Source organism: Nicotiana tomentosiformis, chromosome 8, assembly GCF_000390325.3.
Source record: "Nicotiana tomentosiformis chromosome 8, ASM39032v3, whole genome shotgun sequence".
NCBI classification, from domain to species: domain Eukaryota; kingdom Viridiplantae; phylum Streptophyta; class Magnoliopsida; order Solanales; family Solanaceae; genus Nicotiana; species Nicotiana tomentosiformis.
Genome location: NC_090819.1, coordinates 19,715,525 through 19,787,613, shown reverse-complemented (window position 1 = coordinate 19,787,613; position 72,089 = coordinate 19,715,525). Strand labels below are relative to the sequence as shown.

The following is a 72,089-nucleotide window of genomic DNA, read 5'->3' as shown; positions in this document are numbered from 1 at the left end:
CTGCCGACCTGATTGAAAAGGTAAAGGTTTTTGAAGCTAAAAATGATGAGCTAGTCATGGTGACTAATAACACAACCTCGCAGATCCAATAGAAGATCAACCTGATCGACCAGCTCCGAATCGAGATGAACAAGGTGAAGGCCATGGCCGAAGGGTGGAAAGGTAGAATGGACCTGCTGGCTTCAAAAAAGGAAACCGCAAAGGCGGAGCTGGCATCAGTTGAGAACCAACTCTGGGTGGTGAAGGACAAAGCTTATAAATGGTCTCATCTAAATGATGATCTCCGAGCACAGCTGAGCTCAGCCGTCACAGAGCGGGATGCCTTCGGTAGAGAATATGAGGCAATAAAGTCCAAACTGGACACAATCTCTGCCGATGCCGAATAAATGGTGGCTCAATACAAGGCCGATGTGGAGGCAAGTGAGACCCGCCTAAAGAAGAAGGTAGAATATATGAAGCGGCTGTCCCGAAGAGAGACCCTCGAAGAGATCCACGCTCGAAGTTTTGACATATCGGTTGAGATCGGGGAAGCCAAAAAGCTCAAGGTCAAGGCAAATGAGCTTTACGAGCTTGAGGGTGCCGAAGGCTCCAAGGGTTCCGAGGGATCCGAGGGCCCCGACATTTTTGGCAATGAGTCGGGCCCTGGTAAAGACTAGGCGTAGATGCCTTAGTACTTTTTTAGTTTTGTTTTCCCTCATATATATATATATATACATAGTTTATTTTGAGGCCGTTTTTATTGGGCCTTTGTAAATATATTTCGGAATATATATATGAAATTTGCCCTTTCTGGCAATATCGTGTCTTTTCTTTTCCAGCATCTTTTTATAATTTATATTCATGTAATGCTTTTGATGCCTTAGTATAGAATTAAATGTAGTCATGGGGCGTTCGGTTTTCGGAGGTCCGAACGGAGCCCGACTTCGATACAACTTTGTTTGCTAGAGGCTTTGAAACCTCGGTGTGACCGGATATTTTTAAGATGCTTAAGTGATAATGTACGATGATTTTTCCTAGGGTAACCTCTTAATAGGTTTTGAGTTTTTATAAAGGCCTTACTTTCTGATTACGAGCTTCGGACGCCTCTGAGCTGTTTTTAGGGTGGTCGTAGCCTTTTGTATTTGAGCACCGCCTAATAGGTTTGGTGCCTCCAGGATTTGGTCGACCGGGTTGTCCGAACATTCTTTGGGAGGTAGCCCTTGGGCTTGATAGTCCCTGATTAGGGGTAGCTCATGGGCTCGATAGTCCCTGAGTATGGGTAGCTCGTGGGTTCATCGGATCCGAAATTCAATAAGCAAGAAACTGCGTAATAGCAAGGAGGAACTTTCTTTCATTTCAAGTACATGATCGAAAGCACATAAAAACTTGTATCATAGCTAGAGTGGACTATGTGAGCACGGTTCATATGACCATTTGGCCTTTACAATGAATCCTAACCACCAAGCTTTAGCTTCTAGCATACAAGGTTTTTCTTTTTTCCTTGCTAAAAACCTTAATCTGAGGGTAATGGCTCCCAGTATTCGAGGTCGTGCTTGAGTGGGCTCAGATACTGTTGATATGAAGTTAATGATCATTGACTCCGGTTTGAGACCAGTCTTCGAATCTAAGTTAGTATGTTTTACTATTGCCTCGCTAAAAACCTTGCAAAAAAACCCATTTTTGGACAAAACCGGTTCAAGAAAAAAGAGTGCAACACGTGCTTTCAGACCTAATAGCCAAATCCATCCTTGTCCATTTTCCTGCAAATGTTAGTCCAACTCATAACATGATTAAAGAGTAATTAAGTTTGTACCATAATAGTAGTACCGCTTTAAGTGTGTCACGTTCCAGTTGTTCGGTAGTTGCACACCGTTCTCAGCTTCGAGTTTGTATGAGCCTTTGCCGGTAATTCTGACGACTCGATATGGTCCTTCCCAATTCGATTCCAACTTCCCCTCGTTCGGGTTCCGGGTGTGTAATGTTACTTTTCTCAACACCAAGTCCCCGATCTTGAAGTGTCACAGGTTGGCTCTTCGGTTGTAATATCTTTCTATTCGTTGTTTCTAGGCGGCCTCCCGCCTTTCATCCAATAGTTCCAGGCTCGTGATCATGGCCCATCATTTGACTCTTCCGTCTCATATTGGAACCTGAGGATTGGTTCTCCTACTTTTAGTGGTATTAAGGCTTCAGCCCCGTAGACCAATAAAAATGGGGTGGCCCCGGTACCAAACTTCGAGGTCGTACGGTATGCCCATAGGACTTCGGGCAGGATTTCCTTCCATTTTCCTTTGGCATCAGTCAACCTCTTTTTTAGGTTTTGAAGTATGGTTTTGTTTGTTTATTTCGCATGATCATTCCTACTAGGGTGGTAAGGCATTGATAGTATCTTCTTAATCTTGTGATCTTCGAAAAAATTATTCAACTTGCTGCCGATGAATTGTTTCCCATTATCACAAATGACTTTGGCTGGTATCCCGAATCGACATATTATTTGGTCCTAGATGAAGTCAATGACTTCTTTCTCCTGGACCTTTTCGAATGCTTGAGCTTTCACCCATTTGGAAAAATAATCGGTCATGAATAATATGAATTGATCCTTACCGGGTGCCCACAGTAGGAGACCGACGATGTCCATTCCTCACTTCATAAATGGCCACGGTATAGGACCGAGTGGAGTAGCTCTCTCGGTTGATGGATCATCGGTGCATGTCTCTGGCAGTTGTTGCATTTTTGTACGAAGTCCTTCTCATCTTTCCCCATTTCAGTCCAATAACAGTCGGCCCTGATTAATTTTCAGACCGGAGATTCTGCCCCTGAATGATTCCCACAAGTGCCTTCATGAACTTCTCCTAAGGCGTATTCGGTATCTCCCGGCTCCAAGCATCTGGAAAGCGGGTCGTCGAACATTCTACTGAACAATGTCCCTTCATCCAAGCTAAATTTGGCAGCTTGGTACGCAGGGCTCTTAATTATTTGTGATCCGAGGGAAATTTCCCAGTCTTCAAGTAGTAGGTGTACTTGTTCCTCCAATCCTAGGTTAAAATCGTTGAGTTTGCTTTGGCATGGCCTTTTTCTATCACCGACTTCATGAGTTGTACTACTGCTCCCAAACTGAATTCATCGACCGATGACCCCAACTTAGCCAGAGTATCAGCCTCATTGTTCTAATCTCGGGGCATGTACTGCAGGGTCCATTCCCTGAATTGATGCAGCGTTACCTGAAATTTGTCTAAATACCTTCACATTCGTTCCTCTTTCACTTTGAACGTCCCATTAACTTGATTTACCACGAGAAGGGAGTCACACTTAGCTTCGATCACCTCGGCCCCAAGGCGTTTAGCCAATTTGAGACCTGCAATCATGACCTCATTATCGGCCTCATTGTTAGTCAATGTCACAGCTTTAATAGACTGTCTAACTTCATTCCCCGTAGGTGGTTTCACCATGATGCCGAGCATGGACCCCTTTGCATTCAAGGCACCGTCCGTAAAAAGGGTCCAAATTTCTGAGGTAATCCCTGAGGTTACCAATAATTCCTTTTTGACTTCGGGCATTAAGGTCGGCGTAAAGTCGACCACGAAATCTGCCAAATTTTGAGACTTATGGCGGTTCGGGGTCGATACTCGATATCGTAATATCTGATTTCGATAGCCCATTTAGCCAACTGTCCCGAGAGCTCAGGTTTATGCATGATGTTCCTCAGTGGGTAAGAGGTTACAACACATATGGGGTGGCATTGAAAGTACGATTTTCACTTTCTAGAGGCATTTAGCAAAGCAAGCGCCAATTTTTCTAGGTGAGGATACCTTGTTTCGGCCTCGTATAGAGTTCTACTGACTTAGTAAATAGGAAATTGCTTACTCCACTTACTGCCACCTCGAAGACCGCCAGGTAAAGGTACAGTTATTCGTCCGCCTTCAGAGAATGGAGCAGGGGAGTACTCGATAGGTACCGTTTGAGTTCTTCCAAAGCTTGTTGGCATTCCGGGGTCCAGGAAAAGTTATTTTTCTTCTTCAATAGTGAGAAGAACCGATGGCGTTTGTCTGAGGACCTCGATATGAATCGGCCCAAGGTGGCTATACGCCCGGTCGGCCTCCGAACGGCCTTAACATTGTCCACCACGGTGATATCTTCTATGGCTTTGATTTTGTTGGGATTGATCTCGATCCCTCGATTGGATACCATGAACCCGAGGAATATTTTCGATCCGACCCTGAATGCTCACTTTTTCGGGTTCAGCTTCATATTTTATTTCTTTAATATTTCAAAGGTTTCCTGCAAATGTTTCAAATGATCCTCTACTCAGGGGAACTTGACTAACATGTCGTCAATATAAACTTCCATTGATTTTTCTATCTCTTCTTCGAACATCCAGTTTACTAGGCGTTGATAGGTGGCACCGGTGTTCTTTAATCTGAATGGCATTACATTATAGCAATAGGTGTCAAATTTAGTGATAAATAAAGTCTTTTCTTGATTGCCCGGGTTCATCCGAATTTGGTTGTACCCGAAACAGGCATAGAGAAAGTTGAGTATCTCATGCCCGGTCGTCGCGTCGATCATCTGATCGATGTTAGGCAAAGGAAAAGAAACCTTAGGGCATGCCTTGTTCAAATCTTTATAATCCACACATATTCTTAGCTTATTTCCTCTTTTAGGTACTAGCACTACGTTAGCTAACCGGTCCAGGTATTTAACTTCCCGAATGGACCCTATTTTAAGAATTTTAGATGCCTCATCCTTGATGAATGCATGCTTGACCTCGGACTGTGGTCTCCTTTCTCCTTAACCGGATGGAACTTCATGTCCAAACTCAGCTTATGAGTGGTTACCTCCTACGGGATCCCTGTTATGTCAAGATGGGACCAAGCCAAAAAATATATATTAGCTATAACAAATTTAATGAGTTTTTTCCTAAGCTCGGGAGTTAACCCCATACCTAGGTGTACCTTTCGATCTGGTTTTTCGATCAATATGACTTTCTCCAACTCCTCGACCATTGATTTGGTGGCATTGGTATCATCAGGAACTATGAACGATCTAGGAACTCCGAATCATCCTCCTCGTCTACTCCTCGCTCTTTCGGTTTGGTTGGGACCGGTATTGGTGATTGCTAGTTAATTTCTTTTTTCCTGGTCAGCTCTGTGTTCCTTGATGTCGAGACCATGGGCACCGGAGTTACCTTGTCAACTGTGAAACATTTCCTTTGCGGTCGGCTGCTCTCCATAGATTGTCTTGATTCCTCCAGGTGTAGGGAACTTTAGTGCCTGGTGTAAGGTTGAGGGTACCGCCCTCATGTTATGAACCCATGGCCTTACGAATAGGGCGTTGTACCTCATGTTCCCTTTGATCACGTAGAATTTTGTCTCTTGGTTCGTCCCGGCGGTGTTCACTGGTAGGGTTATCTCCCCTTTAGTAGTTTCGCATGCCATGTTAAATGCATTCAACACTCGGACCATCGGCACTATTTGGTATTGTAACCCCAACTGCTCTACGACCCTCGATCTGATGATATTGGTCAAGCTAGCTGGATCAATTAACACATGTTAACTCGAGATTTATTAATAAGTACGGATATTACCAGTGCATCATTTTGAGGTTATACGATGCCCTCGACATCCTCGTCGCTAAAGGAAATAGTTCCCTCCGGGACCTAATCTCGGGTGCATTTTTCCCTCGTGATGGATACTTTAGTGCACTTTATCATTGGCCCTTGGAGGACATCAATCACTACATTGTTCATGTTCATGACGTGTTGAGGTTCTTCTTATTCGGTCTATTTGTTGGAGTCCCTACTCCTCAAGTGGCTTTTGGCTAGATCATTCAGAAATTCTTGGAGGTTCCCGTTATTAAACAACCGGGCAACTTCTTCTCTCAATTGTCGGCAGTCCTCGGTCATGTATCCATGAGTGCCATGATACTTACACATCAGTTTAAGATCTCTTTGGGTAGGGTCGGACTGCGATGGTCGAGGCCACTTAGTTTCCTTGATGCGCCCAATGGTTGATACGACGCTGGCAGCATCGACATTGAAGTTATACTCTGATAATCTTGGTGATTCCCTTCCCCCGAGCGTCCTGTGGAAACCATTTTTGCTCATCAAACCTTGATTATTGGGCTCTCGATCGCTTCTCTTTTCATTCCTTGTAGGGTTACGCCCAGACTCATTTCCCCTTTGATCTACGATGTACGGTTGATACCAATTTTGGACCGGCCTCGATTCATGGTCGATGACTCTCTTAGACCTGTCATCGGCTCTGATGGGATAAACGGACCCAGAAAGGGCTCCGAGTTGGTCGTCCTCGACTCTGATTTTTGATTGGTACCTGTTGTGGACGTCAGACTAAGTTACCGCTGGGTACTCTACCAAATTTTGTTTTAGCTACTGCAAAGCCAAGGAGCTTGGGGATTAAGTCCTTGAGCGAATTCTTGAACGGCCCAATCATTCGCAACCGGAGGCAGGTCCATCCGTTCTATTTGAAACCTTGACACGAACTCCCTGAGCATCTCGTTGTCTCTTTGCTTAACCTTGAAAAGGTCCGATTTTTTCTAGGTTCGACCTTGATAGCCCCGGTATGAGCCTTCACAAAAGTATCTCCGAGCATAGAGAATGAGTCAATGGAATTTGGGGGTAAGTTGTGGTACCATATCATTGCTCCTTTTGACAAAGTTTCCCCAAACTTCTTTAGTAATACTGACTCGATTTCATCATCTTCCAAGTCATTTCCTTTGATGGCGCATATGTAGGGGGTTACATGCACATTCGGATCCGTGGTTTCGTTATATTTTGGAATGTAGGGCATATAATTTCGGGATCGGTTTTTGTCGCACTCGGAGGGAATGGCTTTTGGACAAATTTCTTGGAATCTAGTCCTTTCAATATTGGGGGTGCTACTCGGATTTGATCGACCCTGGAATTATATGTCTCCACCTTCTTGTCGTTGGCCTCAATTTTCTTTTCACCTGATTCCACCCCCTTCTTTAATGCTTCAAGCATTTTCATTACTTTGAGACTAACCCCAGACTCAGCTTCACCCGGTCTTTCGGTGATCTACTCATTTCTTCGGGTGATTTCCCGGGATGATTTGGGCTCGACTCTGCTGGGGGCGCGGCTTTGATTTTGTAGCTATGCTATCGCCACATGTTGAGCCTACAATATTTTGAAGATTAACCTTAGGCTAACCTCATCTTCTTCGGCTTCGGGCGCTTCTTGAGCCGTTGGTCGGGTCCTCTGTGATCGTTGTTGTCGGGATCAGTTGGTAGGTTGACGTTGATGGCCACCTACGAGTTAGCATCAACTGGGTCGGCAACTGGGACTCCTTTGGGATCAGTAGGAGGCACCTCGTTGCTAGGCACCAAATTGTTCTTTTTGCCATGATGGCCAGACTCAGCCTCAATGTTCAAGTGAGCAGACTGAGAATTTGATATTTTTAAGCTGACCTAAAATTGAGACCTTAAAGAACAAGCGTAAAATAGAGTGTGTTATAGAGATTTGTATCAAACTAATACTATTATCCTTAGCCCTACAGTGGGCGCCAAACTGCTTACCCTTAAAATGGATAACAGTTAAATTTATGAGCGGTTTTTAGGATATGTTGATTGATTCAACACAAATAATTAAGAATGTAACATAAACAAGTTAAAGATGAAATGAATAATCAAACCAATTGTGATGTCACGTCCGGGTTCAGATTTAAGCTGAACAGGAGCTTTACCCTCGACCGGACCCTTAACTCGGAGCCAATCATGTATGAAGAAGAACAATAAAATAAGAACTTTGCAATAGCCAGAAAGCAAAAAAGTGAACTTGCATTTCTTGGTTTGCATGTTACAAAACAATGTGTCCTATTGAATAAAAAGCTTCCCCTTTATATAGTAGGGGAGTTTCATCCCTAGTACAATTCTAAAAAGATAAAAATCCTCTTTTCTCATCAATTATTGATCTGCTAGCGACATCGGGTGAGATCTGCATTGTGATATCCGGTGGGGTGCGACTATCACGGCCGTCTGTTAGTTATGTGCAACTGTTGTCATGCTTTCCGAGGTCTCGAAGCTCGTTCTAGGTTCGGGGAGTGTTGTCTTATCAGGCCCAGTGGCAAGCGCTCCGTTCAAGCCTTGGTACAAGAAGTTCCCGGCTTCAATTCTAATCCCATGTAGTCATACTCTTGCTTTGTTTGACCCACCAGGAAATCGGGGTGTATGTTAGCCCCGGTTTCATCCGTATACAGTGTTACAGAGAAATATGACAGATAATTTGAGACAGAGGGAGTAGTTAATGTTAATTAAAAGAAGAAGAAAAAGAAAGAAGAAATATATGAGAATCGTCTGAATTTGACAAAAGCTTTAACTTCAGCAATATTTGGCAGTATGCATTATGAGCAGACAAGTGTCATAATAAACAACGGTGAGGGCAAGGTTGGCTTGGAGTGGCTCACTAGGTTATTTAATGTTATTTTTAGAATGAAGAAGATGACCGAATAGTAGAGGTGGGGCACGATGGTTCCTGTATACAAGAACAAGGGTGATATCCAAAATTGCAATAACTATCGGGGTATCAAGCTGCTTAGCCATATTATGAAAGTCTAGGAGAGAGTGGTAGAGCTAATGGTGAGGAGGAGTGTGTCTATTGCCGAGAACCAGTTTGAGTGTATCCCGGGGCATTTGACTACAGAAGCCATCCACCTTGTTAGGAGATTGATGGAGCAGTATAGGGAGAGAAATAAGGACTTGAATATGGTGTTCATCGACTTAGAAAAGGCGTACGATAAAGTTCTTAGGGAGGTTTTGTGGATATGTTAGGATTCTAGAGGTGTACATGTTGCCTACGCTAGGTTAATTAAGGACATGTATGATGGATTAAAGACCCGAGTGAGGACGGTGGGTAGGGACTCGGACTATTTTCTGGTTATGATGGGGTTGCATCAGGGGTCGGCACTCAGCCCTTTTTTGTTTTCTCTGGTGATGGACGTACTGACACGCCACATCCAAGGGGAGGTGTCATGGTATATGCTATTTGTAGATGATATTATATTGATTGACGAGACAGTGTGAACGCACAATTAGAGGTATGGAGGCAGACCCTGGAATCTAAAGGTTTTAAGTTGAGCAGGACCAAGACAGAATACTTGGAGTGTAAGTTCAGTGGCGAGACTCAAGGAGGGGAAGGGGAGGTGAGGCTGGACTCGCAGGTCATCCCTAGGAGAGAGAGTTTTAAGTATCTTGGGTATATTATTCAGAGGGATAGAGATATTGATTAAGATGTCACACATCGTATTGGGGCGGGATGGATGAAATGGAGACTCGCTCCTCGTGTTTTGTATGATAAGAAGGTGCCACCGGAATATAAGGGTAAGCTCTACAAAGAAGTGGTCAGACTAATGATATTGTATGGGGATAAGTGTTGGCCAGTTAAGATCGCTCATGTCCAGAAGATGAAGGTAGCAGAGATAAGGATGTTGAGATGGATGTGCGGGCACGCCAGGTTAGATAGGATCAGAAATGAGGTTATTTGTGACAAGGTGAGTGTGGCCCCTATTGAGGACAAGATGCGGGAAGCGCGGCTTAGGTGATTTGGTCATGTTAGGAGGAGGAGAACAAACGCGCCGGTGAGGAGGTGTGAGAGGTTGACATTGGAGGGCCTACGAAGAAGTAGAGGTAGGCCAAAGAAGAGGTGGGAGAGGTGATTAGGCAAGATATGGCGCAGCTTCAGCTGACTGAGGACATGACCCTTGATAAGAAGTTATGGAGATAGAGTAGGTAGTCTAGAGTGTTCATAATAGTAGTATTGGCACGCAGTCTCACTTTATGTTGGTAGTAGGTTTTATGACTAACCGTTATTTTCTTTTATTGTTGATCACCTTACTGTCTTGCTATTTTTATTCTACTTTTATATGGCTTTTTGGTATTATCCCTTCTTGTCTATATTTTTATTAATGTGGTGCTTGTGTTTTTCTAAGCCGAGGGTCTATTGAAAATAGTCTCTCTATCCTCACAAGGTAAGGGTAAGGTTTGCGTACACACTACCCTCTCCAAACCCCACGGTGTGGGATAATACAAGGTATGTTGTCGTTGTTGTTGTTGTTGTTATATGTCATAATAAACAATTCATAGACCTTGTCAATATTAAAGGACACTCCTAAATGTTTGGTCTCTGGTTCGAGAATTAACCCGGGGTGTTATCACTTTTAGCTCGCGCCAGAAACTATTTACATTCTGTAGCCAAAAAAGTGGATAAAGTTTTTTTGTATATAATATACAGAATGTGTGTGTGTGTGTGTGTGTGTGTGTATATATATATATATAGAAAAAATATATATTTTTCGACTATTATTTTGAGAGCAACTATAGAGTGTCATTTTTTCAATTAGCACGGCGACACATTCCGCTAAATAAAACAAATGAGGAAAGAGAAAAACAATGACAAGTGTCCTCTTTTACTACGATTTCCCTCAACAGACTTGGCCAAGTAATGGACCACTATAAACATCACATTTGAACGAGAGTTTTATCTTTTTTGGACCGGTAATTCATACCTTTATGTTTCAACTGGTGTGAAACTTATTTAATTGGACATGAAATTTTAAAAAATAAATAAATATTTTTTAAATTATTTATGCTAAATATGATAGTCTATGAGTTCGGATGCTAAAAAAGAGATAATCCCTCTATCTAATTTTTTTGCTAGGGAAAGGAATAATTTATATTAAAGCACTAAAAAAAGTCTAGTTATTGTTATTACATAATATAGGGATAGATCGCATAGCGATTGTTCCCATACTGTCTTTATTGAAAGTATGTAAAACAAAGGCCGGTGGAGTTTCCTAGTAGATTATGTTGTCTTCCTCGATCGTTGTTGATTGCATGGTGCGTCCATACTTTGCTAGAGCATCAGCCACATAGTTGCCTTCCCTGTAAATGTTGTTTATAGACTCCGATCCAATAACATCAAGAAGAAAATTATAATCATTAAGGAGATGTGAGAACCGCGGTTGTTCAATCTTAAATAAATTATATAATACCTACGAATTTGTTCCCATTACAATTGGGAAAAGATTTTTTGTGAAAGATAGTTCCAGTCCAGCAAGTAGTGCTAGCAGCTCTGCATGTATTGTAGAATTTGAAGTCACTTTTTGCGCAAAGCTCACTATCCATGTGCCGCTGTGGTCTCTAATTATTCCCCCAGTACCACTGGTTTGGTGAGTTGGATCATAAGCACCATCTACGTTGAGATTATATTGGCTAGTTGGGGGCGATAACCATCTTACTATGATTTGCAGCCTTGGTTTTGGGGATATTGTTGTCTGAGTGAGTGAGAGGTATTCTTCTACTTGAAGCGTGATTTTTTTACTGCACGTAGGGACTGAGGTTTTGTTAAAGAGATTTGAATTTCTATTAATCCAAATATTTCAGAAGATGAATGGTATTACGGTGGAGTATGGTGCTTTGAATGAGGCATTTGGTGTTTGGATGGTATTGTTTTTTGAAGAGTGCTCCTTTATTCAGTTGGCAAGGTTGTGAGGTTGGGATAGGAGCAAGTTGAATAAAGGCCATAAATGGCATAAATGCTTGCATATAAAGAATAGGTGGTTTATGTCTTCTACATTATTTGGGCAGAATTGACAAAAGTGTGATTGAATTATTGTTCTCTGGTACAGGAGGTCTTTAGTAGGGATTTTGTGGTGCAGAAATAGCCACAAGAAGAATTTGTGTTTGTTCAAGCATTTGAAATGCCAAATCCAAGAGCAAGTGACATAAGTGGGTGATGGCAGTTGGTTGGTGATCTGGAGTTGTTCGGGCTTGTTGGTGGAGAATGGGATGATAGTTTTGTTTATTAATTGAACAATGGTAGGATGTAGGTATACAGATAATCTTCCTAGAGACCACGAGTGGTTTGAGATGATTGAGGATACAGATAGTTGTTCCTCCATGTGTTGTAGGGGCCCCTAGATCGTGTGGCGTGGGCAGTTATTGTTTGGGAGCAGTTGTCGTTCCAGAGGTTGATAGTTAAACAATCCCCTATGTTCCAGGAGAGCCCTATTTGGAATAGGCCATTGAATTTTGTCATACTTTTGGCACATAAAGAATTTGCACTCTTATGGAATTGCCAGAGTAACCCTGCTAGCGTCGCGTAATTTTTATCAACAGTTTTATATAGACCTAGTCCTCCCAGTGTTTTGGGAGTGGTGACAGTCTCCCAGCTTGCAAAGTGAATTTTTCTTTTTTCCAGGGTTGAGCCCCAAAGAAAATTTCTTTGGATACGATCAATGTGATTTCTAGTGGATGTTGGTAATAGGTTATTTTGTATGGAGTAGTTAGGAATAATGGCTAGTACTGAGTGTATCAGAGTAGTTCTATCTGCCATGTTGAGAGTTTTTGCTTTTCAACCGAAAAGTTTATTGTTCATTTTAGATTATGAATTGATAATCCTTACCTTTTGGAAAGTTATTTGTTAGGTGGAAACCAAGGTATTTTTCAAAATTATTGGATTTACAAATATTAAATGTTCTAGTCAAATAATCTTGAGTGTTATTGGGTACATTTTTCGATAAAAATACTTTGGATTTGGAGAAGTTGATTTTATGTCCTGACTGGGTGTGGAGATTGTTGAAAATATTTATAATGGTGTTAGTGTTATGAAGGTCACCTCGTGAGAATAGTATAAGGTCATTTGCAAAAAGGAGGTGCAAGACTTGTGGTCCAGATCTACTGATCTTAACTGGCATCCAGTCTCCATTGGTTGTTGCTTGGTCAATTTGGTGAGATAGAGCCTGCATACAAATGATGAAGATGTATGGGGAGAGGGGATCTCCTTGGCGTATACCTCTCGAAGGTTCAAAGAATTTAGTTAGTTTCCATTAATCATGATGGAGATGGTAGAGGATGAGATACAACTCATGATTAGGTTGATAAACTTAGCAGGGAATCCTAAGTTATAGAAGGATTTGCGGATGAAAGACCATTTAAGCCTGTCAAAAGCTTTTTCTAGGTCGAACTTGAGTATCATGTTGTCCGAACTGCCTGCTATGCGTTTGAAAGAGTGGATTGCTTCTTACACTATGATGGCATTATCGACAGCCCTTCTACCTGGCAGGAAGCTGCACTGATTGGGACTAATTAGGTGTTTGAGTAAAGGGCGTATCCTATTCATAATTATTTTTGTAATGGTTTTATAGACGGTGTTGCAAAGACTTATAGGCCTGTATTGAGAAATGTGCTCGGGGTTCTTTACTTTTGGGATAAGAGTGATAAAGGTGGTATTTAGATCACTTAGTATGGTGGCTTTGTCTTTGGTGGCATTCCAGTGCCTTTGAAAGAAAATTGGATAAAGCCCATCTGGTCCAGGTGCTTTAAGAAGTTTGAAGGATCTAATTGCTTGGTTTACTTCTATTTCAGTAATGGGTCTGGATAGGTGTGTCCTATCTTCTCGTGATAGAGCATATTCATAGTGATCGAGTGTTTCATTAGTGTTGGAAGTTAGCTCAGTTGAATAAATATCATTGTAGTGTTTTAAGATAATGGCAGTGATTTCATTGTGATCGTAGGTCCAGTTACCTACAGAGTCATTTAAGCCTAGAGTTCTATTTCTTCTTCTTCGTTGGATAGTAGAAGTATTAAAGAATTTAGTGTTAGTGTCGCCCTCATTTAGCCAGAGAACACGAGATTTTAGTTTCCAAAAATCTTCTTCATTTTTTAAAATAATATTGTATTGGTCGCGAAGGTTAGTATCTAGGTTTTGGTGGAAGAAAGATTTTGTGGTAGGGTCCATTTTTTTGAGGCCTGCTAGTCTAGCAAGTAGCACTTTTTTATTTAAAAAATATTACCAAAAGTAGTATTATTCCACTCCTTGACATGTTTGGTAAAATTAATAAGTGTACAATGGTATAAGGAGTACTGATGCCAGTGATGATTGACGATGTTAGTGAAGTCAGGATAGTTGAACCACATGGTTTCCAGCCTAAATAGATTGTTGGGCCTAGCTATTTTTGAGAGACTTAATAAGAGAGGGCAATGGTCTGAATGGGCTCTAGGAAGATGATTGATCGTGGAGTCGGGGTGCATACTAAGCCACGAGGGGTTTGCATAGAAGCAGTCTAATCTTTCTAGAATTAGATTTTTCCTAGTGCTTCTTAGGTTTGACCATGTGAATCGTTAGCCGGTGAAACCTAGTTCAACCATATTGATATTATGGAGGCAATCTAGTAGTGCATTGGCTCGATTATTGTTAATAGAGTTTCACCCAAATTTATCTGTGGATGATGTAATTTCATTAAAATCCCCACAAATTATCCAGGGTTTTGCATGGGATGCCGAGATATGCTCTAGATTGTCCCATAGCATTTTCCTATTACTAAAATTAGTACTAGCATAGAGTAGAGATAGAATCTAGGGATGAGTTGAGGAACTTACAAGAACATTTGCGTGTATTTCCTGGTTTGTGACGGTGATGGGGTCCACTTGTGCAACATCATATTCCCTCCACATCATGATCATTCCTCCTGAGTAACCAATAGCATCCATGTGTAGCATGTTGGTAAAACCTAATTCCACCATTAGAACCTCGTGTGCTTCTTTATTCATTTTTGTTTCAGTGAGATAGACCATAGTGGGGTTGTTCCATGATAGAACTACTCGGAGGTTCCTCCTGAAATCCACCCCATTAGCTCCCCTACAGTTCCATAATAGTATCTTCATTAGAGGGGTGTTTTGGGTTGATCTCTCTTGAGGGGCCCTCATGGGGGTTAGAGCAAGAGACAGTCATTGATAGTTGAAGTCTTCTTGAAGGGCTTGCTCCCTCATAGTTGGGACTATCACAATGGAGTAATACACTGGGTCCATAGGGTAGATCCTCATGTTTATGGCCATTTTCATTTCCAAAGGTGGCACACTGATGAAAAATTTTATTTCTGAGTTTTGAGGTATGGTGAGTGTCAGGGGCTCCGTTATTGAGATGTTCTGTAGAACTTGATCGAGGACGCTTGCCTGCAATGGGCCTGTATGTGATGTCCTTGGTGGTGGTGGAGGGGAGTCCAAGCGTTGTAGCTCTTCGAGAAGCAACTGTGGTAAGAGTGGTACAACATGTTCTTCCTCCTGGGGAGTTTGTGATGAGCTCCATGTGTTGTGTGGTGGGGGTGTACTCCAGCGCATTGGTGTCTCTGTTGCCTGTTGAGTCTTGGATGTTGCTTGCATGTCTAAGATCTGGTTGCTTAGTTTTAGAGCAATTATTTCTTGAACTTGCAGTAGTTGATGAGCATGTTGCATCCTCATGTTGGAATGCAGTCCCTGTGATACATAATGTGACAGTGTTGTTGTGTTCTTCATTAATAGGGTTACCTGTTGTACCATGTATTCATAGTTCCAGTGGCGTGGGAGTGGTGCTTGTGTCTGCATTAGTGGTGGCCCTTCATGTAGCTGTGGAGGTGGTGCATGTTGCGTGTGACTGTAGTACTGTTGGTGGTGCAAATGTAGGTTGTTCTCGTATGCCAAGGGGAACTGGTAGGGGTTGTAGTACCCGTTTAAGGGGTAGCTGGACCCCATCGGAGCAAACTATGCTTGGAGGTAGAAAGTTTGTGTCACTGAGTGGATTTGGGTGTTCGTTGTTCTTGGTAGGTGGTGAGTTGGGAAGGGTGGTTATTGGTAACGAGTATCGTTGCCCATGGCTCTTCTGCTTGGTTCCCCTAGTTTTGGTAGACAGTGTTTCTCAGCGGTGATCGAGTCATGTTTGAGGTCTGATGGTTGTGAAAGTTGTTGTTTGGGTTATGAGGTAATGGAGTTTGAGTTAGGGTGGGTATAAAGGAGTTGGGGCAGTGGTGTGGAGGTAGGGTTTTGTAGAGGGGCATCATTGCAATGGAGGTTAGGATGTGACTTTCCAGCAGTTGAGTGCTCTGAATCCATTTCTCCAGGAGCTGGATTTTGTGTATCGTCGCTCAGATGTGCATTTAATGCACTGATCTGCGAAATGATTTGTACTCGAGTAGGGGTTGTGGTAGTATTTTGTAGGGGGTATTTGTTCCTATTGTGGGATATATCTGGTTTGGATATATTTGAGACTATATGTTCTGTGTTTGGTAGATTTTTTGGTACGAGAGTTGTTTCCATAATGGGTATTTGTGTTTTTATTACTTCAAGTGGTGTAGTCATAGCAGTGGGGCTCTTTTGGGATTTATTATTGGGAAGGCCCTTTTTTAACTATTTTGGTGTATTTATTTCAGGGGTTGTGGGGAAAATAGTGGGGTTACTTTTGGGATTGTTTGTTAGAAAGGTTGTTTTTGGATTTTAGGGGGCTGAGGTGTAGTGGTTGTTTGGGGGGGAGTAGGTATGCAGGTAATTGTTACCTGATTTGGTAGTGTCATATGTATGGTGTAGGCTAGTGTTAGCTTGCTTGGTCTTTGATAAAACTGCAAAGGGGTTGTGTATGTGTATGGGTGATATATTTAGTGGGTTTGTGGGTTTTGTTCCACGTTGTATTGGTGGAGCATCATCCTTTGCCACTTCAGATGTAATCATGTCCTTATTATTCTCACTGGAGATTTGTTGTCCACTATGTGGAATGGAAAGAGCCACGTAGTTTGGCTGATTTAGGCGTCGTGGCTCTATTTTCTCGGGGAGGTGGTTGTGTGACTGGGTGTTTTGGAGGCAGTGTTTGATTAATTGTTGAGTAGTCAGATCCATTGGAGTTACATCGTCTATTTTGAGTTGGCATAGAGCTCTCTTCTTCACAATTTTTGGTGGTATTTGTGGGGTCGCAGCTCGTTGATAAGCCTCTCTTCCCATCATTTGTGTTGCCTGCCTTGGTATTGACATCTGAAATTGTGCTTGGTTGTTAGGGACTGGCATGCTCTTTGCCTTTTCGTTTTGGATAAACTACTATTTTCTAAGGTCCGTCGATTATTGAGTCTGGTTTTTGGCTGTCGCCATTTTTTTGTGTGTTGATGTGTGGTCCTCCCTTAGCTGTGCATTGATTGTGTTTGTGTCTCAAACATCCACACAGAGTACATAGCGGATTTATGTCTTCGTAGTGTATTTGTTGGAGATGGGTTCCCAATTGCAATGATGTTGGCAATGTTTTGCCTATTGGTGCTAGGATACATAGTCTTGCATATCGCCCTCTACTAGCTTGAGCCGTGTATATAACGACTCGGCCGATCGTTTTGAGTGTATTATCCCCGATCCCCTATTTACTGCTTTCCCCGTATCTGTTTCTGCTTATGTGACTTGACGGGAGGTGTTGTTTTTGATTTCAGAGTATTTTGGGAAACTTAGTCCCTAAAATGGAAGCTTAAATCTTAGGATTTTGACTATAGTTGAAACTGTGTGAAGACGACTCCGGAATGGAGTTTTGTCGGTTCCGTTAGCTCCGTTAGGTGATTATGGACTTAGGAGCGTGTCTGGACTGTAAATTTGAGGTTTGTAGCTAATTTAGGCTTGAAATGGCGAAAGACGAATTTTTGGGAAGTTTGACCGGGGGGTTGACTTTTTGATATCGGGGTCGGATTCTAATTCCAAAAGTTGGAGTAGGTCTGTAATTTTGGATATGACTTGTGTGCAAAATTTGAGGTTAATCGGACGTGGTTTGGTATGATTTGGCATCGGTTGTAGAATTTGGAAATTTCGAAGTTTATTAAGTTTGGATTGGAGGGTGATTCGTGTCTTTGTTGTTGGTTGACGTGTTTTGAGGGCTCGACTAAGTTCGTATGGTATTTTAGGACTTGTTGGTATATTTGGTTGAGGTCCCGGGGGCCTCGGGCGTGTTTTGGATGCTTAACTGTTTGAATTTGGACTTAGGCAAATGGCTAAAGTTTTCTGATATCTGGTGGTTTCGCACCTGTGGTGGGGAGACCGCGGGTGCGTACTTGCACGTGCGGGTGAAGGAGCACAGAAGCGGGAATGGAAAAGATGGCCAGGGGTCGCAGGTGCGAGGGAATTTCCGCATCTGCGAGCCCGCAGATGCGGAGAGTGAGTTAGAGGGAAAGATCGCAGAAGCGGACCCTTGTCCACAGGTGCGCATACGCAGGTGCGACCACTTGCTCGCAAATGCGGACCCAGTCCCTTAAGTCATTTCCGCACCTGCGAGGAAAATTCTGCAGGTGCGACAGTATGTTTGCAGATATGCAAGAACTGGGCAAAAAATGGAATTTCGAGGGTTTGATTCCCATTTCGATTTTGGGACTTTGAGAGCTCGGTGTGAGGCGATTTTTCAAGGTTTCTTCAAGAAGATTGTTGGGGTAAGTGATTCTAACTCGGATTGGACTATATTTCATGAATCTATTACTATTTTTATCATCTAATTAGGGATTTGAGTTGTAAATTTGGGGGGAAATGGTAGAAACTTCATAGGCTAAAATTTTGAGTTTTGGAAGTTGATTTGAAGTTGGATTCGAGTAATTCTTATATGGTTGGACTCGTGAATGGATGGGTGTTTGTATTTTTTGACTTTTGTCAAATTTCGAGATGTGAGCCCGGGAGACGGGTTAAGCCTATTTCAGATTTTGCATTATAATTTCGTGTTTTTCTTATGGAACTGATTCATTTAGCCTATATTAATTATATCGTACTGCTTGTGGCTAGATTCGGGGCGTTCGGAGATTGATTCGAGGTGTAAAGGCATTACGGAGTAGGATTTTGCGCGGTTTGAGGTAAGTAGCAGTTTTAAATCTGGTCCTGAGGGTATGAAACCTCGGATTATTGGATTATGTGAGTATTTTGGAAATGACGCATATGCTAGGTGACGGGCGTGTGGGCGTGCACCGTAGGAATTGGGACTTGGTCCATTCCGTGAAACTGTAAAGTTGAATAACTTATTGCTAGCTATATGCTCTCCCTGTGTTATAGAAATTTGACTGCAGATCATGTTAGAAATCATGCTTAGGCTATGTAATGGTACTGTTGGGACCCGTAGAGGTCGCGTACTTGTTGAATTACTTGCTAATTGTTGTCTTGTACTTAGTCATGATTTTACTTGCGCATCATATCTCAGCCTCTTCTTTATTCTTGTTAATACACTATGTTATCTTTGTTTGGACCGATCTTTATGATTTTCAAGAGTCCGAGAGACTAAAGAGGTTGATGACTGAGTAAGGCCGAGGGCCTGTCTGTGAGGTATTGATACTATGGCATGTGAGTTGTCCGTGCAGCACGTGAGTTGTCTGTACTGTTTCACATATTGATACTATAGTACGTGAGTTGTCCGTGCAGCACGTGAGTTATCCATGCGGATATAGCGCTTGGGCTGAAAGGAGCCCCTCCGGAATCTGCACACCCCGAGTGAGTGCAGGTACCTATTGAGTGTGAGTACTGAGGGCTAAGAGCCGAGTGATTTGAGTTGTTGTGACGAGTTGAGTGACTGTTGCCCTGAGAGGTTGTATTTGTTATTTTATTTGTTGATGTGCTTAGTTGTTATTTGTTATTGTTGTAAAATTCCTGAAAGATTCTATATCTGAATTACCTGAACTTTAACTGCATAAAACTGATTGGACTTAAACTGCCAGATGTGAAAGCATGTCTATTCTTTGCTGGAATTATTGAAAATGAACTGTAATTGTATAGCTCGTCACTGCTTCTCAGTTCCTTATTTATTTATGTTGCTTGCTGAGTTGGTTGTACTCATGCTACACCCTGCACTTCATGTGCAGATCCAGGTGTGTTTGATCACGGAAGTCGTTGAGTTCGTGCGCGATCAAGTACCTGAGGCTACGAGGTAGCCGCCGGCGTCCGCAGACCTTGTTTCTCCTTCTATGTTTTCTTTCTTTCCTGTATTAATACTTAGACACTGTTTTTATTAGACTGGATATCTAGATGCTCATGACTTGGTGACATCCTGATGTCTGGGCTATCTTTCCGCATTTTATTTTGAATTCAACTCCGGTTTTTCTAAAATATTCTAGTATGAAAAAGCTTTGAATTATCCTTTTTATGAGATATTGAAGTATTTTGAAAGGTCGGCTTGCCTAGTACCATCGATAGGCGCTATCACGACAGGTTAGATTTTTGGGTCGTGATAGTACAATTGTCTATTTTGAGGAGTGTCTCAAGCATTTGCCCAATCCTTGTAAGGATGGATATGTCATAAAATTCAGTTAGTAGGTCTTGTAGTCTTATTCATATTGTTGTAGTGAGTGGTGTTGCTTCGTATGGATTGAATTTTGGACCAATGAACCATGGCCCTTGTTGTAATGCTTTATTGTAATTGTCTTGTGAGATAAATTTGATTAGATAAAAGTCGTTGTCCAAATCTATTAAATTCAGGGCATAGACAATTTATATGACACACAGTACTTTTCTTTAATTAGTTTAATCCAAAAGAGTGTCAACTTTCCATATTCAGATTAAGCTAAGTTTTAAATTATAATTTTTTTCTAAATGAGATGATTTGCAATCATACAAATGTCTAAAATTAATCTTCAACTACAACTTTCAAAAATTATTTTTATTTTTTAAATTTTATGCACGGCTAAACGAAGTGAGTATCAGAATGCATTATATTAACCAATTGATTTTACAAAGTAAATACTTTGCCTTTTGAATGAGACACATGATTGACTCCTTGTTAAAGTCAATGAAGTTTTTGAAAACTTACAAAAAACAAAAAAAAAAAACTCCATTATTTGTATTATGAAACGTTTTTTTCCAATAATGATAAATATTCACAAGATTTAAATTTCATACGCATCTTCTTTCTCCTTTAACTCTCTTCTGAATTCCAATTTTTCCTTAGGTCAAAATTATACATACATTTTGAAAAGTGTCACTAGCATAATTACATTAATTATGTAAATTGACTAACTTACCATTTGTATAATAACATAATTCGAAAAGAAGCACGTTCAAAGTAATTTTAGTGGGTTCTAAGAAGATCTATTTTAATCAATAAAATTGCAAATTGGTAAATTTATGTAAGAAAAGAAGTGTTTGATGACTCAAAGATAAAGCTGATTTATTAACATTCAAATCAAGACGTGAGTGTATTAAAGAGAAACGTTAACCTCATTGGAGGTTCTTGTAACCAAGCTTATTTAAGAATATAGAGTATAATTTTTATAATTTGTTCATTTTCTAATATGTGCAAATATTTAATATTTTTTAATTGAGACAATGGAAGAGTGGCTATTTGGGCTTTACTTGGTTAGGTTGTAACTTGAAACAAGAGGGAGAAATTCAAAAATAGCTAGATTTACAAGTGATCATTCAAAAATAGCCATAGTTTTAAAAATCATCGAAATTTAGCCACTTTTCATGTAATAATAAATTTGAACAAAAACACTGTTCAAAATTCGGAAAATACTCCAGCATAATATACTGAAATTTCAGTATAATATACTGGAGCCAGCAAAGTATACCGGTCCAGCATAATATGTTGGAAGTTCATACACAGGTACACCGAACTCCAGTATATTATGTTGGACCGGTCTCTGTTGCAGCAAAATAATGGCTATTTTTTAATGACTTGGCAAACGCCAGTTATTTTTCAATGATCAGTCCGAAAACTGACTAGCACGTATTATTTTAACGAAATAAGAAGGAAATCATTTTAGAATTATAGATTCATACATCCATTACCTGGTGGGTTGGGAGATAATGAAAAAAATCATGTGGTTCAGACCAAATTGACAATAGAACAGTATTTCTTCATTTCAATTTTTACAATATTTTTATTTTTAAGTGATTACACAGTCAAACTTCTCTATAATGTCGTTTGCTCCGACATATTTGATATTTTGATTGTTATAGCGAAATGTTGTTATAGAGAACATATGATATACGATAACGTGAAAATCAGTTCCAAAAAAACTCGGCCATTATATTGTTGTTATAAAGGATGAATGTTATAGAAAGATTTTATGACATCGTGAAAGTAACATTCGTATTTTATAATTTTTGTAATTTTTAAGAATTTAAAATTTACTTTATTGTTTAAACTCTAAACTTTATCTTCTCAGTCTAGAAGAAAAAAGATTAAACATCTTTCGTTCTAAGTTAGTCCCGGTTACTTGTTAAATTCTTTAAAGTGAATAAGAGATGAATACATCACATATCATGATAGTAACATTGATTGATTTTAAAGTTACAAGAAAGAACCTATAAGTGGAACTTTATAATTTATGTACAGTAATTATTTTAATAAAACATTGTTATCAAGATTTAAATAATTTGAATATCGAGAAACTCAAAATAGACTATAATATTATATGGAAGGAACATTTTGGCCCTTAATGTCTTATAAGAGACGGCCTATTTAGTTTGTGTTAAGTTTCAAAATTATCCATCTTAGAGAAACACGTTGTGACGCCCTCCTGGGCAAACGAGAGCAGGTCAAAGAGGACTGGTAGACTTCTAGATTGGCAAATTTTTAAAGAATTGGTGCATATGATACTTAGGCGAATTCTACATCGGGATGAGAGAGAAAAGTGAAAAATCTCACAAGGTACGCATATTTTTTGAGCTTGATAATGGTATAACCTAAGGAACAAATCGATGAGATCTGTTAAGCAAAAGCGGGCAATACATGCTATTGGGTTGTAAGTATGTTTCGTGACTAAAATACAAGAATATAATCAAATGTAATGTTAAGATTAGAGTTGCATTGTATTTATTTAACTAGTAGCCATATTTGTTAGGATTGACTATGGCTATTATTGTAATTAGTTAGTCAGGATGTTAGCTAGTGGTAGATGACAGCTGTACAAATATAGTGTCTTGTATATAGGTGCACTAGTTCTGATTTCTAACTAATAGAAATATTTTTTCAGTTTGAGATTCTCTCGAAGCTTCCTCATCTTCTCTGAGCTCCATGGCTTTCAGTCATGGCAGTTGAGCTTCAGCTCAAACATTTTTCCAATAGCCCTCAATTTTAACATGGTATCAGAGCATAGGCTTCATCTATTAAGGTAATTCACGGTCCCTTACTTCGTCTTCTCTCCAATTTTGAGTTGAAGACCTAGGTTTTCTTCGAGATCGTTAATCAACTTTTTTTTTAAATCCCGTTCGAAACTGTAATTTCACTGTGATCTCGACTGATAGTGACAACTTATAGCATTTTTAACCTCTGGTTTTCTCAAAGCGTGGTTTTCTGTGTTACCTCTGTTGAATTTCTATTTTTATCATCGATTCACGGTTCAATCAATTATGATCTGTGATTTGAACAATGGCTGGAGACAAGGAAAGTGTTGCAGACAAGGACACCTTAGATACCTCGAGTCCCATGTACATGCATCCATCGGAGAGTGCAGGTTCAGTGTTGGTACCTGTAGCTTTTGATGGCACGGGATATAGATCTTGGAGAAGAGGTGTACTTATAGCCCTCTCAGTGAAGAATAAGGTTGGTTTCATAACACGGAAGTGTCAGAAACCAGTAATTGGACATGCAACTTTTGATCAGTGGGAACGATGTGATGATATGGTGACTTCATGGATTTTAAATTTCCTTTCAAAGGACCTAGCGGATAGTTTGCAATATGTGAGTGATGTAAAAGAGTTATGGCAGGAGTTAGAAGATAGGTATGATCAAACCAACGGTGCAAAACTATACCAACTTCAGAAGGAAATTAATGATCTGAGTCAAGGAACTCTTGACATAACAGGCTATTATACAAAAATGAAGAAGCTATGGGAAGAACTGAATGCACACGTACAATGCAGCTGCCAATGCACCTGCGGAGCTAAAGCTAATATGCACAAGGCTGAGCAAGATAGAAGACTGATACAGTTTTCGATGGGTTTAAATGAGGTGTATACTGTTGTGAAAGGGAGCATACTGATGATGAACCCCCTTCCAAGCATTGCACAAGCCTTTTCTATTCTCATACAAGAAGAGAAGCAAAGAGAAGATAAACCACATAATCAACAACTGATGATTGAATCCACATCACTGAATGCTAATGGTCCAGGAAACAACAACTTTAGAACAAACTACAACCAACACATGAATTCTTCTGGGAACAATAGTTATGGAAGAGGCCATATGGGAAATAGACCTAGTCCATTCTGTGATTTCTGCAAGAGGCCAGGACACACTAAGGATAAATGTTATAAACTTCACGGGTACCCTCAGAACTTGAAGTACAACAATGGTAACAGGGGAAATAAACTAGCAGCAAATGTGTTTGATACAACAGGTAATGGGACAAATATGACAGATGAAGGAGGAAACCTTCAGGAGCAAGGTCGAACCATGCAACAATTGAGTAAGGAACTATATAAACAACTGCTGAGCATATTGGAGAGCTTTAAGAATGGAAACAATGGAGACAACTCAGGAAACATCAACATGACTGGTGGAGCTGTTAACTTTGCAGGTATGACTGTTTGTACCACCTCTGTTCGGCCCAGTAAACAGTCTCATGAAAGTTTCAAAGAAAATGCTGATTCCTGAATTCTTGACTCAGGAGCCACTAACCATATGACTTATAACAAAGCCTCATTGAGTAATATCAAAACTCTAGTTTACCCCTTTTTGGTCTCTTTACCAAATGGATATAAAGTAAAGGTGACAATAATTGGAGATGTCATTCTCAGTCCTCAATTCACTCTAAAAAGAGTCTTATATGTGCCTAGTTTCATATTCAATCTTATCTTTGTACACTCATTGACAATCCAACTTGATTGCATCATCATATTCACTAAATTTTCATGTATTCTTCTACAGGGCCTTTCACTGAGGAGGCCTCTGGAGATTGGTAAAGCCAAAGGCAGTCTGTATTTTCACTATTCAAGTTCAAGAAAGAACAATTCTTCTGCTGTCACTAAAGTTTTCACCACACCACTCACACACAGTTCTGCACCTAGTGCATCCATCTCAGGTAGTCACAGTATTAATAATGTACATTGTCAAGACCACCCTTGTGATTCTGCACCTAGTGCATTCATTTTTTCTCATGCTTGTGATAATAAAAGTGTACAAGTTCCTTTGAATTCCAATAAAAGTTCTTCTAAAAATATAGACTCAGTGTGCAATGCATATACCTCTAATGAAAGTCTTGTGGATCTCTTGTGGCATAACATGCTGGGTCATGTACCTTTTATCAAGATGAAGGGTATCAACTCTATACCAATAACCTTTGCAGACAAACAACCTTTTTTATGTTCCATTTGCCCTATGGCCAAACAAAATAGATCTCCTTTCCCAGAAAGAACTACTTCCACAACCAAGATATTTGAACTCTTACATATGGATATGTGGGGTCCTTATCATGCACTAACTCATGACAGTCACAAATACTTCATTACCCTAGTTGATGATTATAGTAGATGTACTTGGACACATCTTCTAACTAGCAAAAGCAATGCCCTACATGTTATAAAGGCTTTCTTTGCAATGGTCCAAAACCATTTTAATACCTTAATAAAGACCATCAGAACTGATAATGGTTTAGAGTTTGTGAACACTGAAACAACTATGTTCTTCCAAACCAAGGGGATCATACACCAGAAAACCTGTCCATACACTCCACAACAGAATGGTATAGTCGAACGAAAACACAAGTACCTTCTTGAAACTGCAAGAGCACTATTATATCAGTCCAAACTGCCTATAAGGTATTGGGGGGAGTGCATTCTAACTTCTACCTACCTGATCAATAGATTGCCATCTTCATCCCTTAGAGGGAAATGCCCCTTTGAGATTCTATATAAAAAGAAACCAAATTACTCACATCTTAGGAGTTTTGGATGTCTATGCTTTCCAAAAAACCTGAAACCTCACAAAGATAAGTTTGAACAAAGGTCAACACCTCATGTCTTTGTAGGATACCCTTTTGGATCAAAAGGATACAAGGTTCTCAGCCTAACCATAAGGAAGATACATGTTTCAAGAGATGTGACTTTTCATGAAACAATTTTCCCTTTTGCATTGCCAGGAAAGCACACTGATTTAGTATCTAAATGTGAGCATCTATCTCTTTCTTTTCTTCATATAGGACCCACCATGAGTTATTTTGACACTGCTAGTCCTACTGGTAACAGTAATAGTGATAATCCACAACAACAATCAATGTCACCTGAACTTTCATTTGGCAATGACACCAATGCCAACATTTATGAACCTGTTTCACCATCTCAACCAGACTACCAAAACTCTTCCAGCTCAAACATAACAATCTAACACATCATCTGAACCTTGCTTCCACTCTCAGAACTAGCAATAATCTCTTCTGAATGATTCACCAAACTCTGCACATTCTGAGCAGACTATAACCTTAACTCATAATAGACCTCACAGAACACTCAAACCTCCTAGTTATTTAAAGGATTACATTTACAATGTACCCACTCTTAACACTAATGCTGGGGAGCATGTTGCAGATAATGATCACAGTTCACCCTCCTTCTCTTTTCACACACATGTTCCCCATTTACAGTCTATATCCCTTAATGCTCTAAGTGGTAATAGTCAGCATTTAATTGAAAAGCTTTCTACTGATTGTGAACCTGAGTAATATGAGAAGGCAGCAGTTATACCTGCTTGGCAACAGGCTATGAACCAGGAATTTGATGCACTCTTCTCTAATCATACCTGGGATCTTGTCTCACTACCTGCAGAAAAGAAAGCAATAGGCTGTAAGTGGGTATACAAAATCAAGCATAAGGCATATGGGAGTGTTGAAAGATTTAAAGCTAGGCTAGTTGTTAAGGGCTACACTCAGCAGGCAGGGATAGATTATACTGAGACCTTCTCACCAGTGGTGAAGATGACTACTGTGAGAGCATTGGTCAGCATTGCAGTAAAGAAGAACTGGGAAATCTTTCAGCTTGATGTAAACAATGATTTCCTACATGGAGACCTAAATGAAGAAGTATACATGCAAGTACCACTAGGGCTATCAGTAGGAAAACAGAATTTGGTGTGCAAGCTGAACAAATTTTTGTATGGATTGAAGCAGGTAAGTAGGCAGTGGTATGCCAAGCTAACTGAAGCCCTATGTTCTAAAGGATATGTGCACTCCATGCTAGATTATTCTTTGTTTTACAAAAGGGAAGGACACTCAGTTATTTTTGTAGCAGTTTATGTAGATGATGTTCTCCTAACAGGGACAAATTTGTAAGAAATTAAGGCATTGAAGACCTTCCTACGGGAGACTTTTAAGATAAAGGATCTGGGAAGATTACACTACTTCCTAGGATTGGAGATACTATACAAGCATGATGGAGTAATAATCACACAAAGAAAATTTACAAGCGACCTGATATAGGAGTTTGAATGCTCACATTGCACTTCAATGTCCTCTCCACTTGATCCTTCAACAAAGTTAAAGGCATCTGAGGGCAGCTTACTCACAGATCCCACTCAATACAGGAAACTAGTGGGGAAACTAAACTTTCTCACTAACACACGACTTGATATTGCTTATAGTATTCAACATCTCAGTCAATGCATGCAGAGTCCTCGAGATTCTCATCTCAAAGTAGCTATGCATGTGCTCAGATACTTGAAAGGTGATCCTGGTCTGGGGATCTTCCTATCAAACAGTGCAGACTATAGATTGAGAGCTTTTTGCGATTCAGATTGGGCAGTTTGCCCTGAGACTAGGAAGTCAGTTAGTGGTTACATTGTATTGCTTAGGGACAGTCCAATTAGTTGAAAATCAAAGAAACAGTCCATTGTATCCTTAAGCTCTGCAGAAGCAGAATACAGGTCTGTGAGAAAGGTCGTTGCAGAACTTGTTTGGCTATCCAAACTTCTGGAGGAGCTAACCATGCTCTAACTCTTCCTATTCTAGTCTACTGTGATAATCAAGCAGCTTTGCACATTGCGAGAAATCCAGTATTTCATGAACGAACAAAGCACATAGAAGTCGACTGTCATTTTGTTAGGGATAAGCTCATTGAAGGGTTGATTTCTCTGCATTATGTCCACACAGATGACCAACTAGCAGACATACTTACTAAATCTTTGACGGGCATCAAGCATTCTTCACTACTTCACAAGTTGGCAGTGAGTACCTCCCTTCCAACTTGGGGGGAGGGGGGGGTATTAAGATTAGAGTTGAATTGTAATTATTTAACTAGTAGCCATATTTGTTAGGATTGGCTATGGCTATTATTGTAATTAGTTAGTCTGGATGTTAGCTAGTGGTAGATGACAATTGTACAAATACAGTGTCTTGTATATAGGCGCACCAGTTCTGATTTCTAACTAATAGAAATGTTTTTCCAGTTTGAGATTCTCTCGAAGCTTCCTCATCTTCTCTGAGCTCCATGGCTGAGCTTCAGCTCAAATATTTCTCCAATAGCCCTCAGTTTTAACATGTAAAATAAAGGTAGGTGAAATGCATAACCATCAAAGTTAATATACGAGGAAATGGAACTCTACCAAAAGTCTAGATCAAGCATATAAATTATAGTACCACTCCATTGTTTTCATGTTTTCTGCCCATACCAAAACATTAAAAACTCCATCTAATAAACCCATCACAGCTCATTGGAATCATATTGCCTTTATTTTCAAATAGAACATCATTAATTTTTAAAATAATTAAGACTTTTTTTATAGGCAAAATTACACAGTATAGCAGCTCCTAAAAATAATAGCCGGTAAAATATAATAATATTTTTTTTTGTATATTTATATATATACATAATTTTTATATATTTGACTAACATATATAATTATTGTTAGCCGACAGATCAAATGTGTAACTCGTCCTTTTTTATAATGTAGGATCCCAATGTTAAGCTAAACCAAAGTCAGTTCCAAAAATTCAAAGTTCCAACTTCCAACCAACGTAATGGAAAGCTGAGTCTCTGTTTTTCTTTAATCAGTACCACAGCTAATTTTGTATCCAAATGTTTTAGAAGGATAAGAAAATAGGGAGTAATAGACTCCCAATATGTCTATTCGTTCAAATCATGATGGCAATTCAATTTGTCTTTTAACATATTTGTATAAGTATTACCCCGAGTCGTGCATTATATAGTCAAGCAAACAAATCTCCCAAATCTTTCCTCTCTAGCCCTGATTCACCTCTATATCTTACCAGGCAAAGTAAACATGGTCTCCAGTTGCCAGCATCCAATATAATCAACTGGTCATATAGTCATCATTCACAATGCTTTTTCTCGAGAGACGAATTCAAAATTTAAAGGGCATGCAAAGCACTACTGCACAATGCTTTTATTGTGATTATAGATATGAACTTAGTATTACATGTGTGTATTGTTACGCGACGCTTTTCTGAGATTCTTTGAAAGAGCGGCGTAAGGCTAAGCAACCGATGTCCGTGCAGTTACTATCCGCCAACTAGGTCTCCTTCGTACGCTAGACGAGATTGTCACTGCCGTACGGAAAAATGAGCAATTGAGAGAACAAAAAAGAGAGTTAAGAATGAAAAAAAGCTTGATTGCATTAATGAAAGCTATTACAGAAAAGCAACACGGTGTCGAGGAGAGAGACACCAGTACAGAGAATTGTTTGCTTGCTTGAAAGTTTGACTGCTTTATCCCCCTAATAATGCTTTAAAAAAATAAACCAAAATTACAGGACTTGACCTAACTAAGCTAGAGATACATAATGAAAAAACATGAAATAAAACTACTCTATATTTACAATGAAAAGGACTAAAATTCCTACAAGGTAGAAGCAGGTCCGTTGGCAGCAACCTTGTCTTTAGTATCAGAGTCCGCGTGCGCGGCACTATCTGCGCGCGAGGCGCTGTTGGCATCTGCCTGCGGCTGGGCACTGATGAGGGCTATCAGTGGGGTGACATAGGCACAGGCGCTCTTGTCACTTGACGCGGCGAAGACCACGAGGCCGTCCATAGCGCTAGGTGTTGGGAGGCTTGCCAGGACGCCATGGGGTGCGTCCAAGGGGTCATGGGGTATGGCTGGAAAGTCGCCCATGACATTCTCCCCCACCTGAGTTGGCGACATCCTCGGCGCCTTGCTTACAAGATAATCATCGATCAAGCCCTTGCAGGCTTTGAGGTTTGTTCCCCTCTCCCAAGTATTCTCCTCTGCATCACAGCCTGCCATTTCACCAAGAACTCTTGGTGATATTTCCTTGAAGCATGAACCACTCAATCATCGAGAATAGCTTCTACACGTCTTTTCCAAGTTGAATTAGGGTTTCGAATACTGGGTATTGTGAGTTGGCTCCATGAAGGATCCTCCATGCCTTCCCGAAAAGGTTTCAGAACGCTGACATGGAAAACTGGATGAAATTTCCACCAGGCTAGGGTATCCACCCGGTATGCAACTTTCCCAATGCGTTTCTCAATGGACAATGATCCAATTTATTTTCGCAATATGCGAGGGTCATGGAACCTTGCAAACAAGTATTGATTTTGGCATTGTCACATCACTTTGTCTCCTACTTGGTATTCAACAAAGCGGTGATTTTGATCAGCATGCTTCTTTATCCGCTTTTGGGATTTGACAAGATAGCTCCGCACTATCTCCAAATTTTGCTTCCATTCCTTCGAGAAGCTAGCAGATCGAGGAGATTTCAACATGTTTGGGGCATTTACCGTATGTGGGAGTAGCGGTTGCTGACCGGTAACAATTTCAAAAGTATTTTTTTTTTGTACTAGAGCTCTTTTGTGAATTGAAACACAGTTGAGCAGCATCCAGAAGCTTCACCCAATTCTTCTGCGATCCGGTAACAAAATGGCGTAGATATTCCTCCAGCATGCCATTGAACCGCTCCGTCTGGCCATCAAATTTCAGATGAAAGCTTGAACGATGGCTCAATTTGTACCCGAGGCACTTAAAGAGCTGAGTCCAAAAGTTTTTAGTAAAGCGAAAGTCGCGATCACTAACAATGTCTTTAGGAAGACCCCAATATTTGACAAGATGAGAGAAGAAGAGTTGAGTTGTATCTTCTACTAATATATATTGCGGGGCTGCTATAAATATGGCATACTTGGAAAACCGATCCACCACAACCAAGATAATTGTAAGATCTCCGACCTTCGGCAATCCGATGATGAAATCCAGTGAAACACTTTCCCAAGGTCTCTTTAGAACCGTCAATGGCTCCAAAAGTCCCGTTTGTGTCAAGCGGTCTGACTTGTCTTTCTAGCATACTAGGCAAGTCTTTACATACTGAGCAATATTATCAGCCATTTGAGGCCAATAATAAGCACGGCGCAACAACGCCATGGTGCGTTCTTCACCTAGGTGGCTGGCCCACAAAGTATCATGGAATTCCATCAGAAGAGTCATTCGCAGATCTCCTCCTTTAGGAACATAAAGTCGGTTTCCTTTCACCTTCAGGAACCCATCTTCCATGTAGAACTGGCGAGTTTTGCCCTGTCCTATCAAATCGACCAAATACTGTGCAGCAAGATCTTTTGGGAGTAGATCGTGTATCTAGTCTCTTATAGTGGTAGCCACTTTTCTCCCCCTTAGGGTGCTGAGTAGGCACACCAATGCTAATCAGCCCTCCGACTGATCACATCAGCAACTTGCTTAGTTTACCCACTTCGGTACTCCAGGTTGAAGTGAAATTCCGATTGAAGTTCCGGCCACCTGTCATGGCAGCCATTCAGTTTTGGTTGGGTCATGAAATTGGTAACAGTTGTGTTGTCTATCTTGACCACGAACGGGGTTCCCAGTAGATAATCCCTCCAAAGGCGTAAGCAATAGACGATAACTAATAATTCTTTTTCGTGGGCGGCATAGTGATGTTCTGCATCCTTCAACATTCATCTCTCGAACGCAACGGGATGCCCCACTTGTAGCAAGACTTCGCCCAGAGCATAGTCAGAGGAATTCGTTTGTACTTCGAATGGCTTGTCCAAATCAGGAAGGGCCAAGACGGGGCTACTAGACATAGCCACTTTCAATATATTGAAGGCCTCCGCTCGCTTGGGACCCCAATCCCAAGGCGTGGCTTTCTTTAGGAATTTTGTCAACGGCACTGCAATGAGAGTAATTCTTCACAAATCGCTGATAAAAGTTGCATAGGCCAAGGAATGCCCTCAAGGCGTGGATATCCTTAGGCGGCGGCGAATCTGTGACAGCCTGAATCTTCTGTTGGTCCATCTTTATCCGCCCTTCCTCGATGACATGTCCAAGGAAGTCAATCTGCTTTTGGGCGAATGAGCACTTGGATAGCTTCACATATAATTTGTCACATGGGTCATTTTGTTGGAGCATTAATCAAGTTGAATGGCATGACCAGGAAGTCGTACGACCCATATCTTGTCACACAGGTCATTTTGTGTTCAACTCCCTCAGCAATTTGAACTTGCCAGTAAATAGTCTTCAGGTCTATTTTAGTGAACACTATAGAACCACCCAATCTATCGAACAAATCTTCCATTAGCGGGATAGGGTACTTGTTTTTCATGGTGATTTTGTTTAGGGCCCGATAATCCACACAGAGTCGTAGGGTACTATCCTGTTTCTATTGGAATAGCACAGGGGACCCATAAGGGGGCTTGGAGGTCATAATGATCCCCGTATCTAGCATTTCCGTCAACTGTCTCCGAAGCTCGGTGAGTTCGGGTTGTGACATTCTGTAAGGCGCCCGGGCAGGTGGCTTCTCACCCGGCACCAACTTAATCTCATTGTCCACCGTACGCCTAGGCGGGATTCGCCTTGGCATGTCTTGTGGCATGACATCTTCAAACTACTTTAGCAGCTCTTTCGCGGGTGTAGGAATGGGACCCGAAGAGCGTTCTATATCTTCAATATATAGGGTATCCAGGAACGTAGGTTCATGTATTTTGACTCCCTTCTTCAACTGCAGGGCCGAGATGTTCTCAGCGGCCATCTTTACGGTTGTGCATGGGATAATGCAGGGCTTGGCCCCATTTGCTCCCATCATTAGTAGCATGTCGGCATAAGGTACTGGAATGGTGTTGGTTTGCCTCATAGTTCCAACCTAACTATCAGCTTGAAATTATCTATGATTATCACGCGCAAGTTGAATTTTCCTTCATAAGGACCAAGCTTCACTAGCACTCCTTTGGATATTCTACTATCTGGCTGAGACGGTGAGTTGATAATCTTGACACGACCTCTGCCATTTCCCACAACTAGACCAAGGCGTTCTACCTGAGTTGAGGCTAAGTAGTTTTGAGTAGCGTCTGTATCTATCATCGCCTGGATGGGCTTGCCATTAACTTTTATCTCGACGAACATCAAGGTCTTCTTTTAGTTAAGAGGAGGCCCCCATCCGCCTTCTTTTTTCCTTTCTTGGTGGTTGGGCATGGGTCCTTCTCCTTATGGATACCAGCACTGGTTCCCCCTAAGGCCTCAGAAATAGAAGAAACAAGTGCATTGATGGCACATATTGGTTCTGTCTGGTCAGCATCATCTGTGTCGTCATCTGTCCCATCATCAAAAGTTTTATGGGCATTCATCTGTGCATGTGGGCATTCATTTTTCTAATGTGGCCCACTGCAATGATGGCATCCTAAAGGGGGCTTCCTCCCCCTATCATTGTTGTGAGACGCAGCAGTATTGTTGCCTAAGGAATGAGTCTTAGATTTGGTTGCACTCTGATCTCCTCCACTTCTACTAGGGCCACCATTACTAGGTTGGCCTCCTTTATATCCTCCACGGACAGGCGGTTGAGGCATATCCTTCCGAGCATCCACTTAATAGTCCCCAAGGCATTTCGATGCTTGGATCGCCTTGGGTAAAATGTCTACCCTTTGTCTTTGCAGCTCCATATGGGCATAAGGTTTCAAACCTTCCAGGAATGTGAAGTGTTTGTCTTTGTCCCCCATATCCCGTATGTTCAGCATGAGCGTGGAGAATTCTCGCACGTAATCCCATAGCTTTCTCTGTGCATTGTACTCAACATTTTCGGGAAAGAACTGTAGGCATATGGCTACCTTCATTTTTCCCAATGTCTCTAGAGTATCTTTACCAGCCCTAATGGCTTCGTATTTCACCCACCACCAAAGTTTAGCATCACCCTAAAGATACAAGGTAGCAGTTGCTACCTTTTTTGCTTCTTCTAACTCCCCCACGGCATCGAAGTGTTGTTCGATGTCGAAGATGAAGTTCTCCACTTCCTTGGCATTCCGAGCTCCATTGTATAGTTTTGGCTCAGGAATCTTCAGCTTTTGTGGCACAAGGGCGAGGTTCACAGCACCCCCGATCTGGTTTCCGCCTCCTCAAAGTAGGCCTTGTAGTGCAGCATTGACAACATTGAGTTAGCCTATCAAGTTGTCTATGGTTTGCTGCATGGCAGTCACCCTGTCTTCCTCTTGTGCCCTATAGGCTAAATCCCTGATCCACTCATGTTGGAGGCTCTCAAATTTACCAAAAACTTTTGATGCCTCTGTGGTTGTCGTTTGCCGGTCTCCTTCAGAGTCGCGACTGATGTTCGCGATGTCACCTTCTGCCTACCACATCCTGTGGTCCAGGTCGTCCAACCTTTGCACTAGGCTGGTTCTTAGATCAGGCACCATATTCACAATGGGTCGTAATACGTCAACCGTCTCTTCAAGGGCCGCAATGCGGTCCCCATGATTCACCATGGTCAGAAATGGTGGTAATGGCAATGTGTTCCCTCGTCCGATGTCGAGCCTATGCTCTGATACCAACTGTTACGCGGAACCTTCCTGAGATTTCTTGGAAGTGTGACTTAAGGCTAAGCAACTGATGTCCGTGCAGTTACTATCCGCCAACTGGGGTCCCCTCCGTAAGCTAGACGAAATTGTTAGTGTCGCATGGGAAAATCAATGTCAAGAGCAATTGAGAGAACAGAAAAGAGAATTGAGAATGAAAGAAAGCGTGATTGCATTAATGAAAGCCATTACAAAAAAGCAACACGGTGTCGATGGGGAGAAACACTAATACAGAGAATTGTTTGCTTGCTTGAAAATTTGATTGCTTGATCTCCCCTAATAATGCTTTAAAAAAATAAACCAAAGTTATAAGACTTTACCTAACTAAGCTAGAGAGACATAATGGAAATACATGAAATAAAATTACTCTATATTTACAATGAAAATGACTTATATTCCTACAAGGTAGAAGCAGGTTCGTTGGCCGCAACCTTATCTTTAGCATCAGAGTCTGCGCGCGCGGTGCTGTTTGCATCTGCTTGCGGTTGGGCGCTGGCGAGTGCTATCAGTGGGGCGACATAGGCACGGGTGCGCTTGTCACTTGGCACGGCCAAGACCACGGGGCCGTCCATCGCGCTGGAGGCTTGTCAGGACGCCATGGGGCGCGTCCAAGGAGTCATAGGGCATGGCTGGAAAGTCGCCCATAACAGTATATATGTGCATGTGTAATGTGTACGCGCGCGTGATACCTTTTTGTGTGGTGTATTTACAAAGTGCCAGACAGCCAATTTTCCCATAGTTCCTGTTCTTCTGTAGCAACAGAATCTAGGTGCTGCTTTGCCCATGTAGCGTATAAACCAGCAAGAAAACAATTATAAACTCATACATATTTCAGTTCAGGGTTGAGGATTGATTGTTGAATATGCACTTCAACGATAGACTTAATATATTAGATGCAAATAAACAACTTTCTAACCCTCAGTCGCAAAATTAGCTTATGCTATGATTAATTAATTTTTAGAATTGAATGTGTACTTCCACATTCTAATCCAATCCCTTGTTTTTGCCAATAGCAAAATTGTTTCGATCGCATGATCAGTATTCTCTGAGTATCAATCTCAAATAACTTCTGAAAATTTCGTCAAAGATTGCAGGCTCTAGTAATATTAAGTTTAGGATTCAATCTCTAATTTCATGACCATGCTAATTCATACTTAACATTCACAAGAACAACTAAAGCAGAGACTTTTAGATACCTGAAATAAAAAACTTTTGAGGAGACAAAAACTCATATTCATAGCCAACACTAGAACCCATGTCTAATTGATTCAGAGAGGCTTTCTATTCTAAGTTATTACAGAATTACAGGCACTGGACCGGAAACTAAACAAAGCTTTTTCCTCTAACTAAAACAGAGGTTAACTCGAAAGAGAAACAGGAAAACTCTCCAGGAAAACACAACCTACCTAACTGTTCTAAGATTAAGATAAAATCAAACCTCTTTCTAATAGCACATCATGAAAACCATAAGATACAGCACTAGTTCTAAACCTACTATCAACTGCCCTTAGTGTACATATCAGACATTACTAAAAAGTCCATTACTTGGGTTCCTCCGAACCTTGGCCAGTCACCGAGCTAGCTTGACCGTCAGCTCCCGAAGGCTCAGCATCAGGGTTGTCTTGCTTGTTTCCTCCACGTGCATCCCCAGCGCCTGAAGTTGAAAGCTGGCTACCATTACTTGCACCACCAAGAGTGGAGTTGAGACCTCCAAGTTGCATACCCGTTTGTTGAGGAATACCTTGCTGCTGTCGCTGCAGTTGTTGATGCTGCTGATCCTGCATTTGCTGGGGGTTGTTAAACTGCAGTGGCATCTTTGCCGTAAACATACCCTGTTGTTGATTCATGGCTGCAGCCTGAGGGTGCTGCATGAAAAATCCACCTTGTTGCATTGCAGGATGAGGAGCCATCTGCATGTCATCACAAACACTATAAACAAACTGCACAGAAGTAGTAAACAAACTAAGATAGTTGACACTACAAACTTGTGTTGGAATAGCTGGCGATTGTGGTTGGGCATCAGCAATTGCGGCTAAGTACATCAAGTTCTTCTGAAGTTTAGCCTGGTACCTAGATCGTCAGGATGTCAAGCTAAATCATCAGTAAAGGACACACCAACTTCTATTTAGCACTTCCAACTGAATGAGTTAAGTAATAAGACAAATGAATCTTATAATGAAATTGGAATAGGAAGCCCAGTGAAATTATCAGGCATAGGTACAACTTAAAAATGTTGTTACAATTTAACTCTAGTAAACTCGGTCGATATTTATGAATGGTCGGCTAGAAATCTGTAGTTCAGCGGTATTACTGCACTTTACTTGTATTTGAGCTTAAATGATGGTGATTTGCACTTATTACGTGTTTTATGCCTTGCAGAAAATGATTCCGAGTTAAAAAGATAATTAGGAGCTAAATCAAACAATGTGGAGCTTTGAAGTCCGAGTAAAAGCCCAAGGAATTGAACTGGGATCGTGTTCGGGGGTCGAGAACCAAATCTGGATATCAAAAGGTGGAAGAAAAAAATTACTCTAAGAAAATTGCACTACCGCGCCGCATGGGAGGCGCCGCGCGGCAGTGCAATTGGAATTGGCCTGCCAGAAACGAGCCTCTGAATCCACTGGGCGCGGTGCATGGCACAAGGATTCATCATTCTTTCCTCAACTCAACACCCGAGTTTGGCTTGAATTCATGTTTTCTTATTCTTTAACTCTATTTGTGATGACTTTCTCCATGATTATAGAGCAGTTTACTTTAAGGTTTGACGGATAAGGTGTTTTGATTGATATTTGTAGATTTTAACTCTAGTTATTTGCAAGAATTCGTTTATGGGGCTTTGAATTGAATGCAATTTTATTCACCTAATTGTTTAATCGAAAGAGGAATATTTTGTATGATTATCTTTACATTATTTTGTTTTGTTTAATTCAATGATTCTTTTAAGTAATCGAAAGAGCTTGTTGAATTGTTGATTAATCAAAGTTAGGAGAATATTTGAGAGACGTTTCCTAAAGACTAGTCCAATAACATATTATTGCATACCTTCACAGTGCTTTATATTAGTTCACCTCGTAGAGTTCAAATTTAATCGAGAGAGGAGTCTTGGCTATACGATTGAACTAATCATCGAGTGAATTCGCGAGAATCATTAGAACATTAGAGTGAATTGAACTAGAGTTAGATCCCGAATAGCTATCTTGCACCTATCCTGTCACGACCCTTATTTCTCCCATTGATTAATTTTGTGTTGCTCAACTCTTGTCATTCTGTGATCAAGGTTATTTGCTTTTATTTTAATAGTTAACTTTAGTTCTTAATCATTCCAATCAAAGTGTTAATCATCATGAATAGCATCTAAATTAGAAATTACTAGAACATTATTTAAATCTAATCTATGTGGAGACGATAATTTTACTATACTATCTTTGGCTAGCGAGCATCAATTTCGTGTTGTGTTTTGTGCTCGTCAAATTAGAAATACAACAATGAACTTTAATAATTTGGGAACTAATGGTGATAGTTGATTATCACATTAAACACTTATTCTCTCAAATAATATAACACAACTAATAAATATTAAATAATAAATATTAAATAATAATAAGTGATGATCAAATCTTTGCAAGTTTTCACCTTTTTTTCTAATTCAATCAATTAACTACACCTCAAACTCAAACTAATTGGAGCAAGTGCTACAATGATTCTGCTTTATTTGGGTGACCGGCAAACGCTTCTCCAAAGGCTACCCTCTTGAGTTTCCGACTTTTCCTAGATTGAAGTAGCCTTTCGTCACCCTACCAAACGAAAGAAGTCACTATCAAACAGTTCACCCTATTTGGGTGACTGGGTCTATTTCATTCTAATACTGGTAAGTGGTTCGTCTTTTAAAGAATGCAGGGTTCTTAAAACTAGAAGTTCTCTCAGTCATACCTGGACCTTATATAAGTGTAACAATAACAAGACTCCAATCCCTAATTGGCATTACCTATATGGATTCTTTGTTTCAATGTCTTTATTATAGCTAAAGTCCACATGAGATGGAATCTCCTTGACATCTTGGATAGTCTGTTCTTCTGTGTTACACCCAATGTCTGTCAACAAGGCAACTAGAACTTCACTATCAGTGACACAGCGTACCATCTCACCATCTTTTATTACAATAATCTTCAGAATTTTCAGCTCCTTCTCTTTGTAGGGCTTGATCACCGCGTTCTGAGGTTTTTCATCATGATAAAGACATGAAGCTTTCTGGGTATTGGCGTGATCTGAAGGAGGCAAATTCTTTAAAGACAGACAAGTAGCTTCGTTATTTTCAGTGGGCTGGGTTTGTATAATAGAATTAGATTTAACACCTTTCGGCCTATATTTGCCTGACCATCTTCTGACCCAAATGAGTGACTTCACAGTTGGGATTTTTTACAGTATGTGTCAAGTTTACAGAGTCATTTATACCTATTTAGCACCTTTTTTGGAGCTTTTTCAAATATAGCAAGTTTTATAACATTTCTAGCAGAAGTTCCCTGCGTTTAATAACAGAATAATTTGAAGTTTTAGATCCCACCAAATTAAACAGGGATCCATTTTTTATCGTTTCTACTTTATTCACCTTTCTCTCTCATCCATAGCTAATATCCAACCATTATACTTGCACATTTTCCCCCTTTATCGTGAAACTCCCAATTCTCTCTATACATCTCTCTTATACAACGCAATTCAATTGAATACGAAAATATAGCTAGTAAAGTCCATTTGTACCGTACAGGCTTGACACCTTCAAGTGTTCGGACTATAGGTCCGAAAATTTCATGTTTTTGAAGAGAAACCAATTCCGTTTGAATTGCTTCCTTCTATTTTGGCCAATCACTTCTCAGCCTACATTCATCGACAAGTTTTAGTTCAATATGCTCATCTTGTTGCATTACTTCAATAGCAACGTTATATGCAAAATCCTTGTCGACAATTGTTGTAAATACTCATGTGGAATGGATGCCCACGTTGTGGGTGTCCATTCCCTTCACTATTTTACAATAGTAACTTTCACCTTTTCATGCCAATTATAACCTCTTTTTTTCATAAATGTCCACTAGTGCTTCTTAAAGGTTACATAGTATTTTTGCAAAAGAAAAGGTGTGTAAGAGCTGTTATGACAAGCTCACTACAGTAAGCTTTTATATCGAGATTAAGGTTGTCGCCCGTCCCGATCCCGTACCGTACCGTCTCGTTTATCCCAATTAAACGGTACACGAGATGAGACGAGATGACCATTTCGTCCCGTTTATCTCGTCCTATCCCGCCTATCCCGTCTGTCCCACGTGTTATTTAAAATTTTATTTTATTTTTGAAATAGAGTCGTTGGCCAATGGCTATAAACAGCCATATTTGGCCCCCACCCCCACCCCCATCCCAACTTTTAATTTAACCCCTAAGTTTGTTAAATTACACTTTAGCCCCCATCCTTCTTTATTTTTTTCCCACAAAAATCAACCATTCTCTCTCAAATCTCTTACATTCTATCTATCTATATTATTCTCTCTATTTTCTCACAATCAAAATAAGTTTCAAGTATTTGGGTTTAAACAACCATCTTTCGAAGACTGCCAAGCTAACATATATTCTTATACTAGATAAAAGCTTGATAAATATAAATCTATGGAAACAACAGGTGGTGAAACTATTCCTTCTACTTCTAAGGCTAGAGTAGAAGTTCTATGGGAAGGTATGGATGATATAACAGGTTTTGATTCCTCTATTGATGATGAACTTGATTCTTATCTTAACCAAGGATTGGAAAGTATTAAAGATGAAGAAGGCAACAAACAACTTTTGGCATGGTGGAGGGAGCGTGGCAAGGCTTTTCCAACACTTTCAATAATGGCCCGAGATATCCTGGCTATTCAAGCATCATCAGTAGCATCGGAGAGTTCTTTTAGCGCGGCAAGATTTCAAATCGCAGATCAAAGACATTTATTAGCGGAGGGCAGCCTAGAGATTTCCATATTATTCAGAGATTGGATTAATTCAGAAAGAAAAAATCTTGGTTTTGAAAAATTAACCACTAGGGAAGAAGAAGAAGAAGAAAAAGAAGAATACAATGAGATACTTAGCACTGGGAGCGATGACGGCATGGAACTCATGGAACATTAATCAACATTGCCAATTCCAAAACAATGTCAGAGAGAAATTATAGATAAGTTACAACGAAGCTATATAAGAGCTTACAAATATTAGTATGATGATTTGTAATTGGCTACTAAGAGGCCTAGTTCAAACAGAACATTTCCTAGAAGGTGGTTGCGTAGATTAGGTGCTCTTCAAAAGAATTATATTTGTATGTGAAATTTGAAAGTTCTATTAATAAAATAAAAGGCTCTAAGCCTTGAATGTTGTTTATGAATTGTTTTACACTCTTACTTATTTACTGAATGGCTTGAAATTTTATTAAATAAATTACAACTCTATTACAATTACTAAAATATTTCATTACAAGTTTTTTTTTTAATATTTTATAATTCTTTACTTAGTTTTTTTATCGTTTATTAAGTTTTAAGTTTATTAAATAAGTCAAAAAACTAGTCGTTGCAAACTTTAAAATCTTAGTCATTGTCAAACAACTAGTCGTTGCCAAACTTAATGCTTAAATAATTAATTTTAAAAAAAAATTGCTCACTTAAAGCCCGCTAACCGTCCCGTTTGTTAGCGGGATGGGATGGGCCTACCGTTTCGTCCCGTTTATCCCGTCCTGTTTAGGCCCGTCTCGCCACCGTCCCGGCTAAATGTCATACCGTCCCGTTTATTTGGTCTCGTCCCGTTGGACAGCCTTAATCGGGATCCATAAAGTGCGAGGTATTGTTCCTAGTAATTATATACATGTTTCAATGCTAGTTCATTATTCTTATTAGCATGTATAATATAGCATCACGCCTCCATTTTAAGTTGATAATAACCCTTTTTATTTTGATAGCTGCTTTGTCATCAACTTTTTAAGTAATTTAAATCCACTTATTTACTTTTTAAGTAATTTTATCAAAACTAAACTTTTGATTAATTATCCAAAAAATTACAAGTGAGATTTCTTCATTAATAATTATCATTATTTCTAATCCACTAATTTTCTTTGATAGTTTTCATCAAGTCGAATTTATCAAAGCGTGAATTCGTGGCACTTGATATCACTTGAAAAAATTACTTATCATGGGTCCTCAATAACAAAACTCACTTAGTTACTAAAAGTCTTGATGACACTATTACTTAAGGTGATTAAGCATCGAGTCAAGACCAAACGTAGGCAATGATTTTACTTCGTCATCATCTAGATGAAGGATTGAAAGTTGAATATTTGCTAGTGAAAGATCCATTTGAATTGTGGACTGATTTGAAAGAGGTATGACTACCTTAAGGCAACGATACTGCCAAGGGCTCAATATGAGTGGATACACTTATGGTTACAAAATTTTAAGACTGTAAGCGAGTATAACTCTATTATATTTACAATAACTTTCCAAATAAAATTATGTGGGGAAGCTATGAATAATGAAGACTTATTGGAAAAGACTCTTACCATTTTTCATGGCTCAAGTATGGTGTCACAACGGTAATACCATTAAGGAGTTTCAAAAGATATTCTAAGTTGATCTCATGACTTCTGGTGGCTGAGCAACATAATACGTTTTTGATGAAAAATCACAAAGTTCGTCTCGGAAGCCAATGTGGTAGCAACACATGATACGTCTAACAAAAAAAAAGCAAAATAATTAATGGGGACATATAAATGTATGTGGGCACAGCAATGGCAAGGATCGTCATCATGGTGGCCATTATAGACGTGAGAACAATATAGGTTACCCGTACTTTTCTCACTTTTATTGTTTATTGTAGTAATATAAAGGTATTCAACGAATGGGAGCCTTGGAGCAACAGTAAAGTCTCTGTGTGACCTATAGGTAACAGGTTCGAGCCGTAAAATCAGTCATTGATGTTTGCATCAAGGTAGGCTGCCTACATCACATCCTTTGCAGTGTGGCCTTTTCCTGAACCCTGCGTGAACACGGGATGCTTCGCGCACTAGGCTGCCCTTTTTTATAAAGGTATTCAACATTTCCTTCATTAGTAATATCAACATGGTAGCCATTTTGGCGAATAGATTTGAAACTCAACAAATTTTTGTGAGACTTTTTAGAGCAAACTGGTAATATTTTATATATAATAATATGCTAACCCGGGTTCCATTACAGTACATCTCGGGTTCTTTGAGACTTACTACAACACAATGCATTATTGATTGTCAATATTGTTCCTCTAGGTAGTCAAAGGTTGCTCTTCCAGATCCCTCAATTAATTTTGTACTACCAGATAGTATATTCACATAGGCTTTTTTCATAACCAAATAAGAGAAATATTTATTCTCCTTATATGGTGTGAGTTGTAGTACTATCCAGAAGGCATAGGTCTTCATTACTCATCTTGGATCCAACTGAAAACTAGGGAGTTTTATTTTCTTTAGAAAAACAAAAGTGCATCACAAGAAATACGAAAAAACTAAAAACACCATAAGACAACTTAAGTACAACTTGAAAATAGAAAAAAAAATGGAAGAACAAGACAATCAAAACACGAAAATGAAAGCAACAACATAATTGCATTCCCTAGTAAAATGATCAAACTTCAATTTATTTGATCCCCAAAAAAGTCTCAACTTTCAAATAAGTAATATCATCAAGGTCTTCAAAAATATTGTCTTTAAAAGCAACACTTGCCTCGGTATTATTATCATATTTGTTTGAAGGACCTACCTCAACATCATTTTTAAAGGTCCAGTGCGACTCCATTTGGAGCACTAGCAGAAAAGGCTCCAACATTATTTGCCCTTCTTTTGATGGAGTTTTGATAAAGTCCAACAAAATGCTCAAGGGCGCGACATTCACGTTTCTAATGACCTTTCATGTCACATCAATGATAGTTATTGTCTTTGCCTCTTGAAGGATTATTTTGAGAACCTATATTGTTCTTCCGTTTATAATGACTACCACGATAACCATTATTATATCGTCACTTGCCATTGCCACGCCCACGTATATTTATATGGCCTGTTAATTAGTTTTTTCTTTTTTTAGACTTATCATGTGTTGCTATAACATTTGCTTCCGAAAATGGAGCAGATCCAGTGGGACGGACTTCGTGATTTTCATCAAAAGGGTATTATGTTGCTCAGCCACAAGAAGACATAATATCAACTCAAAAAAAAAATTAAAACTATTTTAGTGGTATTACTATTGTGACACCATACTTGAGGCATGAAAAGTAGTAAGAGTCATTTCCAATAAGTCTTCATTAGTCATAGTTTCCCAAATAATTTTAATTGGGAAGTTACTCTAAATACAATAGAGTTATACTCGCTTACGGTCTTAAGATTTTATAACCCTAAATGTGTCCACTCATATCGAGCCCTTGCAATATCGTTGCCTCAAGGTAATCATACCTTTCTTTCAAATCAGTCCACAATTCAAGTGGATCTTTCACTGTCAAATATTCAGCTTTTAATCCTTCATCTGGATGATGACAAAAAAAAATCATTGCCTTCGCTCTGTCTTGACTCGATGCTTCATTACCTTGAGTAATAATGTCACCAAGACCTTTAACGACTAAGTGAATTTTATTATCAAGGACCCATGATAAATAATTTTTTCATGAAATATCAAGTGCCACGAATTCAAGCTTTGATAAATTAGACATGATGAAAACTACCAAAGAAAATAAGTGAATTAGAAATAACGATAATTATTAATGAAGAAATCTCACTTGTAAATTTTTTGATAATTAATTAAAAGTTTAGCTTTGATAAAATTACTTAAAAAATGGATGAAAGCAGCTATTAAAAAAAGAGTTATTATCAACTTAAAATGGAGATACATGCTAATAAGAATAATGAACTAGCATTGAAACATGCAAAAAATATACTAGGAACAACACCTAGCACTTTATGGATTTTGGACATAAAAGCTTACTTTAGTGAGCTCTTCATAACAACTCACACACACATCTTATCGTTTACAAACACATTATGTAACCATTTAGGAACACGGGTGGATATATATGACTAGTAATTAGTATTTCTTAGAATTTATAACTTAACCAAAGCAGAATGTCATCTTTTATTAATCTTTTATACAACTATTAACTGGTCATGCATATTGTGACTTGTAAAAATCAAATGCAAGAACCAAGTCAGATAGCTAAGAGAACCAAATAAACAGTATAAGCAAATTGAATTATACATAATCAGAAAGAAAGACTCAAATTCTTCTAGAGAGAAGATTAGAGCTTCGTGCTGATAGCGTGGTGTGAAATAATAACAATATAGTAAAAACTAAGAAATTAACAAAAACTTAAACTATAAGAAAATACTAGTAAGAGCATAAACTCCTTTTTCTACTTTGAATTGTGTGTCGTAGCATTGTGAGTTACATTGTTTTTTATAGGTATGAAAAACTAAAAATTACTATTGTAAAATAGTATTATACTGACGAATCCTCTTTTTCCTTTTAGTGATCTCAAGGAATTTGTCCCCAACAAGGTATCACATTAGTTTTAACACAACCACCTTATTGCCATAAGGTTGCTCATTGATTGTAATAAAAGCTAGAAATAGATACACGGGTTAGTTGGGGAGAACAGATGATCAGATTAAGAAGAGATGACAGTAGCAATCTGACCAAAGATATAAGAAAGATGAATGAGGAAGATAACAAATAAAAAGGGAGAATGTAAAAGATAAGATAAACGACAAAAGAGAGATTTAGAAAGTCCTATATATCAAGATGGAATTGCCATAAGAGGTGAACAGAAAAGGTGCAGAGAAGTACGCATGAAACCCAAGAGAGAGAAAACAGACTCAATCCCTCCTTCCCTCCTCTCTAAAATATAAATTAATTTGAAATAAATACATATATTGCAGTTTGGGTCGATTTCTTTTGGTTTGTATTTACTACCACTCAAAAACAAATATTGAAGGGTTTCTAAATTTTAGAACCATATATAACCAAGCACAAGTCGGGTCAGCAAGCTGGTCTGATGCACTTTTTGGTTTGATGCAATTTCTGGTTTTACTTTGAACATCTGGGTGACGCTTCAACTTAAGGAAAAATCAAGTGTTGCACCCAGCTTGCGCTTCAAGAGAGCACTTGACAAAAATTTCTTACAGTAAGTATTGAGACTTCAAAAGACGAAGATCTAGTTTTGCGCACTACAATCTTCGCTTGCTTTCTCGTCAAAAAGAAACATACATGTGGCCCAAGCAAGTATCGGGATGTGACTCATATGAGTATGTCTATAATCTATGTTTTCTTGATTTTATATTTCCTTTAGTATTCCTTTTATTTTTTTAATCATTTTTATTTTAATTTTGCTTTTGGTGGAGATTATTCTGATGTTAATGAAGCCATCGGTGATCTAGTTGAATTATCAATAGATAAACCTCAACTAGAAGGAATCATCTTTGAAGAAGAGGTTGAAGATGTGCAAGAAATTGATCTTGAAAATATTGAGGAAGAATGCTAAATGTTATTGTTCAAATGCTAAAACTAATAGTTATACTTTCCTACTTTTTTATTAGTTTATATAGTTCAATTAAAATGTTAATGTAACTTTGTATGGGGAATGGTGATTGCAATTGTAGTTTATTTTTGCCTTTTTGGTGTTCATGCTCATTTGATTGACTTAATGAAATACCTCTTTATAATTTGTGACTTGTGAGAGGGATGCTAAATGATAATTACGTCTTTTATTCTCTATGTTTATGTCAGGTTCTTCGACAAAACCAGTAAAAGCCTAAAAGGTATGTTTTCTTTATCTTTATATATCTAACTCTTTTATTTATGTAGTTATGTGATATCTATTATATGTTAATATACTTTGTGTAACTTGTAGGAGAATTCGAGAATGGAAGAAAATCAAGAAATCATGCTTGCAACTTGAAAATAAAAAAGAAATTCACACTTTACAAGCTATAAGCAAATATTTCACAAAATTTCTCAGAATTTAGAGATATTTTTATATTTTTATTTTTTTGAATTATTTTTAGGATCCCCGCACGCGTGTCCATTCTAGGATCTGTATCCCTGAATCTTAAAATTTACATCTCAAAGGATCCGACCTCCAGATCCACACCCATGTCGGACATACACACCCGTGTCAGAGTAACTTAGCTGGTCATAGATGCAAATTCTATATGTATCACTTAAACTAGCTCTAAAACTAGTTGTGGAACTTCAGTACAAGACGTCAGAATCTTTTGCCTTTAGTACGGGATATCCTTATTGAAACATGTCAGTGCTTAAAACCAAAGGAACATATAACTCCAAGTAACACGGGGGATCAGAGCATAAAGAAGATGGGAATGGGAATGCCACTACTTACTGTGCACATTCAGCTAGTTTCCCAAGATTTTGATTGTCCAATATGGCCAAAATCAGTGTCTTGTTCTCATCCAGGTACTGCATCACATAACAAAACCCATTTTACCACATGAATCCTGACACCTGAAAATATAAGGAAATACCTGAGGTGGCCGCAAAACCACTCAGCCAAGTAAGTAGTTATTCTTTCAAATTAATCGTGTCAGAAACATAGCTGTGAACCATTCACGGTTCACCGACTTCCATAAATAAAGATTTGTAATGAGAAGTATAGACTCATTCTCCTAGTTAAGATTGTTGGTTAAAGTCAGAAAATTCTTACATTAAATGTTCTTCCTTAATTATTTTCTCTTGAGTTACCCCATCAAACATGATTATGCTGTCCATTTCAATAAGTAATTCTTGCACAAAGCATCCAGCTGGAACATAAGCCTACTCCTAACTGCTAGAGAAATGACAACTCTTCAGAAACCAAAATCATAACCACCTTTTTAGAAATTTCATAAGTAAAGGTTTACTGAAGTTCAAAGCTTCATGCACATACAAATAAACTAACTCGTACTTAATACATATAGAAGAGTCAACATATTAATTGATTCAAAGAAGCTTTACTTAATAGAACTCCCCAAATTGACAAAACATTTCAAAATATTTAAGGACTCCACTAAACATTCAACTAATCCCCACAATTATTGCGGCAGTTATGAACTTATGATACCCACTTTAAATATGTTTATAGTGACAAGACTATGTAGAGAAGAACAAAATAGGCGTATAGCATAAAGCACCTTCTTTAGAAGATATCAAAAAGTATCATTTTTAGAACTTTCCAGATAAGGAGGTCAACAATGTGGGCATTATCGATTGTTCCCCACCACACCACTCAAATAGGCATAAGTTGTTAAGAACCACAGTTTCTATCTTCAGCGTAAATTGTTACTTAACTTTCTTAGAGTTCACATTTATAACAAACTTCAACATCCTAAACCATCTTTATCCATTCTCTCATCTTTCATTTTTCCCGGCTCACTGCCATTAAGCGTGTGATTGTAATTGCTCCGACTAAAACTAGCTTATCTAATTTTTTAATAACCGTGGTATCCAGACCAGCTTGCGCGCACCTCGACTAATTCCACGGGATACCTGCTACCTCCCACTAGCAACAGGTGCCAGTTAACTCTGTCTACCAAGCTTGAACAGTGATTTGAACCTGAGACCCTCATGGTTCTCAACCCACTTTATTAACCACTAGGCCACACCATCGGTTGCTCCATCTAAATCTAATCATAAGCTACTTGTTAATAGTATAATTGAGGATCCTTATATTTTATACTTCAAGCTCATAGCACAAGCTATCTCCTAACTGACAAGACACAATTAGGACATTTGTGCGAAATGGTCAATGTCGTGATAAAATATGGGTATTATCAACATGCATACAAGAACAATTTAGGGCATTCTGCATAGCTGAGTTCACAATTTTTCCACAAGCCCAAAAGTTATGCCAAATATAACTTGGAAATTACGGAAAAGTTTTCCACACAGAAACTTTTTGTTTCAAAATTCACTCAACAAAGACAATTCCTAGTTGTTAGAGGGATCATACACAGTTGATATTTAGTGTTACTACAAACTTTACCCTTCTATTTTTATTTTTTCTGTTGGGACGGAAGAGAGGGTGGGGGAGCCATTGTCATTGATCTAAGCATAACATTTTCATAATTTGTGATCCTAATTCCTTTGTATGACATAGTATTGCAATGAACCAATGAGATAAAATAAATACACCACTTATTCATACCCAGGAAAAGAAATTCACATGGATAACCAAGATCAACTATAATACTATGATCAAACAACTATGAAAGCATTTGAAGTATTTGTCAAATAATCCAAATGATTTAACATAGCATTAAAATAAGCTTCTAAAGCAAGTTAACATAATCCGTCGCCTGAATACAAAATAAAATTAAATAAAATATCACACAAAGAAACTAATTCAAGACTATTAGGCCATTACACCCAATTTAATCAAATTTGACATAAATATGTAAAACTCTCCATCTCAAGTACTATGATTTACAAAAGGGGAGCATTCACCGCAACTTCCATAATTTCCGGATAGTTTTTCTCCATAGAATTAAGGAATATTTCCAACCATTTTTCTTTTTCTTTTTTCGTGAAAGATAAAACAATAAATTACATACTTTATTACCAACCCTTTGGAGCAGAGATAACAACTACTCCTCAATCTCAAACAAACTGGGATCTGCTGTATGCATCCTAACTGTACACGTTACTCTATCTCATGTCGATCATATGCAAATACAAACAAAAAGTATTTGAAGCTCTGTATATTTTCTAACCGTATAAATCTCTTAAAAGATTAAACCACTCCTAGAAAGCATAGGACATGCGGTAAACTTTTGAAGTACAGATTATATAAAATAGTACTAATCTTCATCCCTTTAAAGGACAAAACAAGAAGTTCCACAATATTAGTAGAACTACTATTTATCACACTTCAACCTACAGCTGTGAAGTGTTTTTCAACATTAATTTTCATTTATTTGTTGAGCCTTAGACTACTTATGCTTTAAGGGGTCGTTTAGTATGATGGATAAGCAAAAATAATCCTGGACAAAAATTGAGTAGCCTTATCCCTTGTTTGGTTACTAATCATTGGATAAGTTATCCCAAGATTAAAAGTAGAACCGGGATAACTTATACATGCCGGAGAGTGGAATAGTAATCTGGTAAGTTATACCAGAATAAACTATAAAGTAGTAAAATTGACTATGTAAGGATTAATATAATATAACAAACAGTCAATAAGAAATAATCTCGGCATAACTAATCCCAAAAGCATAACTTGTCTTCAAAGCAAACGACCGCTAAGTACCTCAGAACACAGTGAGGCAAGAAAGTAAAAATTACCAACAGGGAAATTAGTAATAAAAAAAAAATGATAGTAATACCTTTTGAATCTGCTCAGTGGTGATATTGTTAGGAGGAAAAGAGGGCATGACTGGAATCATAGGTGGTGGCTGTTGCATCCTCGTATACTGCTAAACCCTGCTCTTAATTAAGGTTCTCTCAAAAAACACTAGGTTCTAATTGAACAATTACCAGAGATTATAGCTTTTTTCGAGAGGAAAAAGAAGACCTGAATTTTCAATATTTTCAATAAATTCAAACTTCACTGAAGAAGGATTTGAAACAAAAGGGGCGATTTTGAGAGTGGGGTTAGGTGGAACCGTGGAAGAGTGGGAAGTAAGAGAAGAATTGTGTCGGAGTCCGGTTGGACCGGGTGGATTGTTCTCGAAAGTTGGAAACTTTAAGGTATCCTATTGAACTCCATATTGAAAAATGTGAAGATTTTTTGGGTGGATTTTCTTTTTTAAGTTTAATTCTTATCTTTTTCTTTTAAGCCAAACATTATTTTAGGGTTAATCTAATGGTAAGCAACCTCCAACCAAGAGGTTGTGAGTTTGAGTCACCCCAAGAGCAAGGTGGGGAGTTCTTGGAGGGAAGGATACCGAGGGTCTATTGGAAACAGCCTCTCTCCCTCATGGTAGGGTAAGATCTGCGTACACACTACCCTCCCCAGACCCCACTAGTGGAATTATACTAGGTTGTTGTTGTTGTTCCTAATTTTTACAATACAATGTTTTATGTGCAAATCCAATTCATTCAAGTTTATTTTAGTGTAAAATTAAACATATATTTTATTTCAATCTCTCATATTTTAATTTGAATCTAATAGCTAAACATTTATCAATAAATAAATAAATATATATATATATATATATATATATATATATATATATATATATAAAAAAATCTCATCATTAGTTAATCTCAGTATTATGATCTCATATTATAACGGGGTATTATCACTTTTAGGCCGACCTCGGCCTCTTGCGGCTCTAACAAGGGGCGCGGGTGTCTGATCATCGGATTCAGTTGTGCGTGTCCTCACCATTTGTGAGAGAATAGAAAGACAATTGTTTATAACTTTGAAATCAACAAAGGCGCACGATAAGGAATCAAAGAAGTGAATATTTCCTAATAGTTCCATAGTCTCTCGAAGATAAGTACAAACGTCTCTGTACCGATCCGCAAGACTCTACTAAACCTGCTTGTGACTCATAACACTTATGAACCTAGAGCTCTGATACCAACTTGTCACGACCCCAAATTCCCTCCGTAGGAGGTCGTGATGGCACCTAGTTTCTAAGACTAGGTAAGCCTATCAATGCGGAATAATAATAAATATCTAAAATAAATAAACTACAATTTAACCAAATTCAACTCCCAAAATCCAGCAGAAATAAGTCACAAGCTTCTAAGAATTTATTCTCCATGTCTCTATACATGAGAGTCTAAAACAAATAAGGAAGACAACATAGTAAGATAGAAGGGGACTCCAGAGTCTGCGGACGATATATCTCGAAGTCTCCTCGTACAGTTAGTTTACTGATGCCTGGTCTAATAAGATTTATCTGGATCTGCACAAAAAGATATACAGAAGCGTAGTATGAGTACACCACAGCGGTACCCAGTAAGTGTCAAGCCTAACCTCGGTAGGGTTGTGACGAGGTCAGGTTAGGCCCTACTGGAGAATAAATAATGACATGGTAATAAATGTTTAAACAATATGATAAGATAAAATGACAATGGGAATGAATCAAGTAGTATGTCATATTTAATTACACCAAATAATGGCAATTAATATCTCTTGAAAACAAAACAAAATTTTCTTTCAACTTCAAGAAAATCACAACAAATAATCAAAGGCAACTGCGGCCATAAATCAATATCAACAAGGGCACTCCCGAGGTACCGTCTAGTAGTCCCAAATCATAAATAAATTCACAATATCTCATTTCATTATCTCACCGTGGGAGCCTTCACAGTTTATTTTAAAGAAAATATTTTTTTCCAAAATAGCATCTCGCGTTTTAGCCAACTTTATCACACCGCATGACTTCTAGTAGTTTTCCCTACTAGTCACGCGTATCAAGCCACCCTTATCTCACCGCATGCGTTTCAATATCAAACCTTATACCACCGCATGCGTATCAATATCACAATATATCATAATTTGTACCTCAAGTGCTCAAATAATTTAACTTGCCAAAATAATTCAACAACAATATTTTTCCACAATAAAGAGTTCACGGTTCCATCATAATGAGTACGAAAATCTTACAAAAATATTCAAGAATAAATAATTCAGGAAAATAATATTTCAAAATCTTTAATACGTTGCTTCAATATCAAATTTAAAAATGTCAAATACTTCATATTAATAATATTTAATTTAAAGAAAATCAACCTTCAAATAATGCACAGAATAAAAGAAACCATATTTCAACTAAACAAGTAAAACAATTAGCAGGAAAAGGTCAAACAAATTTAAGGTATATATTTCAGATCAATGATGAAGAATATAACAAGATAAAATAATTTAATAAATGCGCAACAATGATCTACACAATTTAAAAATATAATCTTTCATATTTAGCCCGTGTACATACTCGTCACCTCGTATACACGACTTTCAATACATTTCAATAATCACATCAATACTAATCCTAGGGGAAATGTCCTCATACAAGGTTAGACAAGCCACTTATCTCGACTTGCTCCAATTTAACCAAGTATTATATTTTTTTCTCGATTTTCCGACTTTGATCGACTCGTATCTAGTCATAATTAATTCGATACAATCAACAACAATTATAGGAATTAATTTCATAAGAAAATAATACATTTTTCAATAAAATTCGAAATTAGCTCAAAAATTGCATGTGGGTCCAATGTATCAGAATCCGGTGAAACTTACAAAATCTGACAACCCATTCAATTACGAGTCCAACCATACCAGTTTCACTAAAATCTGACTCTGAATCGACACCGAAATCTCAAAAATTCGTTTCTATGAGATTTCTAAAATTTTTCCAAATTTATATCTCAAAACACTAATTAAATGGTAAAACAATGATATATTCGTGTATACTGACCAAATCCGAGTTAAAATCACTTACCCCAATATTTTTCCTTGAAAATATATCAAAATCGCCTCTCCTCAAGCTCCAATTCGTCAAAAATGGCAAATGGGACGAAGTCTCCTGTTTTTATAACTTACAAATTTGTGAGGGAGCCCGATTTGTCAAGGAGCCCGATTTTGACAGCATTTCCAGCAGAAAAATTACAACAGCTTTTGTAGTAGCTAAGTCCCACTTTTGATCCGTTAACCATCCGAAACTCACCCGAGGCCCTCGGGACTTCAACCCAATACACCAACAAGTCCTAAAATATCATACGGACTTATTTGAAAACCTAAAATCAAATCAAACAACGCTAAAGTCACAAATCACACCCTAATTCAAGCTTAATGAAACTCAAGAATTTCCAACTTCTACATTCGATGTCGAAGCCTATCAAATCAAGTCCGTCTGGCCTCAAATTTTGCACACAAGTCATAAATGACATAACAGAGTTGTGAAAATTTTTAGAACTGAATTCCGACCCCGATATCAAAAAGTTAACTCCCCGGTAAAACTTCCAAACTCAAATTCCTATTTTAGCCATTTCAAGTCTAATTTCACTACGGACTTCCAAATAAAATTTCGATCACGCTCCTAAATCCAAAATCATCATACAGAGCTGTTGGAATCATCAAAATTCTATCCCAGGGTCGTTTGCACATAATTCGACATCCGATTACTATTTGAACTTAAACTTTTAATTTTTTATCAAAAATCCATATCTCGGGCTAGTGACCTCGGAATTTGATTCCAGGCATACACCCAAATCCCAAATCACGATACGGACCTATCGGAACTATCAAAATACTTATTTGAGTCCGTTTGCTCAAAATATTGACCAAAGTCAACTCAGTTGAGTTCTAAAGCTCTAATTCACATTTTAATCCTTTTTTCACATAAAAACTTTTCAAAAATTTTTACGGACTGTGCACGTAAGTCGAGAAATTATAAATAGTATTTTTTGAGGCCTTACAATACAAAATTAATTATTAAATTTAAAGATGACATTTTGGGTCATCACACTTGGAAACAAGAGCAAAAACTTGGGGGGAAAAGTTAACTAATATTAGTAACACCAAAAAATATTAAAACGATGAAAAGAGACAAAGAATCAAACGAAGACTTGGATAATAAAAAGAACGGGACAAACCAACTCTAGAAAAGATAAAAGAAGACAAAGTAGGCCAATAGGTTGGAGATTTGGAGTTAAAAAAAATCAAATGATAAAATAGAATTATGAAATAATAAGTAAGGACATAATTAGAATAGAAAATAGGAAACGATCGCATCACACCAAATCGGTTGTTTCATAAAATGGGGCTTTTGGTTGTTCCGGAATAATGGATTTAATAATACGATACAATCAATTTTAAATAAACAATCAAAACAAACATTGTTTTAAGATAACAATACAATACGATACCATGCGTAACAACCATCCAAACAAGTTGTTTGTAAACCTATAAAATAAGCAAAGGTTTATGCTTAAGTGTGGAAGTTTTTAATTCCAAGTCCACAACACTCTTTCGGGTTCACCGAAAGGGAAATCTCTATCCTGTAAACATGTAAGTTACTATTTTTATTTATAAATTATGTTACTTTCGGTTATTATTTTGAGAGCGGCTATATGGTATCATTTCTCCTTCCCAGTATAATTTATTCCTACAAAATTTCTATCTATTATGATACTGAAATAATCAATCTATACTAAAGGTTCATCGTTGCATTAAAGAAATGAAAACCAAATATAAGATAAAACAATATTATAATCTTGCTTGAAAAAGATAGCATATCAAAATGAATTTACTGATCCTTACACTTGGTTAAGGAGAACAACGCTTATGGAAAGACATTGTCACGGGGCCGTTTTTTTGGTAACCCGTGAGAGCAGCAAGATAGCTTGACTAATACTCTTATTTCAGTCCTAACCAACAAACAAGCACAATATCGTGCTTGAACCAAGGCAATCACACAAACTCAAAGGTTGGAGGGATAACGAAATGAAAGACACACAAAGATGATAGACCAAGGCCAATTTTCGGGTTTCATTCATATACAAAAGAAGGAAATACAAGTAAAGAGATCTGCCCTCTAACAAGGCATATATATGTCTATTTATACAAAGAATGTCCACAGGGAACTAGGCTGGCTGTGGACCCGTCCAGCTGTGGTGCACTGCTTTGTGCTGGCATCATGTGATTTCCATGAATGTGTTGGCAGACCATGTGTCAATGGTCTTGTCCAGTTTCTGTGCCCCAGTTCTTGCTGGCAGATAGTTGCTCCCATGTTTGCCTAGACAGGATGTAGCCCTACCCAGCTGTGCAGCACATGCCTTTGCTGGTAGTGAGTTGCTTCCATGATTGTCCTGGTAGACTATGGTCCTGCCCATTTGTGTTGCATGTGACTTTGTTGGCAGAATGTGGCCCCTAAGAGGGTCCAGACAGCCTGCGAGATCATTGCCTCCATGTGCAAAGACCTTCTGGTCTTTGGCAACCAAGTTTGGCTCGTGTTGCAGCCCTTTAGGTGGCAAATTTGGCCGGAAAATATGCGGGTCGATGCACTCTCCCCCACTTGAAATGGCGACGACCGTGGTGCCACAACGGTTCAAGTAATCATGAACTTGATCTTTGAACGGCCATAACGCCTCATATTTTTCCCACGATGCCTTCTCTAGCGGTTGCCCCTTCCAACAGACAAGAAATTGGGCGCTTGAATTGCCCCAACATACTTCTTGTATCACCCGATGGTTGATAATGGCTTCAACTCACTTGTCGATGACCGGAGGGGTTACGAAAACATTTGGTCGGCTGGATTGCCTCCACCCCATATCACTATTGTCTCTACAAGGTGCCTCTAAGGCTCTAACAGACTAACATGCCTCGACCCAAGCAACTCTTCAGGTTGCTTCCTTAAATCCTTCATCTTTGGAGGTGCCATGTATGGACCCATGGTAGGTGGCTTCGCCCACGGTATGAAGTCCTTCTCCTTAAGGACTCGCTGTTCATAAGGAGTCAAGGTTTTGTCCACCTTGACCTCCTTAGTCTCTCTCTCCCGACTGCCAAACCCGTTGCTCCCTTTTCCTTGAATCCTTTCGCGATTTGCATCGCGGACAGTTGACTAATAACTTGCGGCACCCGAACTGTCGGTACCATACATGGACCCCTCGGGTCATAAATGTAGATCTCGTTGAGATATGGGCAGATGGAGGCTCTCACTTCATCCTAATAGTCCAACCCTAGTACCAGATCAAATACATCCAGGGAAGCGACAACAAAACTCACGCTTCCCTGCCAAGATCCTAAGTTGAGCTACACATTGCTGGCAATCCCTTTCACATTGGTGGGTTTGGCGTTTACTGTCTTCAGCACAAAATTGCTAGGACCAAACACAAGGCCAAGTGACTTAGACTTTGCTTCGGACACAAAGTTGTGTGTCGTGCCGGTGTCTACCATGATATAAATAGATTGTCCGTTCAATCGTGCATCCACAAACAGTGATCCTGGATCCATTGATTGGCGCTCATTGCCAATCACATCGTCGCCTAACACGTGAACCAGTTTGACAATGCCATGCTTCCCTTGGGCAGCTGGCTTTAAAACAGGCTTCTTGGCTATTACCGCGCCCAATATCATGTTGCCACGATGCGTTATGGCTGGCAGTTGTTGAACTTCTGCTTTGGCATGTTCATCAACTTGGACTCTCTCTTCTGTTATCCTCCTCTTGGCCACAATTAAGGCACCGAGTTTCTTCAAAGAAGAACAATCCTTGTAACTATGACTAGTGTCTTTGCAGATGTAACGACCATTGCAGGGACCGACTTCCTTCCTCCTTTGGTTATACTGGTCATGCAAATTAGACGCCTTGTTGCCTTGTCTGGAATCGCGGTCCGGGGCAACAACTTGCTTGCCCTTGTCCCGATATCCATGGTCTCCATCCGGTTTGAAGTTGGTGTCCCTTGCCTTTGTGGATTCTATCCTATAATCATTTAAGGACTCAGCCACCGCGATAACTTCATCGACATCTTGGACTTGACGTCGCTGCAATTCCTGTCTGGCCCAGCTTTGAAGGCCATCAATGAAAGTGAATAGCAAGTCATCGCTTGCCATGTTCGGAATCTGCAGGATGAGTTTAGTGAAATCCTTCACGTACTCACTTATGGAAGTTGTTTGCCTGAGCTCTCTCAACTTCCTACGTGCCTCATTGACAACGTTTTGGAGGTAGAACTGGCGCTTCAGTTCGAACTTGAACTGTTCCCAGCTATTGATGGAGCAAGTTCCCTTCTCCATGTCGACTTTCTTCCTTCTCCACCAAAGCATGGCGGTGTCGGCAAGATATATCATTTCTGCTTGGATCTTGGCAGCCTCATCAATGATACAAATGTGGTCAAGATAGTCTTCCATCTTCCAGATGAAGTTCTCTACTTCTTGACATCTCATTCGCCCCTAAACTCCTTCGTTTTTGGGCCCTCGATTTTGGTTTCATGCACTGTTACATGTCCAGTGCCACCGGCTAACTTTACTGCCTTCAGTTGTTGCTTTAGGGTTTTAATTTCCCCATGCAACGCCGATATAACCTCGGTCAGCTTTAGCTCAAGGTTGGTCAGTCCTTCCATGTGCTCATCAATTGCTTGATCTAATGTCTGTTTGACTTCCCCTAGTCCATATAGGGTAGTAGACTCAAGCACGTTGAAGTTGTGTTCAACAACTCCCATGTGCCGATTTAAAGCATCTAAACCAGCTTCGGTGAGATCCATTCTCACGCTTAAGATATTTGAGGTAGAAGCCTCACAATCTTCACCACGGTTAACCTGTTGTGGGGGCAGCACCAAAGCTGGCGCCTCACTTGATAAGGCTATGGCGGGATCTCGTGCTTTGCTCGTTCCTCTCTTCTTTGGTTTCTGCCGCTTTGTTGGTGACTCGTCTCTTCCACGAATGTTGTCTAAATTAACGTTATCTCCATCAGTTGCCATGGTCGGTTAACCTCGCTCTGATACCAGTTGTCACAGGGCCATTTTTCTGGTAACCCGTGAGGACAACAAGATAGCATGACTACTACTCTTGCTTCAGTCCTAACCAACAAACAATGTCGTTATTGAACCAAGGCAATCACATAAACTCAAAGGTTAGAGGGATAACGAAATGAAAGACACACAAAAATGGGAGACCAAGGCCAATTTTCGGGTTTAATTCATATACAAAAGAAGAAAATACAAGTAAAAAGATTTGCCCTCTAACAAGGCATATACATGTCTATATATACAAAGAATGTCCACAGGAAACTAGGCTGGCTGTGGACCCGTCCAACTGTGGTGCACTGCTTTGTGCATGTATCATGTGATTTCCATGAATGTGTTGGAAGCCATATGCCAATGGTCTTGTCCAGCTGTTGTGCCCCAGTTCTTGCTGGCAGATAGTTGCTTCCATGTTCGCCCAGACAGGATGTGGCCCTATCCAGCTGTGCAACACATGTCTTTGCTGGCAGTGAGTTGCTTCCATGATTGTCCTGGCAGACTATGGTCCTACCCAGTTGTGCTGCATGTGACTTTGCTGGCAGAATGTGTCCCCTAGGAGGGCTTAGACAACCCGTGGGATTGTTGCCTCTGTGTGCAAAGACCTTCTGGTCTTTGACAGCCAAGTTTGGCTCGTGTTGCAGCCCTTTAGGCGGAAAATATGCGGGTCGGTGCAGACATGCTATATAAAAGTCCTACCAAGGGGTGAATTATTTCTTTTCATTATCTTGCAGTTAAATCAGAATCATAACGCATTACAGGACAAAGAGAATGCATAGATCTTCTTGAGTTCATTGCATCAACGAAAACACTCAAAATTTGCCAAAATTATCATGCATAATTTCGAACAAACTTAAGGACTCTTTTAAATTTTGGCTCTAATCATATATTGTATTGGTCCGCTCCTGTATTGACTAAATTTAGTAGCATCTTACAAGGTCGAATTGATTCCACATATGTTCTACAAAGTTTAAGATATGTAGGGGGCGGAAGCACCTGTACCCAAGACACCGCTTCATCGGAAACATTTACTCTATGTACCAATAATATGCAAAAAAGAAAAATTACTATAATGATATAATATGACAAGCATCCTCTAACTGATACATTGTTTACATTAGTGAAGTATTATATCATTCAAGTGGAGGTTGCGGGATCGAATCTCAACCCTAGGATTATTGTTTTGCAAATGTTTTAGCTTGATTTGTTAAAAAGTTAGACTTCATCAAGAATTGAACCCTTGGCCGTATCATCAGGAAAACATTGATTGAACCAACACTCCTAGACTTCTTTCATAGTTTCTATTCATATTTTCTATAGAAACTTATTACACTAACACTCCAAGACTTCTTTCATTTTTTCTCTAGAAATTTATATCTATAGGTTCAAACGTTGGGAAAAAGTTATTCTAGCGTCATCCAATTGAATCAAAATTCTGAAAAGATTACTCTACCTTATCCTACTTTATTTATTTACTCTTCCTTTAAATATCGACATCGCATATTAGTAATTCTGCGTACGCTCCCGAAGATATGCCAAAGGAAGCTAGACGAGCTGTTAGGATGAATTAAGCACATCTTCCTACCATTAGAATCAGATATGCTTAGTTTTGTCATTGATAGGGCTTTTGTTTTTTATACATCATATTGTAAGTGTGAGTAATACTCAGATACATATTCTAACTTTCAATTCAGTGCTAGCATGCATAGTTTTTGGTGTTTGGCAAATTGTAAACGCCCAATCATCGAGCAGTGTAAAATTTCATTTTGGAATCTAACTATTTGTAAAAGGCCCCCTTCACTTAGTTTTTTACGGAGGTAAGCTCTCATATTTCCCTTCTTCATGTATTTATTTTTTGATTATTAGTAATTAATATACAAAATAGGGATTAATGCAAAAAGCCCAACATTATAGATGGGCGTAACCTCAGGTTAATTGGGCTTTAAGAAAAGTTGTACTATTGTGTTGGGCTTCTAGACCCAATACTAAAAACAAGGCCTCTTTTGATAGAAAAAATTGGCCGAACGCGATGGTTCTAAAAGATTACCAACAAATGACCGACTGAACTAGGTGGGTCGAAAAAAGATGTAGTCAATTAATTGACGAGTACACAATTATAAAATGCACCATCAGAAAATTGATATGGGGTCTATACTATGTCAAGATACTATTATATCACTAGATCACTCATGTTTGTTGGTCTAAGACATTCATTTTTCTTATTTATATTCTTCAATCGCATTTTAAAATTATCGACTGTGTCTATCAATTTTTTTAAATGAGATGACTGGAAATTTGATCAAAGAAACTGTCCGAGTCAGCCGATTTTCTAATAATAATTTTGATTTACTTTAAATAGGACACCGGTCGATATAACTTTTCCGGTACGCATTACCACCCGATTTGTTCGAAAAAATAACTTTTTGCGTTTTGGGGCTAAAAAAATAAAACCACTCGGTTGGTTTCATAAAAGTTTGCCAAAAAAAAAAAATTAGTTGCCTATTTCATCCGACATGGTCGATTTTTGGGTTGGCATTTTAGAATCGATCGATAAAAGCTACTACGTTTTCAGTAAGGAACTGGAGTGTTAAGTTTTTTGTCTCTCGTACGTGTACATTGACTACATTCACTCGTTAGTGTCGACATTGTTTATATGGATAAAAACTTGCATACATGACCATATGTCAACTGCCCAATTTGTTTGATGCATTTCGAATTTTGAGAGTCAAACAAATTTTTCTTTGATCACGATTTTTCACTTACTTTTTAAATATTTTGTTCCCAAATACATAAATTTTATGTCAAAAAAATTGAATATTTTATATTTGAATATATGATCAAAATTAAAAAATTTGATTTTCGAAATTCGAAATGCATCAAACAAATTGGAACAGAGGAAGTATAACTTATAAGTAGTTAGTTAGTGGTCTTACATTATTTGAAACAACAAAAGTAAGATGATCACATATAGCTAGTCCAATAACATGGAAAAAAGTTCCTACATCTTTTTTTTTTTTTTTTTGAGTAAATGCGAGTAGACTTAAACCAACATATATACTCTTTAGACTAGCAAAAGTCGTTCGTTCTGCCAAACAGTAGACCTGTTATGAGAAACAACACCCCTCAAATTGACATCAAAATATAGGTCGAACTAAAACCTCAAGCATCAACAAGACAAACCAAAATCACAAATCCAACAAAGACATAAAACACATATAAGGAAGATGGCATGTACAGGTCCAACCCAAATGAAATATATACCAATAGGTAATAGTGTCTGGCTTGATTTTTCATGGCCTTCATGTAGTAGTGTTGCCTGATGGACCAGGGGTGGCTCAAGGGGGAGGCTAGTAAAGCCTTTGCTTTAGGCCCCATAAATTTTGGGGCCCCAAAAATATTTTTAGTTATATATTTACTATCTTATTTTCACTTAGACAATATTAAAGTTTATAAAAATAAAATAAAAATTACTAAATACTTATAAAAATGGAAAGAAAGACTATATATTTTTTAACAATAGAAATATTTTAGAACTTTAAATAAAGATACTCAAATTTCATATTGATAAATAATGTTTTTCTACAATAAGATCCAAGGTAACGAATTGTAATTACGTGGCTAACATCTTAATAACTTGAATTTTCTTATAAATGTGAATATTAATATTATATTTTATAAGATAATTACACTATATACAAAAAGAAAGAAAGAAAGAAAAGGAACCAATGTAATATTAATACTATATTTTGAAAGATAACTATACTACAGACAAAATAAAATAAAATTAAGGCCCTTTATTAAAATTTGGCTTTAGGCCATGAGTTTTATTGAGACGCCTTTGTGATGGAGTAATGTTGCTTGTGCCCCCTTGCAGCAGTGCCTCCCCTTGTAGCAGTAGTGTTGCATGTGGCCCCCTTGCAGTCCCCCTTTGTAGTAGTAGTGTTGCCTGATGGAGTAGTGTTGCATGTGGTCCCCCTTATAGTAGTCCCCCCTTGTAGTGTAGTGTTGCCGACCCGCCCTTGCAGTAGTGCGCCCCCTTGCAGTAGTAGTGTTTCCTGATGGAGTAGTGTTGCCTGTGACCCCCTTGCAGCAATAGTATTGCCTGATGAAGTAGTGTTGCATATGGCTCCCTTGCAGCAGCAGTGTTTCGTGATGGAGTAGTGTTGTATGTGCCCCCCTTGCAGCAGTGCCCCCCTTGCAGCAGTCTCCTCAACCCATAAGTCAACCTTCTCACGAAAAAGGTCAAGTAAGAGTTTACTCTCATCCGGAATCCCAATCACATTGATAACAACATAGCTAGTTGTCTGTGCTGTAGTAATAGAAAGCTCAAACTCCTCCATCTTGTGGTAGTGTGCGGAGAAGGAAACTACAAGCCCCAGTCGGGCTGGGTGATAAACATCCTGTCACGACCCGGAATTCTCAACTTTCGGGGCCGTGATGACGCCTAATATTTCACTTGCTAGGCAAGCCAATGTTAGAGGATTATTAAGCCAATCCTTATTTAATTCAATAAATAACAACAAATAAGGTAAAACGAATTAAAGCGAGTGCGGAATAATATAACAGCCTCAATCTTTACTACAACCCGGATATGGAAATATAATTTACGAATTTCTAGGATTTACTACAAGTAAAAGTCTGAAAGAAATACAACTGTTTGAATGAAAGAAACAGTAAAAAAAATAAAAAAGATAGACGGGGACTTCAAGGTCTGTGAACGCCCACATATCTACCTTGAGTCTCCGATGAACTAGTCCGAGCTGCTATGCCTCTCGATCAGCTGGGACCAATGCCAAAATCTGTACAAGAAGTGTAGAGTGTAGTATGAGTACAACCGACCCCATATACTCTGTAAGTGCTGAGCCTAACCTCAATGAAATAGTGACGAGGCTAAGGCGGGTCACTCACACTACAACCTGTACGCAATATATATATAATAAAGGCAGAAAAGGAAATGCAGAATAGAATAAAGCAGTAAATTGCAAGAAATAACTACAACTCCAGGAACTAAGCCAACAACGTTCAGAATTTACTAATCCTTAAGTGCAAAAGAGAATACCGTAAAGCTAACACAGCTAAGGGAAATATAAACACATAGGTTGTTACGGCGCGCAACCCGATCCCACCGTACATCTCATATTCCTCCCTTATTTCCTCATAATAACATATAAAAAATAAATAAATATAAAAATATTGCGGCGCACAACCCGATCCCACCATATCACAATATCACAATCATAGTTCACCCTTATACTACCACAACAATCCACCCTTATTACACATGTTGCGGCGTGCAACCTGTTCCCACCATATCACAATCATAGTTCACCATTATACCACCACAACAATCCACCCATATTACACCTGTTGTGGTATGCAACCCGTTCCCACCATATAGTATAGATTCACCCTTATTCCACCTCAATGTATCACCCTTATTTCACCTGTTGCGGCGTGCAACCCGATCCCACCATATCATATCAAGTACTCAGTACACACAATAAATTCACAATTCAAACCACAAAAACCCTTTAAAATTCCTAAATATCAAACCGAAACAAACAGGAAACTTGTACACCATGAAAGTTCACATAGCAATACTACACGGCGAGACCAATTCGGAATTTACAACAAAAAGGTACATATAAACCAGCTTAAAAAAATAGTAGGGGATTATGAAACTATGGAAAAAACTAATATCATGAACAGGGGGAAACAATGACTAACAAGTAGCAATTAGGACATGTAATAGTCGAGTAAGCGCTTGCTCGAACTCGAAATAAAAGTAGCCCATAGGCTTAGTTATCGAGTGAATGATTCGAACTCGAAATAACATAGCCCGCAGGCGTAATGGTCAAAGTAACCCGTAGGCTTAATGGTCGAGTGAGCGATTGCTCGAACTCAAAATAAAAGCAACTCGTAGGCTTAGCAGTTAAGTGAATGATTCAAACTCGATGCAATGTAGCTCGTAGGCATAATAGTCGGGTGAGTGCTTGCTCGAACTCAAAATAAAAGTAGCCCGTAGGCTTAGTAGTCGAGTGAATGATTCAAACTCGAAATAATGTAGCCCGTAGGCGTAATAGTCGAGTGAGTGCTTGCTCGAACTCGAAATAAAAGTAGCCCATAGGCTTAGTGGTCGAGTGAATGATTCGAACTCGAAATAAGGTAGCCCGTAGGCGTAATGGTCAAAGTAACCCGTAGGCTTAATGGTCGAGTGAGCGATTGCTCGAACTAGAAATAAAAGCAGCACGTAGGCTTAGCAGTCGAGTGAATGATTCGAACTCGATGCAATGTAGCCCGTAGGCATAATAGTCGAGTGAGTGCTTGCTCGAACTCAAAATAAATGTAGCCCGTAGGCTTAGTAGTCGAGTGAATGATTCGAACTCGAAATAATGTAGCCCGTAGGCGTAATAGTCGAGTGAGTGCTTGCTCGAACTCGAAAAAAAAGCAGCATGTAGGCTTAGCAGTTGAGTGAATGATTCGAACTCGAAATAATGTAGCCCGTAGGCATAATAGTCGAGTGTGCTTGCTAGAAATCGAAAAAAAAGTAGCCCGTAGGCTTAGCAGTCGAGTAAATGATTTGAACTCGATGCAATGTAGCCCGTAGGCGTAATAGTCAAGTGAGTGCTTGCTCGAACTCGAAATAAACGTAGCCCGTAGGCTTAGAAGTCGAGTGAATGATTCGAACTCGATGCAATGTAGCCCGTAGGCGTAATAGTCGAGTGAGTGCTTGCTCGAACTCGAAATAAACGTAGCCCGTAGGCTTAGCAGTCGAGTGAATAATTTGAATTCAATGCAATGTAGCCCGTAGGTGTAATAGTCGAGTGAGTGCTTGCTCGAACTCGGTCCTGTTTGCATAATAAATCTTGAACATAGAATATCGGTAAAGAAGAGGGCTTTCTTTGCAAGTCATTATACATGGGTTCATGTTTTGCGTCAGGGCTCGGGCCAACTACATAAGCATGGTTCGCCTTGACCATTTGGCTCTTACAACGTTCCTGTTGAGACACTGTTTGTCATGAAATAACGAAGTAACCTCCTTTGCACCGAACTTGATAATCATCACAGATGCGTTCAATGATAGAGCCCCCCTGTATATGAGGTTGATTTTAAATAGGCCTTGGATACTCAGCAGTAGTATAGTTTCCGCTATATGACTGGTATCGATCTCTGGTCGAATTTTGCTTTTTCGTAACGGACCTAGAAATCAACTGGTCATCTTCAACTCTTATTTTGGATTGATATCGATTGTATATATAGGTCCAAGTAATAGCTGGGTACTCGATCATATTTTGCTTCAGCCGCCGTGAAGCTATCGAGCTCCGCTCGTTTAGACCTTGAGTGAAAGCTTGAACAGCCCAATCGTCTGTGACTGGTGGAAGATCCATTCGTTCCATTTGAAAACGAGCTACGAACTCCCTTAGCATCTCGTTATCCTTTTGTATTACCTTGAACATATCCGACTTTCTGGTTTCGACCTTTATGGCTCCGGCATGTGCTTTTATGAAGCAATCTGCAAGCATAGCAAAATAATCAATAGAGTTAGATGGTAAATTATGATACCATACCATTGTCCCCTATGACAGGGTTTCACCGAATTTTTTTAATAATACAGATTCAATCTCATCATCTTCCAAATCATTGCCCTTAGTGGCACACGTGTAAGAAGTGACGTGCTCGTTGGGGTCGATCATTCCGTTATATTTGGGTATTTCGGGCATACGAAATTTTTTGGGGAGTGGTTTTGGGGCCGCACTCAAGGAAAAAGGCTTTTGGATGAATTTTTTTTGAATCTAGCCCTTTTATCATTGGTGGAGCTCTTGGGATCTGATTGACCCTGGAATTATATGTTTTTACTTTTTTATCATTGGCTTCGACTCATTTTGTGAGTTCCTCGAGCAATTTAGTAATTTCGGGAGTAGTCCCCAATTTTTGTTCATTTGACTTCACTATGGCTGGTTCCGTTCTGTGGGTGATTCCTCGAAGCGGATTGGACTCTGGCCTGCTTTGTTCCTGAGTTTGGCTCTGCAACTGAGCTATCGCTATTTGCTGGGTTTGTAACATCTCGAAGATCATCCGTAAGCTGACTCCGATCTCCTCCACGTTATGGGTGTCTCGAGCTACGGATCGAGTACCACCCCGAATGCTTCTTTCCAGTTCGGAACGCTGATGCACCTCTAGAGCTATTTGTGAATTGACGTCCAATGGTACTTCGACTAATTTCGGGTGCTTCGATTCGAGCCTCAGTGCCATCATTGAGTGGCCTTCCGGCCCCAGGTGCCAAGTTGTTGGTTTCATCTTGAAGGCCGCTCCGTGGTCGATAGATAAAGCCATTGCTGATTTGAAGTTGTAAGCCGGTGTGTACTGTAGATTTATATCAAACAATCACTGTTATCCTTAGCCCCACGGTGGGCACCAAACTATTTACCGGAAAAATCGGATAACGTTAGATTTGTGTATAGTTCTAAGAATATGCGATACAATTTGATATAAATCGTGTAGAGAAATAGAGATATGTGTATTCTTGACTATGAGAATGCAAAAAATGAGCAAAAAGAATGAATAGGATAAAGTAATACAAGCACAAAGAGATATCTTTCAATATGAGAAGTGATCTTTTGTTACAGTGTGTCCCTCTTGCTTACAATCCATGTCCCTCTTTATAGTAGAGGGATCCTACTTTATATACAATAAAAAATACGTTAGTGGAGAACCCATGATGTATTGTCTTTTCCTCGATTTACGGCAAGATGCTCTCCCATAATGCGGTTGCAACGGCCCTAGTCTGCGAGCTCGATACTAGCTCGAGCTTGGTGTTGGATCGAGCCCTCGGCCTTGGCCCGAGCTCGATTCTGACTTGGAGTCTCGGTATTCGGGGTGAGTGTTGGTCGGTCCATGCATCTTCGATAATCTCCGCTTTGCCTCGTAGTTCGATTTGGATAAGTGCTCGATAATGATATCGAGCTTGTCATTGATCGGTCTTAGAGCTCGAAGCTCGTCGCCCTTACTTCGGATCTCGACCGAGCTTGTCATGCAGATATCCTTAGATCGAAACATTATCGTCTCGATTAGTCTGTACAATTGACTCAAATCGATTTTGACCGTATACATACCTAAACTTTGAAAATAATGTCCGAAGGTATTAGAATATCCGAGTGGTACATATTTAATTTTATAAAATGTCTTTAAAAGAGAAAGAACATTAAATTTTCTGGTCAAAACCTCGAACAGAAGACCAGTAATCAAATACATAAATTAGAATTCTTATGGCAGGCATTCAATTAATTGAACTTGGAAGAAGTCTATCTGACTATATAGACATGCCTTCCCCTGCCTAATTTTATTTGAGATGTTTCTTTCATCTCTTTGCAGTGAACTTCTGATCAACCATATGCTTTTTCTAAAGTCATTTATTTATTTGATTCAGATTTCCACAGGCAAATTTCAGATTCCTTAATTAAGGAGGATGGACCAATAACTCAGTCCTCTGTTTTAAGTATAACCATTTAATACTCTCCTCATTTGATGAGAGCGTTGTGTGTGTTTTTCCTTAACTAAAAAAGCATTGTTACATTCATTACAGTTAGAATATATATTGCTTGGTCACCGCGTTCGGCCAGAGACAACCATTAATACTTGTATTAAATTAGACTGTCTGTCTCACACATTTGAAGTGCGACCCTTTCTCAAATTCTGTGTGTATATGAATTTTTTTGTGCATCAAACTACCTTTTTTTATCTATTGCTTGGTCTGACTTCTGAAAATTAGAAAGAGAAATGAGATTAATATTTTTGGACACTCTTCTCTTCCTTTTTGCGACGACCAAAAGAAAAAGAAATGATAAAATATTTGGTTCATTTTTTGGTGTGATAATTCCTTGTTCATTTCTTTGGGAGTATCACGCTGTATATCATTGGTAACTTATAATCGTATCTTCTAACTTGTTATCAACTTTTACTAATGCTAAACAAAAAAGAGAAAAAACAAACTATCAATTTTATATTGTCAATGCTCTCAGCATGTGGGCAACGGAGTCATGACTAGAGTCTCAGAATTTTATATTGTCAATACTCTACATTAAAAGGTTTTCAAATTTGAAAAGCAGAAGCAGTAGAGGATATAGATCTCAGAATTGAGATGTGTTGTCAAGTAACTGTCAACCTATAGTATGACAAGTTTAGATACTTTGGAACATTATCTTTTCAAAGCATATATTTCTGGTTGCACGTAGGGGCAAATCGACCTTTTTTGACTGTTGGTTTTTTTCCTTTAAAGTGTGTGAAATAGTAAATGCATATTTTGGTTTGCACCTCTCCATCTCACCCTTCCTTTGTCTATATATAAATTTAGAGGCTTGGAAATTTTTTTTCCTCTTTTCTACATTGTTGCATTATTTTTCAAATAAATATAAGTGTCAAGTGTGATTTGCTCTGTTTGTTGAGTTCGCTGAAGTTCTGTGATTTGTAGTGCCGCTATCACAGAATAGTTATTCCGTTCTATCTTGGGAGGAATTAATCCATAACCTTGGGCAACAGTGAGGGGATTAAATTCCTTAAGGACACAATATGAATTCAGTGGGTTCGGAATTATTTTACAATTTGGTTATTGAACTAACGTTTGTTTGCTTATCTGATTTTCTAATTTTGAACACATTATTGATAACAATCTTAAGGAATTTATATTTATTTTCTGAGTTCATATTATCATCTGTTGAAGATCAAATGAAAAAAGAGGAAGTAACAGACAGGGCCGGCTCAATGATATTTGTGGCATAAAGCCAAATTTCAATAAGGGCCCCTAAGATTTTTGTTCTAGAAGAAAACTCATAATATTATTTGAAATTTATTTTTCTAGCTTTTTGAGATGCGAAATTATTAATAATTTGTTTATAATCGATTTTTTTTAATAATTCTTTTTCAATTGATAATATAGCTAATCCATTAATCTATCTTGAGACATTGTTGATCTTAAGTAAGATTTTATTAATTTTAATTTTAAAAAACTTATTTTTGCTGAGGCAACTGTTACGGGAATTGTTAACATTATTCTATAAGCAATATAAACATTTGAAAAAGAATCAAGTCTTTTTATATGGTTAAGTATATCGATTAGAGTATCATCTTCTACATGTATTATTTTCTTTAAAACATTTAATTCAGAAAATAAGTTTAAACCATCAATATGAGAGTGACTATTATGTTTCAAAGAACATTTAAGGTTAAGACAATTTTTCTTTAAGTTCTCATCATCTAAAGATCTCAACTTTTTGCCACTAAATAGGAAACCAAAAATATTTTCATACGCTTCAAATTGTTCAAATCTATTTTGAAGTGAAAAATAGCTTGGTCTATAATGTATAAGAAGTAATCAACTCTAAAAGATTCTTCAAGAGACTTTGTAATTTCATTATCAATATTCTCATCAAATTGTTTCTTTCTATATATTACACAATATTCTCATCAAATTGTTTCTTTCTATATATTACACGTTTATTACGAAATTCTGGTTCTATATTCGACCCATATGCAATTTCCTTAGTAGAAATCATGGCAGTTGAAAATCCTTCTTCTTTATATTTTTTGAAAAAAGAAATCAAACCCCTAAGTTGATCTATGGGAACATCAATATGTATATCTTTTGATTGTAAATGTTTGCTAACTGAATTAACTGCAAATTGTATATCATACCAAATAGTCATACCTAGTAAAAACTCAAAACTTTCAAGCTCATAAGTTGCTAAACAACTAGTTTCGCTTTTAGTTTTTGGATCCTCACTAACTTCTACTAATTTTCATAAAGCATTTCTTATTTATGGAGTTTGAAATCGTATTGCTTTAAGACTTTCAATACGACTTTCCCAACGCGTTTGTGATAATGATTTAAGAGTTAGGATAGGTACATTATCTTTTAAAAATTTTCATCGCTTAGTAGAAGAAGAAAATAGTTAATATATGCAGTGTACTGCCCCAAAAAATGATATAGCTTTGGTACAAGAATTAGCCATATCACAAAGTACCAAATTTAGATTATGACAACCACATGGTGTATAAAATGATCTAGGATTTATGTCGAATAGTCTTTTTTGCACTCCTTGGTGTTTTTCCTTTATATTGGATCCATTATTATATCCTTGTCCTCTTAAATTATCAATATCAATTCCAATATTTTATCTCATCTACAATAACTTCAAAAATACCATTTTCACTTGTCTCCTCAACTTTTAAAAACTGTAAAAAATATTCAGTAATTCTTACTGGAATTACAGTGATGTCGACACTCCATAATATAAAAGACATTTGTTCTTGATGACTTGCATCTGGAGTGCAATCAAGTATGATTGAGAAGTACTTTGTTTTTACAATTTTGTCAATAATTTTATTCTTAATTTCACTAGGTAATAAATTTATCAATTCATTTTGTATATTATGTCCAAGGTAATGATTATGGATTTCATCATGCTTAATTCGGCGAACATGTTCCTTCATGATTGGATCAAATTCTGCAATCCTTTTAATTAGTCTCAAAAAATTTCCGTTACTTTCTTGATAGATCTTTTCATTTTTTTCCCTAAATGCCAAATCACAGTAATATTTCTTGATAATACATTTTTCTAGTGCTCTCTATCTCTATTGATTTGTCTTGAACATCTTTATCAATTATTTTACTTTTGTGCAATCTCATTTCTAAATCAATCCATGCACCCATATTAATAATATACTCTTTTGATGTTTCATGAGATTTGAGCTTAGCACTTATATTTCTCCAATCATTACTACCATCACTAGCTAATTTACTGCTACAAAAGCTAGAAGTCGTATTAAACAACTTACAACAAAAACAAAAATACATTTCCAAATGTTTAGAGTAAACTAACCATCTTCTTTCATGTCTTTCTCCATTAGCCAATTTTTGAATATAGTTTGTGGTAGAAAAATGTCTAAAGAATTTATCCTTTGGAAAATCTATGTTAGTAATTTTAATTGGCCCCTTTTCTACTAATAGATCTCTCAACTTTGTGTCTATACTAGTCCATTGACTAGGATCATATATGTTTCTAGGAGTATAATTATCTAACTTATTTAGAATTTCTTGTTTTCCTTGAGGATATATGTTAGGTTTCTCGCCAACTTATCCCTCTTCCTTTTCTTCTTGAATTTTATTGTTGTCTATCTCAATTATATTAGTGATTTGTTCATCTATCATAAAATCTTCCACATTTTCTGATTTAGAATTTTTACTATTCGCTACAAATTTATCAAGTGCTCATTTTTGGGATTATATTAGAGTTTCAATCTTTTCCTTTTTTGACGTTTTAAACATTCGGATTCATATTTTCTAGTTGACATATTAAAACTCTAATAAATAACTAAAAAGACAATATATACTTACAAAGAAAATATATTCAAAAAATTTTAAAAGTAGATGCAAATAATAAAATATGAAACAATCAAACCTGACTCAACAAATAGATAATTTGATAAGCTTTTGCTACTTCAAAATTCTTGATATAACGCCAAAATACTTGAGAACAAATAAAATAGATGGTACTTGTGTTCTGCTCTTTTATTTTGTGATAGTGACTCTATGAGATTGGAATGTAGAGAAGGTCACAGGAACAATAGAATAGTAAAAGTTAATAGACTTTTGCAGAGAAAGATAAAAAGAGATAAAAAGAATGTGAGCCCATTGATAATAATGATGGTACATAAATGAGGCAAGATTGTGGAATGTTCACGCGTAATAAGGCATGAATCCCAAAAATATATTCCTTTTCCAATTGTTCTTCAACGGCCCCCTTTCCTTGAAATTTGCATTTTTATTTTCTTTTCAAATACTTAATATTGTAAAAAAAAAAATGGACAAATACATTAATTATTAAATTCTTTTTTGGAGCCCTACAAATAAGGGACCCTAAGCAACTGCTTTATTTGCTTGGCCATTAGGCCGGCCCTCGTAACAGACTATTGATTTTACAGTCTTGTTTTTCCTCGTCTGCGTATATCCGTTGTTATTGTTATAAAATAAAGACTGTAAAGTAAAGAAACCGAAGATAAGTATAGAGGGAGATTGATATTTTATTCAACTTCAAACTGTTATATTCATAATGAACTGAAAACTCCT

At 38.5% G+C, this 72,089-nt stretch overlaps 2 protein-coding genes across 3 annotated transcripts; one reads left to right on the top strand and one right to left on the bottom strand.

Annotated features, from left to right (window-relative positions):
* Positions 1-27,185: 27,185 nt before the first annotated feature.
* On the top strand, positions 27,186-27,548 carry LOC138897149 (uncharacterized mitochondrial protein AtMg00240-like). Its single transcript, XM_070183108.1, has one exon. It carries the CDS (start codon positions 27,186-27,188, stop codon positions 27,546-27,548), a length of 363 nt encoding a protein of 120 aa, XP_070039209.1.
* An 8,155-nt stretch (positions 27,549-35,703) lies between these two features.
* On the bottom strand, positions 35,704-50,268 carry LOC104114063 (GRF1-interacting factor 3-like). Of its 2 annotated transcripts, none has more exons than XM_009624412.4 (4): positions 49,882-50,268; positions 46,905-47,026; positions 36,479-36,563; positions 35,704-36,403 (listed from the first exon to the last, which is right to left on the bottom strand). In XM_009624412.4, the coding sequence occupies exons 2-4, from the start codon at positions 46,985-46,987 to the stop codon at positions 36,035-36,037; spliced, it is 537 nt and encodes a 178-aa protein (XP_009622707.1). In that variant the 5' UTR covers positions 46,988-47,026; positions 49,882-50,268; the 3' UTR covers positions 35,704-36,034. The 2 variants fall into 2 exon arrangements, with proteins under 2 accessions (XP_009622707.1, XP_009622706.1); XM_009624411.4 differs by having other exon boundaries at positions 46,905-46,981; positions 49,882-50,266.
* Between the last annotated feature and the right edge of the window lie 21,821 nt (positions 50,269-72,089).

What these genes read in the sequence shown, in the direction of transcription:
- LOC138897149 (XM_070183108.1), top strand. Translation starts at nt 27,186, where the DNA reads ATGTCCTCTCCACTTGATCCTTCAACAAAGTTAAAGGCATCTGAGGGC.
- LOC104114063 (XM_009624411.4), bottom strand. Translation starts at nt 49,959, where the DNA reads ATGCAACAGCCACCACCTATGATTCCAGTCATGCCCTCTTTTCCTCCT. An exon ending in AAACTAGCTGAATGTGCACA is followed by an intron (nt 36,564 to 46,904) that starts GTAAGTAGTGGC and finishes CTGACGATCTAG; the next exon opens with GTACCAGGCTAAACTTCAGA. An exon ending in CGCCAGCTATTCCAACACAA is followed by an intron (nt 36,404 to 36,478) that starts GTTTGTAGTGTC and finishes GATGACATGCAG; the next exon opens with ATGGCTCCTCATCCTGCAAT.